The sequence below is a fragment of the Pinus tabuliformis genome, chromosome 8, assembly GCF_031772625.1.
Source record: "Pinus tabuliformis cultivar Carrire ecotype Pingquan chromosome 8, CPIR1, whole genome shotgun sequence".
Taxonomy (NCBI): domain Eukaryota; kingdom Viridiplantae; phylum Streptophyta; class Pinopsida; order Pinales; family Pinaceae; genus Pinus; species Pinus tabuliformis.
This window is the reverse complement of record NC_142294.1, coordinates 630,927,838-630,999,926: the sequence shown is the minus strand read 5'-3', so window position 1 is coordinate 630,999,926 and position 72,089 is coordinate 630,927,838. Positions and strand designations below refer to the sequence as shown.

Here is a 72,089-nt window from a genome sequence, read left to right as displayed (position 1 = left end):
AGATTTGAATTCAAGGGGATTCCTTTGTTGCTCAGGGGTTTCGCTTGGGCCTGTGGTAGACCGTATTCAGTGGGAGATCTGCGAGATCGATTCTGATGGTGAAAGAAGATGGCGAGCAGTGGAAAGATAGAGATCAAGAAATTTAATGGTCAGAGTTTTGAGTTGTGTAAACTGAAAATGGAGGATCTGTTGGTGGATAAAGATCAGTGGATCATGGTAGATCTGGGTACTAAACAAACGGGAGTGTCCGATGAAGAATGGAAGAAGTTAGATCCGAAGGCAAAGAGCACAATACGATTGTGTGTCTCAGATTCAGTATTGTTGAATGTATCAGGAAAACCTATGGTGAAGGCTTTGTGGGACAAGTTAGGGACTTTGTACCAATCTAAATCTCTGGTGAATAAATTGTTCCTGCGGAAAAAGCTATATAACCTAAGGATGAAAGATGGAGAGTTGGTGAGAGAGCATCTGAACGCATTTAATACTGTGGTAAGTCATTTAGCATCTATTGATATTAAAATTTTAGATGAAGATAAGTGCATCAGTTTGTTGTGTTCTCTACCAAATTCGTGGGATAGTCTGGTTATTACAATAGGTAGCAATGAAACTTCCTTGCAATTTGATAAAATAGTCTCAGCCTTGCTGACGGAGGAGATGAGATAGAAAAATATGGAGAGACAGAATGGTGATGCCTTGTCTGTATGAGGATGGTCCCAGAACAAAAGCATAAATAAGTCATCGAGTGGGAGATCTAAATCTAGAGGGAGATCTAAATCTCCAGGAAAACCTGTAAAGGTTGTGTGTTGGAAATGTGGAAGGGAAGGCCACTTTAAAAGGGACTATAAATATAAAACTCCTAACAAAGGAAAGGGATCTGATGAGGCTCCTTTTGCAGAGGCAAAAACCACCTGAGATGAAGGTGGGGATGTGTACTTGGCTTCTTCAAGTACACATGTATGATCATGAGGCATGGTTGATTGACTCAGGCATATCCTTTCACTTCACTCCCCATAGAGAGTGGTTCTACGAGTATGAGAAATATGATGGTGGTGATGTCTTCTTGGGGGATGACATGAAGGCTAGAATCATTGGTCGCGGAAATGTAAAGTTGAAGTTTCAAGGTGGAAGGGTTAGAACACTTCGAGGTGTTCTAAATATTCCTGCATTAGCCAGAAATCTAATTTCTGTAAGCAAGTTGGATGATGCAGGTGTAAAAATAGTGTTTGTGAAGGATACCTGCAAAATGGTTTATGGAGCACTGGTATTCATCCAAGGAGTTCGGATTGGAACTCTGTACAAGTTGCAAATTAGCACTATTATTGATGGGTGCAATAGTACTATCGTTCCTGAAAGTGGAGCAGAAAATCTAGTGGTCTCTAGAGAGAAGACCATGTTGTGGCATCGAAGGCTTGGACATATTGGAGAGAAGGGCCTTCGAATACTTCATGGTAAAGGTATGGTAGAAGGTATGAGTAATAGCTCTCTGGATTTTGATTTCTGTGAAAATTGTGTATATGGGAAGCAGAATCAGGTGAGTTTCCCCTCTAGTGGTAAGAGGGCGAAACAGATATTAGAGCTTGTGCACAATGATGTGTTTGGACCTGTGAAGGTTCCATCACTGGGTAAGTCTATGTACTATGTATCATTTATAGATGACTTCTCAAAGAATACATGGATATATTTCCTTAAGAAGAAATCTGAAGTCTTTGACAGGTTTAAAGAATTTAAGGCTATGGTGGAAAACCAGATAGAGAAGAAGATAAAGGTGCTGAGGACAGATAATGGTGGAGAGATTTGTAGCAAAGAATTTGAAGAATTCTATAAGAAGTGTGGTATATCACGGCATAAGACTACTCCATATACACCTCAGCAAAATTGAGTTGCAGAAAGAATGAACAAGACGTTGATGGAAAGGGCAAGAAGCATGCTCAGTGGTGTCGGGTTAGGACAGGAATTCTGGGCAGAGGCAATGGATACTGCATGTTACCTGGTCAACATGTCACCTTCATTAGCATTGGAGGATAAGACTCCACAAGAGGTATGGACTGGTAAGAAACCCTCTCTTTCACATCTAAGGGTACTTGCTGTGATGCATATGTACATGTTCCAAAGGAGAAAAGAACCAAGTTGGATAGTAAATCTGAAAAAGTGAATCTTTATTGGGTATAAGGATGGTTTAAGGGTTATAAGCTTTGGAACCCAATAGCAAGGAAGGTTGTGTACAGCCGAGATGTGGTGTTCATAGAGGTGAAAGATGTTATTAAACATGAATTCCAACCAAAGGAACTTGAGAAGATAGAGTTTGAGCTAAAGGAGGAAGAATCAGACTCTACAGTAGAGGAGGAATCAGAAGATGAAAAGCCATAAACTCTGGCTATGAGAAGATCAGTTCGAGAAAGAAGGAAGCCAGAAAGGTATAGTCCATCTACTTTCTGTTCAAAGTTTTCTTTGTCTGTTATTGATGATGATCCCAGAACTATGAAGGAAGCAGTGGATTCAGAGGATGGAAAACTCTTGAAAGAGGCCATGGTTGATGAAATGGAATCTTTGCACAAAAATGAGGCTTCTAATGGAGTTGCCGGCTAGAAGGAAACCCATTGGTAGAAAATGGGTGTTAAAAAAGAAGACAAATACAGAAGGAAAAGTGGAGAAATACAAAGCTCGGTTGGTAGCAAAAGGTTATTCCTAGGTGCCGGGAATTGATTTTGGTGATATTTTTTCTCTTGTTGCCAAGGTAACTTCTATTAGATTACTTTTATCTATTGTTGTTGCTTTTGATTTTGAGGTAGAATAGATGGATGTGAAGACAACATTTCTTCACAGGGATCTAGAAGAGGAGATCTACATGAAGCAACTTGAAGGCTTTGCGATGAAGGGTAAGAAAGAACTAGTATGCAAGTTAAAGAAGTCTCTGTATGGGTTAAAACAGTCACCAAGGATGTGGTATCAGAAATTTGACACATTTATACAGGGACTTGGCTTCACCAGAAGCAAAGAGGATCACTGTGTGTATTTTAAATTAATTGGTGACCGTGTTATTTATCTAGTCTTGCATGTGGATGATATGTTGCTGGTTGGAAATGACAAAGAAATTATCCAGGATTTGAAGACCCAATTGTCCTCTAAATTTGACAAGAAAGATCTTGGTGTTGCAAACTATAGTTTGGGCATGGAAATTAAAAGATATCGTACAAAGAGGAAGCTCTGGTTAAACTAGAGGAAGTATGTCGAGACAATACTGTAGAGGTTTAATATGCAAGATAGTAAACCGATGAAGGTTCCTATTCCTGTAGGTGTGAGGTTATCTACTGAACAGTGTCCCAAGACATAAGAAGGGGAAGGGAACATGTCCTGTGTTCCATATGCAAGTGCAGTCAATAGCCTGATGTATGCAATGGTCTGTACTAGACCAGACATTGCACATGCAGTGGGAGTATTGAGCAGGTTTATCTCAAAACTAGGGAAGGAGCACTGGACAACAGTGAAGCGGGTTTTTAGGTATTTGCGTGGCACTAGTGATTATGGTTTGTGCTACCAAGGAAGACCAGGATTGGACAGAGTGTTGGATATTCATGGCTTTATTGATGTAGATTGGTTGCAGATCTAGATCAGAGTATCTACAAGTGGGTATGTGTTTAACCTATTTGGAGGTGCAGTCGGTTGGATGAGTAAGAAACAATCTGTAGTGGAACTATCGACTATAGAGGCAGAATACATGGTAGCCACTCATCTAAGCAAGGAAGAAGTTTGGTTGCAAAGATTGTGTTCAAGTATAGGGTTAGTACAGGAAGCTATAAGGATAGATTGTGACAGCCAAAGTGTGATTTTCTTGGCAAAGAACCCTGCATATCATTCAAATACAAAGCACGTTGATGTTCATTATCAATTTGTGAGGGATATGATAGAAGACAAAAGGTGTTTATGGTAAAGGTGGACACTTTAAAGAATACTGCAGATGCATTGACAAAATCTATGAGCTCTGAGAAGTTCTCTTGGTGTAGAGAAACAATGGGTGTTTCATGGCTGGAAAAATGAATAAGCTCTCCTTTGGCCCCCTATGGAAAGAAAACAACAAGTGGGATAATGTTGGGTTGTGTTATACTCTTTCCACGACTAGCCCATGTAGTTAACCAGGGTATTAGAAGGGAGGTAGAGCACCCCCTTTTTTGCGCCAATTGTGTAGCAAGGGAGGGTCATAGGGGGTTTGAGGTGTACCCATAACCCCACTTTATTGGGTCCAGGGCAGCGCCCCAGAAAATTTTGGTTTTAGACCCTATGTTAGGTTGGGTAGACCCACCTATGGTTTTGTGCATGATTTTCGTACATGTTTTTTGGACGCGATGGTTTTCAATCCATGGTATTGGACGCGATGGTTTTCAGTCCATGGTATTGGATACTTTGGCATGTATAAATATGTATTATAATATTGAAAGGAAAATAATGAAAAATCAGGCTGGCAGTCCTTCTTTTGGGATCCAGGGGAAAATATCTATGTATATGTGTTTTATGTGTTATGCTCTTGCATTGTTTATATTCTATGTTTTAGAATTCGTATGCAGGTAATTTCTATATGGGGTTAAAAGCTACATCGCTCAGGCCTCTGGTAAACCCTGTTCAATGGGAGATCTGCGAGATTGATTCTAGTGGTGAAAGAAGATGGCGAGCAGTGGAAAGATAGAGATCGAGAAATTTAATGGTGAGAGTTTTGAGTTGTGGAAACTCAAAATGGAGGATTTGTTGGTGGATAAAGATCAATGGATCACTGTAGATCTGGGTACTACACCAACGGGAATGTCTAATGAAGAATGGAATAAATTGGATCGAAAGGCAAAGAGCACAATACGATTATGTGTCTTAGATTCAGTATTGTTGAATGTATCAAGAGAAGCTACGAAAGAGGCTTTGTGGGACAAGTTAGGGACTTTGTATGAATTTAAGTCTCTGGTGAATAAACTGTTCCTACAGAAAAAGTTGTATAACCTGAGGATGAAAGATGGAGACTCGGTGACAGAGCATTTGAACGCATTTAATACTGTGGTAAGTTAGTTAGCATCTGTTGATATGAAAATTTCAGATGAATATAAGTTCATTAGTTTGTTGTGTTCTCTACAAGATTCGCGGGATAGTCTGGTTATTGCAATAGGTAGCAATGCAACTTCCTTGCCGTTTGATGAAATAGTCACAGCCTTGTTGATGGAGGAGATGAGATGGAAAAATATGGAGAGCCAGAATCGTGATGCCTTGTCTATACGAGGACGGTCCCATAACAGAAACAGAAATAAGTCATCGAGTGGGAGATCTAAATCTAGAGGGAGATCTAAATCTCCAGGAAAACCTGTAAAGGTGATGTGCTGGTAATGTGGAAAGGAATGTCACTACAAAAGGGACTATAAATCTAAAGCTCCTGACAAAGGAAAGGGATTTGATGAGGCTCCTTCTGTAGAGGTGAAAACCACCTTAGATGAAGGTGGGGATGTGTACTTGGCTTCTTCAAGTACACATGTAGATCATGAGGCATGGTTGATTGACTCAGGTGTATCCTTTCACTTCACTCCCCATAGAGAGTGGTTCTACGAGTATTAGAAATATGATGGTGGTGATGTCTTCTGAGGGGATGATAGGAAGGCTAGAATCTTTGGTCATGGGAAAGTAAAGTTGAAGTTGCAAGGTTGAAGGTTTAGAACATTTTCGGGTGTTCTGCATATTCCTGCATTAGCTAGAAATCTGATTTCTGTAAGCAAGTTGGATGATGCAAGTGTAAAAATAGTGTTCGAGAAGGATACCTGCAAGATGGATCGAGGAACGCTGGTATTGATGCAAGGAGTTTGGATTGGAACTCTGTACAAGCTGCAAGGTAGCACGGTTGTTGATGGGTGCAACAGTTCTGTGGTTCCTGAAAGTGGAAAAGAAAATTTATTGCTCTCTGGAGTGAAGACCATGCCATGGCATCAAAGGCTTAGACATATTGGATAGAAGGGCCTTCGAATACTTCATGGTAAAGGTATGGTATAAGGTATGAGTAATAGCTCATTGGATTTTGATTTCCGTGAAAATTATGTATATGGGAAGCAGAACCAGGTGAGTTTCCCCTCTAGTGGTAAGAGGGCAAAACATATATTAGAGCTTGTGCATAGTGATGTGTTTGGACCTGTGAAGGTTCCATCACTGGGTAAGTTTGTGTACTATGTATTATTTATAGATGACTTCTCAAGGAATGCATGGATATATTTCCTTAAGAAGAAATCTGAAGTCTTTGATAAGTTTAAAGAATTCAAGTCTCTGGTGGAAAACCAGACAGAGAAGGAGATAAAGGTGTTGAGGACAAATAACTGTGGAGAGTTTTGTAGTAAGGAATTTGAATAATTTTGTAAGAAGTGTGGTATAGCATGACAGAAGACTACTCCATATACACCTCAATAAAATGGACTTGCAGAAAGAATGAACAAGACGTTGATGGAAAGGGTTTATTGTATGTTTACATGAAGCGGTTACCAGAAGTGGTTTATTGTATGTTTACATGCGTAAAACATTGCTAAGTGAGGAAGTACCATGTTATTAAGGTTAGTAAGTTACTTTTATTGATTCCCCTTCTAAGATAGGGAGCTTAAAATTTTATCATATAGCGTGGAATTTTCAAAACTTAAGTTATAGTTGAGCATATCTATGAGGACACAATGACTATATGTCATGATTGAAAAGTGATGATTGCAGATATGCATAGAGAATACTTAAACAATTAGTAATCATGATAAGGCAAGGCCATCATATTAATGCATACTAAGTCTTGATAACAAATACTACATGTACAAAAATAAATGAGTACTTAAGTACACAAATACATGGATGCCTTTCATATAGAACTCATTGTTGGGGTGAAATGAGCTGCATGGATATGCTCGCATATGTGGTGTAATTGAGGTTAAATAGCAAATTATGTTTAACCTCAAAATCATTAAACAGACCTCTAAATGGATGCCTATGTATAAAGGAAAAATGGAGATTTAATCATTACACCTACGTTAATGGTATGATTAATTAGGGAATATGGTCAACATGTTACTCATATTTGTTCTGAGATGGCATGGATGCTATGCAAGGGCAAAGGGTAATACAATACAAATTCATTGAGGTAAACTAGTAATATCACCACCTCATTCTAATCAAATGATGAGTTGTATGTTTTCTAGTTAAGAACATAACTTAACGAAATTAAGTTATGCTTAAAAGATCCCAAGAAGGGATAGAGGATGTGAAAAACAAGTCTTTTATAAGACTAAATACCTTAAAGTTGTCTTTCAAATTTAATGTGGCTATCTTGATCACCTCACATGCAAATTAATGATGTAAATTACTTTGGATATGGATGCTCCAATTACACTATTTGAGGAAACAAAAACTTATAAGGACATTATGTATAAGTAAATAAGCATGCAAAGATTGGAACCCGAGGGATTCTAGTTAGGCAAGGTAACATCTTAACTTAGATACAGAAGAGACATAATGTACATATAAATTCATAGAAAGAGATTATCTGTGTGGATGCATGTGTTGTCTACATTAAAAATTACTAGAGGAAAACTTGGGCGAAATTGGTATTATGAATGGTGAAGATAAATTAGAAAGTTTTTAACCTCTAACACAAACCATAACATGTACCGGTTGAGGAACCATGTGGAAAACTATATTAGGTATGACATTTAAATAAGGATTGGTGGATAAAAACAAATCTCACCTAATACATGAAAGGAGGATTAAATAACAGAGGAATTCCATGGTTGTATCTGGACTTAATAGTTATATATGATACCTATGTACTGTCATGGATAGTTTTACATGTTGTTACCATAGTGTGGTTAAGTAGTGATTAAGATAAACATGTTGAAGAGGAACATGCTTAATATCCTTGCATATTAATGAGTTATATGAATTTACTATGCAAGCACATGTGTGTGCAGCATTATAGACTTGTAAAAACAATTCATTTATCAAATGGTTAATGGTGGGATGGTATTGATATTAGAAATCCATGTAAGAAAGAGCCTTGAGTCTAAATCAATCTACCTATGCATATGCTATTGTGTGCCAATAGTAAATAGGCAAAGTATGCATGACTATGTGAAAATTCAGATTGGACTATAAAAGTATTATACCAAAGTAAAGGATGGTAAGAGCATGTTATAGTGGAAGGACAATATAATTGTACAAATTGTTCTCAAATTAATCCTTTGATTAATGCATCTGCTTACAATGTGACTTGTTCTTTGATTGGAAGAAAGTATGGTTAAAGGGGAAATTTAACCTAAACTGATTTCCAGGACATGTGCATCTTTTGAAGGATATGTATAGTATCCTTGGGTGAAAACTATAGTAATTGGTGAAGTAGCACAAATGGTATGGACCCTTGGTCAATTAAATGATATTTAAAAATCTATTTTAGATTCATATCATAAATTGTGGTACATGACATCTCGAATTGATTTATACATGACATATATATATATATATATATATATATATATATATATATATATATATATATATATATATATATATATATCTATATATTAATTACATAGATGAACCATGAACATTAATGTTGGTATGATACTAACATGATGGAAAAATATGCGGATAACTTTATGTCATTGAGGTAATACCATGAGGATGGTATTATAGGTTGTACCATAGCTAGTCTATGTACAACAGCGCATGAGGCCATATGATTACATATGCTGCATTGTTGTAAATTGAAATGTGTATTGGTGTGTATAACATACCTTGTATGCAGGGTATGCAGTAGTCATTGGATGGATGTCTAGCCAGGTAAGAAAACCTGGAGATTACCGAGAAAAAGGATTTAAAGTAAGTTGGTATAAGTAACTATGGTTAATCGCAGTTTGATTACAATGAATATATGTATATGAATATATATTGTGATGTGAAATAATCTGCTATGAACTTGTAAGCATATTAATGTGGGAAATATGCTAACTGATGTATTGTATGTAGAGAGACTGCAAGAAATAGGTGTTCAACAAGAACACAAAGGTTTGAAATAATGCAAGCAGAGGACATGCATTCTTCAAATAAAATAAATGATAAGAAATAGTTGTTTTAATAGTAACAGATTATGATACTTATCATAGTTAAACTTTGCATCGATAAATTCTCACAAATGATTTGAAAAAAATGTGTGACAGGTAACTATGGAAGGAGAGATGCTAGTAGCACTCCTTGATACCGATGTAGCTATGGAAGGAGAGATGCACAGAGCACTCATCGTGGCAGATGTACATCGGAAAATTTGCATTAGATGGCAGAACCATGAAAGTTGTTGATTTGTGAACCAGCTACTTGTGAATGAGGATATGATGCAATGATACACCATGGACAGTGTAAAATTTAAGGGGTGAGTATGTAACACCTCTCCCTTATGTACTACATTATTCTAAACCTAAGCTAAGTTAAAGCTAGGTATGATATCCTCCCTGGTGTGTTAAATGTTTGTAAACCTAGGCTGAGGGAAGTTAGGTTTGATACCCTACTTTGTGGGTTAAACTATTCTACACCTAAGCTGAGGAAAGTTAGGTGATATGTAATATGAAAAGCAAATGTATTAATAAACAAATTAATAAAATAGATCACTTGGAGGGTGGAGCACCAAGAGAGAGGAGATGCTTGCCAAATCCCATGAGGAATGGGATAGAGATGAATCTTTCATGATAAGCTTCTAGATGTGATTCTAGATAAGCTTGGACGGACTGGATATCCATCGGATGGATTGGATATCCATCGAATGGATGGGAGATAAATATCCATCGAACATAAAAGCTTTGCGGGATATAAAGGCAAGATTTTATGTGGAAAAGAATCGTCGGAGATAGACGAGATTTTTCGAATAAGATCTAGGCAAATGGAAAAAATCCATAAAACAGGACGCTGCTAATGGTAACTAAATCATGAAAGAGGGTATTAAATACACAATGAATTTTTCAATGGAGGACAGTGGATCCTTGGCAAGATCTTTAGCTCGAGGGGAATCAGAGGTGAATCATGGTTGGGTGGTGGTGCTCCTCCCTCTATGTGAGATTTAGTTGGTGTCCTTTACATGGAATGGTTGTATGTTGATTCTTACACTCTCTCATTAGTTGCATGTGATTATGTGAATATTTTATTAGGTTCTTCGTTGTGGGAATGTTGCTTGAATTTCTCATGTTTATATGTTAATAAATTTAATTGTGCTTTCCTCTATTCCGATGAGATTCACTAACATAATGTGGGTTTTATAGTCCTTACTTACTTTGAGATAAACCATTTAGCTGAGCTAAGTTGATGGTTGATTTCTTATCTCTTATAGTTGGATTGGGTAAATCATTCAACTCAAGAGCTTAAAAGTTGTGTTGAATAATAACATAGTAATGGTTATGCCTCGGGTGAGGTATATCAATAATCTTCTTCATAAGCATGTTAGATGTAATATTCCAAAGTAATATCTTATGCTCTCACCTTGGTACTGGATGGGGAATTGTGCAAATATTCTCACATGTGCATGTTAGACAAGAGAAAAGTAGCTTTCATTGACACATGAAGACATTAAAGATGTTGTAAGGATTTCATGTCACGAAAGTATGTGATTTCACACTTAGGGTATATAACTCCACCTTGATCTTTCATTTTAGTTATGATTCTTGGTCACTAAATCTGTGGCAGCTGAGAACTCTTAACTGTAACTAATACAAAAATTTAAAATTAAGGGGTAAAAAGGTTGTTTTTCCTGTGTAGGGTAAAGAGGTTCATTACAAATGGTATCAGAGCCTAGGCTCAAACACCAAGGCCTATGGACTAATTCACCTACTGCTGCGGTTTTTAACGAGATTTAGTCTAAAATTCATAAGATGAAGTCTAAACTTAGACTATGATTCCTTGTCATTAAAGGAGATTAGGATTCTTTCAGAATGAATCCAAATATTAACTGGTTTTAGGATATTTATTATATATAAAATAGCAACATGGTTTATTGAGGAATTATTGAGGAATAATTAACATGTATGTGTTAACCCAATATATATATAACATGTTATTAATCAAGAACTTAAATTAAATTAAATGGGAAGTTTCTATGCATTGTGGGAAGATGTATGACTTCTACCCCATTTGGGTTGCATACCAAAACACATCCTCTTGAAATACTGTATTGTGTCAAAAAAAAATTATGTCAACTCTAAAAGAAGTCGTGAGAGACTTCAACCAGCCCTACATCAAATTGCTATGAAAATAAGTTGTGCATACAAAGGATGCATTTTCAGAGATATTTATATGTGTGAGTATGTAGAATGATTTTTTAAAATTAAGGAGTGTTATTGTAATGCAGGAATAACTGTTCTAGCCCATATTTTTTATGGAAATAGTGGATGAGTTAGGGGGCCGACGTAAACCTACCAAGTTGTGAGAGCTCTGTGAGCTATTAAGAATAAAAAAAGTTTAACTTGACTGGTTATATTTTCAAGAACATGCAAACCGAGCCTCGCTTATAAGCATTATGACTTCTCCCTCGCCCAATTTAGTGACACTCTTAAAAAAAATTCATGTCATTGGACTCTCAAGGAAGAATGCTATCGGGGATGTCCAATACTATGGCCGACAATTTAAATGAGGAATAACCTCAACCTATCATGGAGAGGTGGTCACCAATATGGCTGCATTTCAAATGATTAGACATAGATCAGGAATTATGTCACGCCTGCTAAGCTCTAAGAATAGGAGGTACAAATACTATTCTGTCGCGTAAACATTTGGTATAAATTATCGATTCTAATTGATTGACCACAATAACAAATGAGATAAGTGTAATTTATACACTCAAATAAACTACAGCCAAGCCTAAGGCTGATGGCTTTTTCTCTCTTACTAATCAAAGAGGCCATTTGTTAAGCCACTCTCAAGCATAGACCGAGACATGGCCTACAGGCTCTAGCGAGAAGCTCTGCAAGACAAGTAGAAATGGAACCTTTCCAACAATTTTCTATGGAGTTTCCACTGGTCAAAACTTTGGATCAATTCAACAAAATTTTACCCCAAATGAATAGAGAAGTAAATTTACATGGACTTATAAAAAGGTAAAAATAGAAATACTTGCTAGGAGATGTGCTCGTCCATCCCTGCACCTTATTTTTGATGTTCAACATGCACCCAAATGATGATACAGAATAGGTAGAACAGAATCCTGTATCGAAAAAAAAATGGAAGAGATTCCTAAAGAAAAGAAAAGAAAATAAACAAACAAAAAATGAAAACGTTGCTCCTACAATATGGAAATTTAAAGCCGAGATTGGGGTTTCGAAGAAAACATTGTGTTAGCGACGATGGGAGGTCTAATAAATTAGTATGTCTGTATTTGATTTAGATAGAATTTGGTGTAATCTGATTGGGTTGATGGTATAGCCATGCTTTTAGGATGATGATAAAGCAACAGCAGCCGTTGGCCATGTTTTGAGTATCTTACCATAAATTGGAGGCATGCAAGTTGGCAACAAAGCCAACAATGTTGTTTCCCTCGAAGAATTAAGAAAAAATCCAAAGAAAATGATAAGGGTTTTGAGAGGGATCATAGAAAAGCAGAAGCGTTGTTTCCTTGATTGATTAGAAGAATTTATTTGCTGGGTGAGGAAAATAGGTTGAGAGGATTATTATCCTCATCATCGTTTTCATTCAAATCCATAAAATGTTACATTTTCCCAAAAACATTAATGGTATGCTGCTTTTGTCCTCACGTGTTGAATAGAAAGCAGTAATTTCTTTTGCAATTAGGAAATTGCAGAATGTATGACTGTTTGAGTGTTCTAGGCCATTTTTTATGATTAAAACGATAGTGGATCGAATTATGCTTTTATATAATTTTCTACAAATTAAGTTGTGGATAACTTTCACATGGTTATGTTTTGAAAATGAGCAATGACTTGAGATCTAGAGGTTGAGGTATTGTCGATAACGAATCCTCAAACCCTCCATTCTTCTCTCATGTCAATAAAGTCGAGCACTCATTCATCGTGTCCTTTCATTTGTCCATATATATTTCTATATCAATTGTATGCCTTTCCTCGTTGACTTTTGTGAAGGTTAAAGTCCAGGAGAGTCACGCACCGAATGAACAATATTTCATTCCTCTTTCTCAGCTAGGTTTAATATATTGAAGATTCGAGGATTGTATTTTGAAATGGAAAAATTGAGAAAGGGACCTTTATCGTTTCCAATCTCCATGAGCCAGTTGGTACACCTGCTTTAGGCGTCAATGGCCTGCAAAACAGACTGAGGGTTGCCCCTCTCTGTCATCTACATGACATGGTCGAGCAACACTTTCTCTCATCCATCCCTTACTTGGCCCATTCGAAGGAACACCCTCATCTTCACTATCACTCTCATCAATGAAAAAAAAAAAAACATAACCATTTGATGACGTAGGAGAGTAGGAGAGGGTTCGACTTTGTCATGAAACTAGACAGCTAACCCAATGGATAGCTACCCTAACTTTGGTGTGTGACCGAATGCAGATTTGAAGGATTTGTTATCAAAAGACCCGTCACTTGTATATTGCGTGATATGGCCTACTGATAGGCTGCTTCAAGTGCAAGGATAGTTATCTGAAAATCATCACAACTACTATAGTGTACTGGTATCAGTTCCAATCCTATGCGTCATTTTAAATCTCTACCAAAACTGCAGTAAGAAAAGATTCATCAGTTGAATTTTCACTTACAATTAGAAGTTTACTATATTATCATAAAATTAGATTGTAGAATATTCTAGTTAATAATACACTCCTTAAAATTCTCGCGCATGTAGTTATTCACAATTATTGAAGTGTGAAGGGGCGATACAATGACATTTTTGTTTTCTTTAATTCATCTCCAACATATGTTTTCTTTAATTCATCTCCAACATACACTGCACTTGTCTATTTTTAATATTTCCAGCCAGATTTTGAGTTGGAGATCCTTCACACGTCTCTCAGTTGTCACTTCTCAATATCATTTCTACCACCTGAAATTTGTCCACTCAAGTAACCAAAGGAGCTTGAATTATCTTTTAATAAACTGAAAACTTACGAAACAATATCGTTGATTGATAATCAAAGGAATGTTTAAGATCATAACACTTGAGCTTCACATTGCATATATCGTAGCAGCACAATGTCTAGAGCAAAGAAGATCTCTTTCGACCAGAAGAACACGAAGTTTGGTATTTCATTTTACAAATTTCAGAGGTATGATTTATGATGAGAATAGTTCTGAATGATTTCCAATGGTTTTGTGAACTATTTTAGGGATTAGATCGGATGAGGAGTCGATCCTTATTTTTGTTGTTGTTATAAATATAGCCTATGGATATGTAAAACAACAGCCATTAGATGAAGAGCAGGCCTTTCAGGACCATAGAGGCCAAGAGATGTAATTGTGTATTTATTTGATAACTATCCCTGTGTGTTTTTTATTTATGATTTATTCAACAATATATGAGCTTGTCCATTCTTAGAGCTTCTTGAGACTATCTGACTTACAATGTGCAAATCAGGATGAGATTTCTCTAGCGTTACCATGAGAGTCTCAGAGGACGTGATGAAATGGGCGGTAACTAGATAAGACTAGCCACGGTGGCCACTACCAGAGAGATAATACTAGAAATTAACTAAAATGATTCGAACCTTGTCAAATCCTGGGATATTCTATATGTTGCAGTTTACACAATCGTTGTTTTATCAATAGGGATATTATAGTCTTTTTTGTTTCCTGATTCCTTTAGCAGCAAATGTTTCATGCAGCAATTTTGTAGCAATCCTTGCTTTATGGTGGTAAATATAGTTTACCTTTTAGTTACGATTGTTGCTCAAAGTTCCGATGTTAAAGAAATTTCCAGAACAAATCGAGATTTTGAATTTAATCTTTCATATTATTAAAGATTTGTTTTTCTATAATTCCAAGCAAATAGATTACATCGCCACTTAAAAATATGACAGTCTATTGGGTTGCAAAGTTACAATCAAGAGGGTCTAAGCTTCGAGCATGGAATAATAGGTAGAAGTAGTGGTTAGAGTGTAGTATTGTGGCATGACGGTAATATGTCCGAGAGACATTACCTTGAAACTATAGTGATTCTTTTACCTTGAACATTTTCTTCCCTTGAAATTTATGTTGGTGTTCAAACTTGTTCACGTCTCACCATGTTTGACTTGAGGTATGACCTTGAATGGATTTAAGTTCTTTCCAACAGTCTATTTTAAATTCCCTAGTCTATATATATATAGTTGAAGAAGTCACATGCAGTATCATAGTACTTAGCATATAACTCATATATTGCAATATGCATATTTATTATGTGTTTACTATGAGAAACCATGGTATGCATGACAAGATTATGAGCATCTCTCATGTTTAAAATAATATATTTAAGATATTTTGAAAGAGATAGAGTTGGGCCAGATAATACTTACAGTTATGTGAAAATTCTTAAAAACTAAGTTATTATTGAATGCTTTGGGAGCGCATAACAATTATATACCATGACGTACATGCGGTTTAAGATCATAGACCTGGTTGTAAATAAGTATGATTGTGGTATTAAAATATTTTAGTGGTGTGGCATAATACTAATCATTGCATATTGCTATGATTTGAGAATGTTAAAGTTGTCTTGAGGCCAGAGGGTTGATAGGAGACATTGAGGAATCTCACATATGGTCATACATAATGTGAACATAAGTATTGTTGATATTTAACTTATTTCTGTTATCATATAGACTCTTTAGCAAATAGATTTTGATTATAAGTAATGATTAAATGATGCTCAAAGGGGAGCCTATCTGGTATATGGTTACCAGAAGTGGTTTTTTATATTTACATGCATAAAACATTGCTAAGTGAAGAAGTAACATGTTATCAAGGATAATAAGTTACTTTTATTGAGTCCCCTTCTAAGATAAGGAGCTTAAAATTTTATCATATAGCGTGGAAGTTTCAAAACTTAAGTTATAGTTGAGTGTGTCTATGAGGGCACAATGACTACATGTCATGATTGAAAAGTGATGATTGCAGATACGCATAGAGAATAATTAAATGATTGGTAATCACGATAAGGCAAGGCCATCATATTAATGCATATTAAATCTTGATAACAAATACATGTACAAAAATAAATGAGTACTTAAGTACACAAATACATGGATGCCTTGAATATAGAACTCATTGTGGGGGTGCAATGAGTTGCATGGATATGCTTGCATATGTGGTGTAATTGAGGTTAAATAGTAAATTATGTTTATCCTCAAAATCATTAAACAAACCTCTAAATAGATGCCTATGTATAAAGGCAAAGTGGAGATTTAATCATTACACCTACATTAATGGTATGATTAATTAGTGAATATGGTCAACATTTTACTCATATTTGTTCTGAGATGGCATGGATGCTATGCAAGGGAAAAGGGTAATACAATACAAATTCATTGAGGTAAACTAGTAATATCACCACCTCATTCTAATCAAATGATGAGTTGTATGCTTTCTAGTTAAGAACATAACTTAAGGAAATTAAGTTATGCTTAAAAGATCCCAAGAAGGGATAGAGGATGTGAAAAACAAGTCTTTTATAAGACTAAATACCTTAAAGTTGTCTTTCAAATTTAATGTGGCTGTGTTGATCAACTCACATGCAAAGTAATGATGTAAATTACTTTGGATATGGATGTTCCAATTACATTGTTTGAGTAAAAAAAACTTATGAGGACATTATGTATCAGTAAATAAGCATGCATAGATTGGAACCTGAGGGATTATGGTTAGGCAAGGTAATACCTTCACTTAGATATGGAAGAGACATAAAGTACATATCCATTCATGGAAAGAGATTATCTGTGTGGACATATGTGTTGTCTACATTAAAAATTACTAGAGGAAAACTTGGGCGAAATTGGTAGCATGAATGATGAAGATAAATTAGAAAGTTTTTAACCTCTAGCACAAACCATAACATGTACCGGTTGAGGAACCATATGGGAAACTATATTAGCTAAGAGATTTAAATAAGGATTGGTGTATAAAAACAAATCTCACATAATACATGAAAGGAGGATTAAATAACAAAGGAAATCCATGGTTGTATCTAGACTTAATTGTTATATATGATACCTATGCCTTGTCATGGATAGTTTTACATGTTGTTACCATAGTGTGGTTAAGTGGTGATTAAGATAAACGTGTTCAAGAGGAATAAAGTATGGTTAAAGGGGAAATTTAACCTAAACTAATTTCGAGGTTATGTGCATCTTTTGAAGGATATGTATAGTATCCTTCAGTGAAAGCCATAGTAATTGGTGAAGTAGCACAAATGGTATGGACCCCTGGTCAATTAAATGATATTTAACAATCTATTTTAGATTCGGATCATAAATTTTGGTACATGACATATCGAATTGATTTATATATGACATACTAATAATAATAATAATAATAATAAATAAATAAATAAAAATAAAATAATAAAATAAAATAAAATAAAATAAAATAAAAAATAAAATAAAATAAAATAAAAATAAAAATAAAATAAAATAAATAAAATTAAAAGTTAAAAATTAAAAAAAAAAAATAGTTACATAGATGAACCACGAACATGAATGTTGGTATGATACCAACATGATGGAAAGATATGTGGATAAGTTTATGTCATGCAGGTGATACCATGAGGATGGTAATATAGGTTTTACCACAACTAGACTATGTACAACAACACATGGTGTGTTGGGTCCCTATAATACTAGTGATTACCCCATTACTATTGTAGTTATACCCCCTATTTATATTATTGTGCCCCTATTACCCCCATATTGTTATTTCTGTGCCCCATAGAATCCCTCTATTGTTATTTTTGTGGCTTTATATTATTATTGTTAGGTCGGCTGGATTATATTGTGACTCCTTAGACTCCTATATATAGAAAGGAGATTTTGTCATTTGTATCATCCAAGAATTGTTCATTTATGTAATGTAAAGGAGGTTTCCCCCTCGAAGAGACTGAATTCTAAGGCGTTGATCTATCTTTTCTATCTTTTCTTGAGCTGGTTTCATAACATTTGGTATCAGAGCTTTGGATTCTAGGGTTTCGCTGCTCCAAACAGGTCATCGTGGCATTTTCGCTATAATTTTTTTCTGTGACGTTTCAGAAGTCGCAAAAAAAACCCATTTGAGCAGAATTGGCGTTGAACCTTGGGTCCGAATTTCAGAGCTTTTTGCGCGATATTTTCGGAGATATGATCTGAGGAAGTTGGCCTTTTTGCAGACTCCTGAATTACATTCAAAACAGGTGACCTGGGGAAAATCGTCATAACTCTCTCTCTGAGGATCGGATTGAAATTTCGTAAAAAGGTACAGAAAGAGGACGGACTATAGTTTCTTGTATGTGTGTTTCAGATTCAAAAGTTGAAACAGTGACTCGTGGCACGTCGTACAAATTCGCTCTACTGAACCAGTCTAAAAGCAAGTCACTGTGGGAGATTTCACATAACTCTTCCTTGGAGAATCCAATTTGGCTCAGACTTGTGGCATTAGAAAGAGGACACAGAAGGCTATTGCAGGTAGCAATTTCAGAATTGGATGATCCGAAATTACAGAGATACATCAGATTCAATATCAGGCTTCTACAAAGTAAAAAAAAAGGTGTGTAGTTTTTATTTTTTATTTTTGCATAAGCTTGGTTTGAAGGAATTCAAAGGGCATAGTAAAGCATTATTATCGGTAACTGATGCCCCGAGGAAAGAAAATGCAAACACCTAGTAAGGAACCTGAAAGCTCTAGCATGACTCATGAAGAAGAGGAAGAAATGCAACATGATATATCAAAATTACAAGACCAAGTGAAACAACTGTCCCTTGCACAAAAGGAACAAAATCTAAGATGGATGGTCTAAAGAAAGATGTAGAAGCTAAGATGGATGGTTTAAAGAAAGGTGTGGAAGCTAAGATGGATGACTTGAAGATAGATTTTAAGACAGACATGACGAATTGAAGATAAATATGAATAAGTTGCTACAAGAAATCGTCACTAAGGTGAAAGGGTACTAAATGAAACTCATGATGAGAATAAAAGAAATGTTAATCATGATTCCATAGACTCTAATGTTGGATCAAAGACTCACCATGTTCCAAAAATCGATATGAGGAAGTTTGATGGCAAGGATCCCGCCACATGGATATTACAGATGGAGCAATTCTTTGATCTCAATAATGTGCAAAACACACAAAAGGTACGTATGGCAACTTTATATTTGGAACCAAATCAGTTTGTATGGTATCAATGGCTTTGTTCTCGTAAACAATTTATCACTTGGGCAATTTTTACGGAAGAATTGATAGCACATTATGAGGATACAAAAAGCAACACTTTTTTTAGCCAATTGATAAGTCTCAAACAAAAGGGTTCAATAATGGAGCACATTGAGGAGTTCCAAAAATTGAACATAAGGGTAAAAGATATTCCAGAGGAGCATAGGATTGATGTGTTCATAGGGTCTTTAAAGGATAATATCCAACATGATGTGCGCCTTTGGGAACCTGATTCATTAGAGAAGGCATTCAGGTTAGCAAGAAAAATGGAAAGCAAAATTATGGCAACTAGGAAGCATACCATTCACAACTATAAAGACGGAAGTGTTGTTGCCCATAGTCTTCCACAACCTACAAGGTTGACACCACAACAATTGGAAGAAAAAAGAGCAAAAGGGCTTTGTTACAATTGTGATAGCAAATACACAAAAGGTCATAAGTGTGCTGAGAAGAAATTATTCTACATAGATTGTGAAGAGGAAGAAGAAAAGGAGCAAGAAAGGTCAAAAGAAGAGGATATATTCCAGGAACAAAGCCTAGATGAAGAACAAATAAATCCGACCATATCTTGTAATGCATTGGCAGGAATTACCACTCCTCAAACCATCAAGATAGAAGGACAAATCAAGAAGAAAAAGGTAATAGTGTTGATTGATTCAGGAAGCACCCACAATTTTATTCATTGTAGGGTAGCAAAAGAATTGAATTGCTTCCTATATCCAGCACCAGAGTGTCAAGTGATGATTGCAAATGGAGGAACAATAAATTGTTCTGGAAAGTGCCATAATATCAAGCTATCCATGGGAGAATATGTATTGACTAGCCCAATGCTTTCCATTCCAATGGGAGGTGCTGATGTTGTACTAGGAGTCCAATGGCTACAATCCTTGGGTACAATAGCTTTTAATTTTCAAGAACTTTTCATGAAATTTTCTGTGGAAGGAAAGGAAGTTGAATTAAGGGGTATTGCAGGGAAACCAGGAAAGATAATCAGCTCTAATGGCATGACAAAGCTTCTAAAAAAGGAGCAAAGAGGTGTAATTGCACAATTATGTTCGCTAGATGTTTCCACATTGGAATCATCTATTTCTCCAGATCTCCAAAAAGTCCTGGACAATCATTCCAAGGTATTTGAGACTCCCAAAGGTCTCCCACCTATGCGTGATCATGATCATGCTATTCATCTGATTCCAGGAAGTGTTCCTCCAAACATCAGGCCGTACAGATATCCATATGTCCAAAAAAGTGAAATTGAACGTATGGTTGCAGAAATGCTAGAGGCTGGTATAATTCAACCGAGTCAAAGTTCTTTCTCAGCTCCAGTAGTATTGGTGCACAAGAAGGATGGATCATGGCGCATGTGTCCAGATTATAGGGAGCTCAACAAGCTCACTATTAAAGATAAGTTCCCCATTCCTGTTATTGATGAATTACTGGATGAATTGCATGGATCAATTTACTTCACCAAGTTGGATCTTCGTTCGGGATATCATCAAATCAGAATGAAGATTGAAGACATTCCGAAAACAACATTTAGAACTCATGAGGGTCATTATGAATTTTTGGTCATGCCTTTTGGCCTTACCAATGCACCTTCAACATTTCAAGGTTTGATGAATTCAATTTTCAAACCATTCCTTAGAAAATTTGTGTTAGTATTTTTTGATGATATACTAATCTACAGCAAGTCTTGGAAGGATCATGTTGAACATGTTGACAGGGTGCTACAACTATTGGAGGAGAAACAATTATATGCAAAAAGATCCAAATGTTTCTTTGGAGTCCAGGAGGTGGAATATTTGGGTCATATTGTATCTCATGAAGGAGTTAAGGTAGACCCTAGCAAAATTAAAGCCATTAAGGAATGGAAAATCCCCACATCCATAAAGCATCTGCGAGGATTTCTTGGGTTGACAGGGTATTATCGCAAGTTTGTTAAGAATTATGGGAGAATAGCAGCACCTCTAACAACATTATTGAAGAAAGATTCATTTTCATGGACTTCGGAAGCAACAAAGGCCTTTGAACATCTTAAAGAGGCAATGTGCCAAGCACCGGTCTTAGCTACACCGGACTTCACAAAAACCTTTATTGTGGAATGTGATGCTTCAGGAAATGGAATTGGTGCTGTTCTAATGCAAGATGAAAGACCCATTGCTTTTGAAAGTCGTCCAATCAAGGGAAAGTTTTTAAACAAAGCTATTTATGAGAAGGAAATGTTGGCAATACTCCATGCACTTAAGAAATGGCGACCCTACCTAATGGGAAGACACTTCAAGGTAAAAACGGATCATGATAGCCTTAAATACTTTTTAGAACAAAGATTATCCTCTGAAGAGCAACAAAAGTGGGTCACAAAGATGTTGGGTTATGACTTTGAAATCATCTACAAAAAAGGGAAGCAAAATGTGGTGGCAGATGCACTCTCAAGAAAGGATGAGGATGTGGAAGCATTGTTGTGTGCCATTTCTATTATCCAACCAGATTGGATAAACGAAGCAAGGGAGGAATGGAAGAATGACGAAGAAGTGTGGGCACTTATTCGAAAGCTACAACAAGATTCCAGTACTTCTGATACATTTAGCTGGCAAAATGATTCGTTATGGTACAAAGATCGCTTATACCTCTGTAAGAATTCCCAGCTAAAACAAAAGATTCTTATGGAATTGCACACTTCTCCCTTAGGAGGGCACTCAGGATTTTTAAAAACTTACCACAGGGTTAAGAAGGAATTTTTTTGGGATGGCCTTAAATCAGATATTCAAAAGTTTGTGGCAGAATGTTTGGTTTGCCAGCAAAATAAAGTTGAAACAATTAAGACACCAGGTCTATTACAACCTTTATCCATTCCAAGCCAACGTTGGGAGGAGGTTTCAATGGATTTTATCACAGGTTTACCCAAGTCTGAGGGAAAGAGTGTCATCATGGTGGTAGTTGACAGACTTACCAAGTATGCACACTTTTGTGCATTATCACATCCATTTAAAGCCAGTACAGTTTCTACTGCATTTATGGAAACAGTTCAAAAGCTACATGGAAACCCAAAGATTATTGTAAGTGACAGAGATCCCATTTTCACTGGAAATTTTTGGACAGAATTATTTTCTTGTCTTGGTACTCAGTTAGCTCATAGCTCATCTTATCATCCTCAATCTGATGGGCAAACTGAGATAGTAAACAAATGTTTGGAAGGATATCTTCGTTGCTTTGTATCTGATAAACAGACACAATGGGTCAAATGGTTGCCTCAAGCTGAATGGTGGTATAACACTTCCTTCCATACAGCAACAAAAATGACCCCATTTATGGCACTTTATGGGTATCAACCACCATCCATCACATCATATTTAAGAGAAAATTCTAAGGTTCAGGCAGTGGAACATCACATCGAACATCAACAACAAGTCCTCCAACTCTTAAAGGATAACCTCGTGTTGGCACAAAATAGAATGAAACAACAGGCAGATCAACATCGCAGTGAAAGAAGTTTTGATGTAGGTGATTGGGTATTCCTACGGCTACAACCATATAAGCAAATGTCCCTAAAGCAAGCTAAGAAGGATAAAAAATTATCACCAAAGTATTATGGTCCGTACAAGGTGTTGGAAAAGATTGGTACTATGGCATACAAATTGGAGCTTCCTGCAGCTTCTCGATTGCACCCAGTTTTCCATGTTTCATGTTTAAAGAAGGTTATAGGTGACAAGCTCCCAATTCAAACAATATTGCCAGAACTTGACGAGGAAGGAAAAATTATATTGGAACCGGAAGCAGTCACAGAAACAAGAACTCGACAGCTACGAAATCGATCAATTTCAGAGTATCTTATCAAGTGGAAGAACTTTTCCGCTGAAGATTCCACATGGGAGGATGAGAATTTTATGCAGAAGTATCCAGAACTGCTCAAGCATTGAGGACAACACTTTTTTGAAGGAGAGGGGCATGTTGGGTCCCTATAATACTAGTGATTACCCCATTACTATTGTAGTTATACCCCCTTTTTATATTGTTGTGCCCCTATTACCCCCATATTGTTATTTCTGTGCCCCATAGAATCCCTCTATTGTTATTTTTGTGGCTTTATATTATTATTGTTAGGTCGGCTGGATTATATTGTGACTCCTTAGACTCCTATATATAGAAAGGAGGTTTTGTCATTTGTATCATCCAAGAATTGTTCATTTATGTAATGTAAAGGAGGTTGCCCCCTCGAAGAGGCTGAATTCTAAGGCGTTGATCTATCTTTTCTATCTTTTCTTGAGCTGGTTTCATAACATGGTGCCATATGATTACATATGCTACACGGTTGTAAAATGAAATGTGTATTGGTGTGTATAACATACCTTGTATGTAGGGTATGCAATAGTCGTTGGATGGATGTCTCGCCAAGTAAGCAAACCTGGAGATTACCCAGAAAAATGAAAGTAAGTTGGTATAAGTAACTATGGTTAATCGCAGTTTGATTACGATGAATATATGTATATAAATATATGTTGTGATGTGAAATAATTTGTTATGACCTTGCAGGCATTATAATGTGGGAAATATGCTAACTAATGTATTGTATGCAGAGAGACTGCAAGCAATAGGTGTTCGACAAGAACACAAAGGCTTGAAAGAATGCAAGTAGAGGACATGCATTCTTTAGATAAAATAAATGATGAGCAATAGTTGTTTTAATAGTAACAATTTATGATATTTATCATAGTTAAACTTTGCATCAATAAATTCTCACAAATGATTTGAAAAAAATGTGTGACAGGTAGCTATGGAAGGAGAGATGCTGGTAGCACTCCTTGAGACATATGTAGCTATGGAAGGAGAGATGTTGGGAGCACTCGTCATGGTAGATGTACATTGGAAATTTGCATCAGATGGTAGAACCATGAAAGTTGTTGATTTGGAAACCAGTTACCTATGAACGAGGATATTATGTAGTGATACATCGAGGACGGTGTAAAATTTAAGTGGAAAACTATGTAACACCCCTCCCTTGTATACTACATTATTATAAACCTGAGCTAAGTTAAAACTAAGTATGATATCCTCCCTGGTGTGTTAAATGTTTGTAAACCTAAGCTGAGGAAAGGTAGATGATATGTAATATGAAAAACAAATGTGTTATTAAATAAATTAATAAAATAAATCACCTGGAGGGTGGAGCACCAAGAGAGAGGAGATGCTTGCCAAATCCCATGAGGAATGGGATAGAGATGAATCTTTCATGATAAGCTTCTAGATGTGATTTTAGATAAGCTTGGATGGATTGGATATCCATCGAATGGATGGGAGATAAAGATCCATTGGACATAAAAGCTTTGCGGAAGATAAAGGCAAGCTTTTATTTAGAAAAGCTTCATGGGAGATAAAGAGGAGCTTTTCCAGATAAGACCTAGGCAAATGAAAAAATCCATAAAGCATCACACTGCTAATGGTAACTAAATCATGAAAGAAGGTATTAAATACCGAGTGCATTTGTCAATGGAGGAAAGTTGATCCTTGGAAAGATCTTCGGCTCAGGGGGAATCAAAGGTGATTCATGGCTAGGTGGTGGTGCTCCTCCCTCTAACTGATATTTAGCTGGTGTCATTTACGTGGAATGGTTGTATGTTGATTCTTACTCTGTCTAGTTAGTTGCATGTGATTATGTGAATATTTTATTAGGTTCTTCGCTGTGAGAATGTTGCCTAAATTTGTCATGTTCATGTGTTAATAAATTTAATGGTACTTTCCTCTATTCCGATGAGATTCACTAACATTATGTGTGTTTTATAGTCCTTACTTACTATGCGATAAACCATTTAGCTCAGATAAGTTGATTCTTGATTTCTTATCTCTTATAGTTGGAATGGGTAAATCATTCAGCTCAAGAGCTTAAAAGTTGTGTTGAATAATAATATAGCATTGGTTATGCCCCAGGTGAGCTATATCAATAATATTCTTCATAGGCATGTTAGATGTAAAATTCTAAAGTAAAATCTTATGCTTTCACCTTGGTATTGGATGGGGAATTTTGCAAATATTCTCACATGTGCATGTTAGATAAGACAAAAGTAGCTTTCATTGATGCATGAAGACATTAAAGATGTGGTGAGGATTTCATGTCACGAAAGTATGTGATTTCACACCTAGGGTATATGACTCCACCTTCATCTTTCATTTTAGTTATGATTTTTGGTCACTAAATTCGTGGCGGCTGAGAACTCTTAACTATAACTAAGACAAAAATTTAAATTAAGGGGTCTAAAGGCTGTTTTTCCTGGGTAGGCTAAAGAGGTTCGTTACAAGCCCCTACCCTTGGGCACGTGGCCCCCATATGACCTTAATTTTCGAAATTGGGCGTTAGAGGACAGTTTAACTGTTGTACAATTTCGCCCATTAGGCAGGATTAAATGCCAGATTTGTGGGTCAGTTCCGAGTTTGAGGCGCTCAAGTCAATTTTGGATCAAATTGTAGGATGAAAAGGCATAAAATTTGGGAAAATTTGGTAACAGGCATAAATTTCTCAATTTTTGGCCAAATGAGGTGAAGAAAGAGACCAGATGGTGGAGTTTGACTTTTCTGATCCATTGGAGACACCATTTTTACTGTCTGAGCATTGTAAATCCATTTAAACACACTTTTGGGCACTTAGTGAAAGAGGCCTTACATTGGAAGTTGGACCAGGAGACGTAGCTCAAGAGAGGGGTTAAATCCTTTATCATGTTTTGTGTTATGTGTTTCAAATATGGTTATTTATATCTATTTGGATGTAAAATTTGGTTAAAAATCACTTGTTTTTATGTTTAGTAAATTTATCTATTACCCAAAATACATAAAACTTCACTTGTAATTTGTATATCACCTTTAGTTTTCAATTACAAATCATTTTGGTATCAGACCATTAGGTTATTGTGAAGGTTTGAGTTGCTTGCAAGTGTTTTTCTGATGCTTACAAGGTTAAAGCTTAAAAGAGGAGAAGGAGAACTTGTGGAGCCAATATCTCAAATTGTTTCAAGGAGAAAAAATACACCTCAAGCTTCAATAGCTATGGAGCATGAAGAAGGTCCAGAAGGGATGTTTGAGGATGAAATAACTTTTAGAAAATCATTCTTTTAGATGTCTTAAGTGTTTAAGGTTCTTCATGAAGAGAGAAATTAAAGGTTGTAAGGAGAGAGATCAAAACCTCCAAAAGGAGATGGAGGAAAAGGAGACAAGCCTCCAAAAGTGAATGGATGGAATGGTGACAAACCTCCACCTTCACCTCCGTCATCCTCATCCTCATCTTCATCTTCATTTTCTACTTCTTCTACCCTTTTACAAACACCTCCAAATTCTCCAAAAGGACATGGTAAAACTCCTTTACTTAAGCTTGATATAAATTTTGAATTTCCTATGGACAATGGAGAGGTATATGTTGAGAAATTAGATAATTGTTTTCATCAGATTGAAGTGTATTGTAGGATACAAAGAATCAAGGATGATGAGACAAAAATTCAGCTTGCTTCTCTGAGATTGGAAGGTGTAGTACTAATTTGGTGGGAAGCCAAAACTCAAGAGGACATGAAGAAACATTGTAAGGTTTTATCCTCTTGGAATGATTTTTTTTGTTGCAATTAAAAGACAGTTTTATCCATTAGCATACATGAAAAAAGTTATCATGGATTGGCAAAACTTTAGGCAAGCTAAGGGGCAAAATGTGCAAAGTTATACTCAAGAATTTAGGAAAAGAGCTTTGATTTTGGGTATAGATTTGTCCTCTCAAGATACTTTCCTCAAATAAATTGGAGGATTACATAACTATTTGAGACATACAATTCTCATGTTTAACCCTACAAAACTAGATGAAGTTTTTATACAGGCAACTCATTTATAGGTAAGAGGGAAAAATGTCTTTGAAGAAACTAGTGAGAAGTTATTCAAGTTTGGAGAAAAAGGAAAAGGGAAATTTAAAGACAAGGATAAGAAAAATGTTGCAGTCAAGATATAAGGAGAAGAGATCACATGTAAACAATGTTCTAAAGAAGGCTATGATGAAGACCACTATTGGAAACTCATCCTGAGATGAGACCCAGAATTTTTAATAACAAAAAGAAAAAGAAGATTGTTGCAACTACACAAAAATATCTAGGATCTGACTTTGTAGATGAAACAAAGATCATAGCTATGGGATTGAAAGTTAAGGATTCAATTGCAAGTACTATTTCTTCTAGAAAACCCATAGAAACTAAAAATGAAAGAGAAAGAATAGAGTTGTTCCATATTAGAATCATCACAAAGCATAACAAGGTAGATACTTTGTTTGATAGTGGTTCACAAGAAAACTTCATTTTAGAAGACAATGTCAAGAAATTAAATTTGGAAGCCATTCCTCATCCTAAACTCTCATTTTTTGGGTTGGGTATGTGAAAATGCCAAGTTTCAAGTGACAGGAAAAATGCATACTTAGATTTTTGATCACTGCTAATTTGATTGATGAGGTGAACTTGATGTGGTACCACTTGACATTTATGGGATTGTTTTTAGAAGCCCATATTTATATGATAGGAAAGCCATCATTCATCGCCATGAGAGAAAGTACAACTTGTTTAAAGATAGGATTGAGTACATTTTTAGAGCACATAGAAGAAATATGAATTTATCTCTTGTGAATGCTGGAAAAATGAAGAGGTTTGTAAATGCTAGTAAGAATTTTACATTGTTGATCATTAAACATAAAGATGTTGATGAATCTGAAGCTTTTCAAGCATAAGAATCAAGTTTGAAATCTGATTTCATTGAGGTTTCTAATTCATGTGATAAGATGTTTCATGATTCTAACATGTTTCCTCCTAAAAGAGAAAAACAATGTGAAGTTCATTGCAGCAAGATGCATCATTATTAAACATTAGTATGAACAAGAAGTTAGTGTTAAAGAATGCAAGGGTCAAAAACCAAATGCAAAAGCTATTGGACAAAGAGGAGTTTGGTTCTAAATTATTTTCTTATGGGTTGCATAATGTATTTTCTTTGAATAGGGATAGTGCATGGTGATGGTGATCACATTTGGTGAAGATTCAAGCCAAAAACAAGGCTAGACATGTTAAGCATCGTTATGAATACAATGTTCAAGGTGAAGTTAACTTGAAATTGAGTAAGTATTCTTTAATTGAAGGTCAAGGAGAATGTTCAATTTATCTAAAAAAAACATTATCATCTAAACATCTTGAAGAATTGCAGCAAGGTCCTACATATGACAGAAAAACAAAGACTTCAAGAGTGAAGTATCTTCATGAGAAGCTCAAAGCAACAAAATAAAAAAAAAAAATCAAATCGATTGAGGTTGGAAGGGTAAGGTAATTGTACCCTCATCTAATTTTTGATTGAAAATGAGCTTTTGGAGGTCCAAAATATTTCAATGGGGAGGAGGGATCCAGGGGATGAAATTAGTGCTGAAAATTCAAAGTGTGAGGCAAAGCTCAAAACCTAAATGACTAGATATATCTTAGTGATTTAAATCCAATGCAACTCATTTCAATCAAAACTGATATAGTTTTCTCTAGATATCGTGTTCTGATCGATTTGCCAAACAACTAAAATTTTAAAAGCTAAAGTTGTAGGTAGACCCAGTCAGCATTCCATATGCTAAATGGGCATATGACTGGGCAGGGTGGCTATATGTTGACGGGCCAATGACAGTTTGATAATTATTGAATTTTGATTGGTTCATGGTTCGAGCAATTCGGTTGGTTTATGGCTTGTAGAGGTGGTCGAATCGGAAGAGGCCATGTGGGCCAATGGGTGGATGCAACATGGCCTCCTGGAGTTAATGAAAATTTTGTTTGGGTCTCAACCGACCTCTAAGGGATTGAACCTACAACTTGGTAGCAAACACCACAAACCTACACCACTGCGCCATATCGTATTTCTTATCCTTATTAGCAATGGGGTGTTATTTAATGTTTATTGGGTGCATATTTAGGGAAAAGGGGTCAGATTAAGCTTTCTCGCTTGGCCACACCCCACATGCACAAGACTGTGGCATAGGAGGTCAGAGCTAAGGATTAGCGTGACCCATAGTCACGACACCCAACACAACAACCCGTCAAAGCCAAGCCCACTATCGAAGGCAGAAAGGTAAAGGGGCTAGCCTCGGGTCACGTGACCCATCACAGAACCAGGAGCGCAGAGTTACATGGGACCCAACCCCAAGGGACAAGTCCTGGGAAACATGCAGACAAGATGATAAGGATGGCGGGTTTAGTTGGGGCCAGCCCCTAAGAACCTACAATGAGGGCCAACCCTCGGCCATATGGTCATCACATGACCACACAACCAACATAAAGGAGCACATGTAGTTTTTCTTATAGATTCACCAGCTCATGTAATCTACTAAAACAAGAGGCAACAATCCTCCTCTACTTTCAACCAATGGAAGCCAATATATTGATCCAAACAATATGAACAAGAGGAAGACAAATCAATGGCACATAACACAATAAGCTTTCCTAGGGAAAGTCATTGCTCAAAACCCTACCTGTTTGTATTGCATTAATCATAAATATGAATGAAGATACAAAGATTGTTCTCACTATAAAAATTTCACACAAGTATCCTCAACTCCCTGCCTCACAAACCCATGCTTAGCCAACACTTAGCTAATTTCCACTTCCTTCCAAGCCCCTATTTCCTTGAGAAATTCCTAGGATAAATACCCTGTATTTAAAGGGTATTTATGCTTCGAAAACTGCACAATCCATGATATTTACAACTCAATAAAATATACAAATTATAGTATGTTGTCATTGTACTCAAGTGTCAACTGGGTCTTTCTCAGAACTGACATGCGTGAGTTTTCGATGAGTGAATCTTCAGATACTTGGAGTGGCACCTGTGGATGCACCAGTGCACTAACTCACTACTAATCTTCTATTAGTTCAGCAAACAATTAGAACTAGTTTAACTAATAATAACTGAGTAAACTAAGTTATCTAATTAGAACTCTATCTAAACTCATATTGGACCCCTAAAATTTAGGGAGAACAGATACATGGCTTCAAAAATACTTCCAAATTGAAATTAATAAGCTAATTAAGTTAATTAAAAATAATTAACTATTTACAAGTTACTATGAGAATAGAATTCAATTTTAATTCACAGTTTAATTCAAGGATAAATTAAACTGGAATTTCTTGTTTCCATTTTCCAACACTCCCTCTCAACAAGAAAGGGATTATCTACTACCTCGATCCTGTCTCTTTGAAACTCGAATTTACATATTGACAATGCCTTTGTCAAAATGTCAGCATCTTGCTCCTCCGTGGAAATGTACTCTAACAAAATGATCCACCTCAATACATAATCTCTAAGATTATGATATCCGATATCAATGTGCTTTGATCTATCATGAAAAACTGGATTTTGAGAGAGTTTGATACAACTCTCATTATTGTAGTAAATCATTGTTGGATCCATCTGTTGAAAAAAGAGAACAACCAGGATCTTCCTCATCCATATGACCTCACATGCTTCCTGACTTGCAACCATGTACACTGCCTCTGTCAAACTGAGTGCAACCGATCTCTATTTCCTATTGTACCAAGAAAGTGTCACTGACCCAATACTAAAAACCCCTATTGATGTGCTTTTGTAGTTGAATGGACTCCCCGCCCAATCTACATATGTGAAGCCTTGAATATTCACTCCCTCTATCCATTTGTACCATAATACGTACTGAGTAGAGCCCTTGAGGCATATTAATACATGCTTTTCTGCCTTCCAATACAACTTGGTAGGCCTGAACATCTCTTGATTCAGTTGGTTAACTACATAGCATAACTTTGGTCATGTGTTCACCAAGTACATGAGTTAACCCACAAGCTTCCTGTAAACAATAACTTCTACTACCTCTCCCAAAGTAGCATCCTCCTTCCTCCAGTTACCAACTAGAGGAGTCTCCATAGGCTTGTTCCTCCACATGTGAAACCTCCCGAGTATCTCGTTGGCATACTTTCCTCTAAACACAGATAAATCCCCATCACCCTGCCATATTTCCATGCTCAAGAAGTAATGCATGATCCCCAAGTCCTTCATCTCAAAGATTTGATCAGCTGATCATCACCTGTCATTATGAGATCATCAACATAAAGTAAAATGATCAACAGTTTACCTTCCACCACTATGCGGTACAGGTTTGCATATGCTTCACTCTTCATGAAGCCCAACCTGGTGAAGTAGTTATCTATCATGGTGTATCAAGCATGAGGTTCTTGCTTCAACACATACAACGCTCTCTTAAGCAGGCACACATGCGACTCATGGTCAAAGGTTTAAAACCTTTTGGCTACTTTATGTACACCTCTTCCTCAATCGTTCCATTAAGGAAGGTTGCCTTTACATCGATCTGATGTCTCTTCCAAACCATTTGCGTTGATAGTTCCAATATAGATCTAATCAACGAGTACGTTGCAATAGAATAAAATGTCTCATCATAGTCAATCCACTCTACCTATGAAAATCCACGGGCCACAAATCTAGCCTTATTGTTCTCCACACTACCATATGCATCTTTCCTTACCTTGTAAAGCCAATGAGAGCTCACCATGGACTTATCCTCTGGTCTCGAGACCACATCCCAAACATTGTTACAAACTATGGAGTCGTACTCCTCCACCATGGAATCAACCCAAACTGACTATTGCACTGCTTCCTCAAAGGAAGATAATTTTGTCACAACACATCCACTCATAAGAGTCATATATCCAGTGTACCTATCCCGTGACCTCCTCTTTATATGTTGTGATGTGGGTCCTCCCACATTCTCTCTAGCATCTGACAACAATCTATCCACCTCTCTAGTGCGCTTTCTCCCATCTCTGGAAGACTCTTCCTGAGTGTATGTCTATTGTGAAACCAGCTCACAAAAAGATAGAAAAGATAGTTGAACGCCTCTTCGAGGGGGAAACCTCCTTTACATTACACAAATGAATAATTCTTGGATGATTCAAATGACAAGACCTCCTTTCTATATATAAGAGTCTAAGGAGTTACAATATAACCAAGCCGACCTAACAATAATAATATAAAGGCACAAAAATAACAATAGAGACATTCTATGGGGCACAGTAATAACAATATAGGGACAATAGGGGCACAACAATATTAATAAGGGATACAACTACAATATTAATGGGAGCATCACTAGTATTATAGGGACCTAACATGCCCCTCTCCTTCAAAAAAGTGTTGTCCTCAACACTTGAGTAGTTTTGGATGCTTCTGTATAAAATTCTCATCCTCCCATGTGGAATCTTCAGCGGATAAGTTGTTCCACTTGATGAGATATTCTGAAATGGATTGATTTCATAGTTTTCAAGTTCTTGTTTCTATGATTGCTTCTAGTTCCGATATAATTTTTCCTTCCTCGTCAAGTTCTAGCAATATTGTTTGAACTGGGAGCTTATTGCCTATAACCTTCTTTAAACATGAAACATGGAAAACTGGGTGCACTCGAGAAGCTACAAGAAGCTCCAATTTGTATGCCATAGTACCAATCTTTTGCAACACCTTATACGGACCATAATACTTTGGTGACAATTTGTTATCCTTCTTAGCTTACTTGAGGGACATTTGTTTATATGGTTATAGCCGTAGGAATACCCAATCACCTACATCAAAACTTCTTTCACTACGATGTTGATCTACCTATTGTTTCATTCTATTCTGTGCCAACACGATGTTATCCTTTAAGAGTTGGAGAACTTGTTGTTGATGATCGATGTGATGTTCCACTGCTTGAACCATAGAATTTTCTCTTAAATATGATGTGATGGATGGTGGTTGATATCCATAAAGTTCCATAAATGGGGTCATTTTTGTTGCAGTATGGAAGGAAGTGTTATACCACCATTCAGCTAAAGGCAACCATTTGACCCATTGTGTTTGTTTATCAGATACAAAGCAACAAATCTATCCTTCCAAACATTTGTTTACTATCTTCGTTTTCCCATCAGATTGCGGATGATAAGATGAGCTATGAGCTAACTGAGTACCAAGACAAGAAAATAATTTTGTCCAAATATTTCCTGTAAAAATGGGATCTCTGTCACTTACAATAATCTTTGGGTTTCCATGTAGCTTTTGAATTGTTTCCATAAATGTCGTAGAAACTGTACTGGCTTTAAATGGATGTGATAATGCACAAAAGTGTCCATACTTGGTAAGTCTATCCACTACCACCATGATGACACTCTTTCCCTCAGACTTGGGTAAACCTATGATAAAATCAATTGAAACCTCCTCCCAATGTTGGCTTGGAATGGATAAAGGTTGTAATAGACCTGGTGTCTTAATTGTTTCAGCTTTATTTTGTTGGCATACTAAACATTCCGCCACAAACTTTTGAATATCCGATTTAAGGCCATCCCAAAAAAATTCCTTCTTAAGCCTATGGTAATTTTTTTAAATCTTGAGTGCCCTCATAAGGGAGAAGTGTTCAATTCCAAAAGAATCTTTTGTTTGAGTTGGGAATTCTTACAGAGGTATAAGCGATCTTTGTACCATAACAAATCATTTTTCCAACTAAATGTATCAAATGTACTGGAATCTTGTTGTAACTTTTGAATAATTTCCCACACCTCTTTGTCATTCTTCCATTCCTCCATTGCTTCGTTTATCCAATCTGGTTGGATAATAGAAATGCGCACAACAATGCTTCCACATCCTCATCCTTTCATGAGAGTGCATCTGCCACAACATTTTTCTTCCCTTTTTTGTATATGATTTCAAATCCATAACCCAACATCTTTGTGACCCATTTTTGTTGTTCTTCAGAGGATAATCTTTTTTCTAAAACGTATTTAAGGCTATCATGATCCGTTTTTACCTTGAAGTGTCTTCCCATTAGGTAGGGTCGCCATTTCTTAAGTGCATGTAGTATTGCAAACATATCCTTCTCATAAATAACTTTGTGTAAATACTTTCCCTTGATTGGACGACTCTCGAAAGCAATGGTTCTTTCATCTTGCATTAAAACAACATCAATTCCATTTCTGGAAGCATCACATTCCACAATAAAGGTTTTTGTGAAGTCTGGTGTAGCTAAGACCGGTGCTTGGCACATTGCCTCTTTAAGATATTCAAAGGCCTTTGTTGCTTCTGGAGTCCATGAAAATGCATCTTTCTTCAACAATGTTGTTAAAGGTGCTGCTATTTTCCCATGATTCTTAACAAACTTGCGATAATACCCTGTCAACCTAAGAAATCCTCCAAATTCTTTATGGATGTGGGGATTTCCCATTCCTCAATGGCTTTAATTTTCCTAGGGTCTACCTTAACTCCTTCATGAGATACAATATGACCCAGATATTCCACCTCTTTGCTGGGTTGTGTTATATTCTTTCCACGTAGTTAATAGGGGGTTTGAAGGGCACCCGTAACCCCACTTTATGGGGTCCGGGGCAACGCCCCAGAAAATTTTGGTTTTGGACCCTATGTTAGGTTGGGCAGACCCACCTATGGTTTTGTGCATGATTTTCACACATGTTTTTTAGATGCGATGGTTTTTCGGTCCATGGTATTGGACGCGATGGTTTTCAGTCCATGGTATTGGATGCTTCGGCATGTATAAATATGTATTGTAACATTGAAAGGAAAATAATAAAAAATCAAGTTGGTAGTCCCTGTTTTGGGATCCAGGGGAAATCTCTGTGTATATGTGTTCTATGTGTTATGCTCTCACATTGTTTATTTTATGTGTTTTAGAATTCGTATGCAGGTAATTTCTGTACGGGGTTAAAACCTACATTTGGTATCGGAGCTGTTTTGGCTTCAAAGGGATGCCTTTGTTGCTGAGTGGTTTCGCTCAGGCTTGTGGTAGACCCTATTCAGTGGGAGATCTACGAGATCGATTTTGGTGGTGAAAGAAGATGGTGAGCAGTGGAAAGATAGAGATCGAGAAATTTAATGGTCAAATTTTTGAGTTGTGGAAACTCAAGATGGAGGATCTATTGGTGGATAAAGATTAGTGGATCGTGGTAGATCCGGGAACTAAACCAATGGGAGTCTCCGATGAAGAATGGAAGAAGTTGGATCGAAAGGCAAAGAGCACAATACAATTTTGTGTCTCAGATTCAGTATTGCTGAATGTATCAGGGGAAGCTACGGCGAAGGCTTTGTGGGACATGTTAGGGACTTTGTACCAATCTAAGTCTCTCGTGATTAAACTGTTCCTGTGGAAAAAGATGTATAACCTGAGGATGAAAGATGGAGACTCAGTCACAGAGCATCTGAACACATTTAATACTGTGGTAAATCAGTTAGCGTCTGTTTATATCAAAATTTCAGATGAAGATAAGTGCATCAGTTTGTTGTGTTCTCTTCCAGATTCGTGGGATAGTCTGGTTATTGCAATAGGTAGCAATGCAACTACCTTGCAGTTTGATGAAATGGTCTCAGCCTTGCTAACGGAGGAGATGAGATGGAAAAATACAGAGAGCTAGCATGGTGATGCCCTGTCTATACGGGGACAGCCCCAAAACAGAAACGAAAATAAGTCATCAAGTGGGAGATCTAAATCTAAAGGGAGATCTAAATCTCCAGGAAAGCCTGTAAAGGTGGTGTGCTGGAAATGCAGAAAAGAAGGGCACTACAAAAGGGACTGTAAATCTAAAGCTCGTGACAAAGGAAAGGGATCTGATGAGGCTCATTCTGTAGAGGCGAAAACCAGCTCAGATGAAGGTGGGGATGTGTACTTGGCTTCTTCAAGTACACATGTAGATCATGAGGCATGGTTGATTGACTCAGGTGCATCCTTTCACTTCACTCCCCATAGAGAGTGTTTCTGCAATTATGAGAAATATGATGGTGGTGATGTCTTCTTGGGGGATAACAGGAAGGCTAGAATCATTGGTCGGCGGAAAAGTAAAGTTGAAGTTGCAAGGTGGAAGGGTTAGAACACTTCCAGGTGTTCTACATATTCATGCATTGGCTAGAAATCTGATTTCTGTAAGCAAGCTAGATGATGCAGGTGTAAAAACAGTGTTCGAGAATGATACCTGCAAGATGGTTCAGGGAGCACTCTTATTGATGCAAGGAGTTTATATTGGAACTCTGTACAAGCTGCAAGGTAGCACTATTATTGATGGGTGCAATAGTTATGTGGTTCCTGAAAGTGGAGCAGAAAATCTAGTGGTCTCTGGAGAGAAGACCATGCTGTGGCATCAAAGGCTTGGACATATTGGAGAAAAGGGACTTTAGATACTTCATGGTAAAGGTATGGTAGAAGGTATGAGTAATAGCTCTCTGGATTTTTATTTCTGTGAAAATTTTGTATATGGGAAGAAGAATTGGGTGAGTTTCCCCTCTGGTAGTAAGAGGGTGAAACAAATATTAGAACTTATGCACAGTGATGTGTTTAGACCTATGAAGGTTCCATCACTAGGTAAGTCTGTGTACTATGTATCATTTACATATGACTTCTCAAGGAATACAAGGATATATTTCCTTAAGAAGTCTGAATTCTTTCACAGGTTTAAAGACTTTAAGGCTTTGGTGGAAAACCAGGCAGAGAAGAAGATAAAGGTGCCGAGGACAGATAACGGTGGAGAGTTTTGCAGCAAGGAATTTGAAGAATTCTGTAAGAAGTGTGGTATAGCACGGCAGAAGACTACTCCATATACACCTCAGCAAAATGGAGATGGAAAGGGCAAGAAGCATGCTCAGTGTTGCCGGATTAGGACAGGAATTATGGGCAGAGGCGGTGGATATTGCATGTTACCTGGCCAACAGGTCACCTTCATCAGCGTTGGAGGATAAGACTCCACAAGAGGTATGAACTGGTAAGAAACCCTCTCTTTCACATCTGAGGGTATTTGGACGTGATGCATATGTACATGTTTCAAAGGAGAAATGAACCAAGTTGGATAGCATATCTAAAAAGTGCATCTTTATTGGGTATAAGGATGGTTTAAAGGTTATAAGCTTTGGAACCCAGTGACACGGAAGGTTATGTACAGCCGAGATGTGGTGTTCAGAGAGGTGAAAGATGTTATTAAACATGAAGTCCAATGAAAGGAACCTGAGAATATAGAGTTTGAGCTAAAGGAGGAAGAATCAAACTCTACAGCAGAGGGGGAATCAGAAGATGAAGAACCACAAACTCCAGCTGTGAGAAGATCAGTTCGAGAAAGAAGGTAGCCTGAAAGGTATAGTGCATCTGCTTTTTGTTCAAATTTTTCTTTATCTATTACTGACGATGATCCCAGAACTGTGAAGGAAGCAGTAGATTCAGAGGATGGAAAACTCTGGAAGGAGGCCATGGTTGATGAAATGGCATCTTTGCACAAAAATGAGGTTTGGGATCTGGTGGAGTTTCCAGCTAGAAGGAAACCCATTGGTAGAAAATGGGTGTTCAAAAAGAAGACAAATTCAAAAGGAAATGTGGAGAAATACAAAGCTCAGTTGGTAGCAAAAGGTTATTCCCAGGTGCTGGGAATTGATTTTGGTGATATTTTTTCTCATGTTGTCAAGGTAACTTCTATTAGATTACTTTTATCTATTGCTGCTGCTTTTGATTTTAAGGTAGAACAGATGGATGTGAAGACAACATTTCTTCACGGGAATCTGGAAGAGGAAATCTACATGAAGCAACCTGAAGGCTTTGCAACGAAGGGTAAGAAAGAACTGGTATGAAAGTTAAAGAAGTCTCTGTATGGGTTAAAACAGACACCAAGAATGTGGTATCAGAAATTTGATACATTTATACGGGGACTTGGCTTCACCAGAAGCAAAGCAGATCACTGTGTGTATTTTAAATTAATTGGTGACAGTGTTATTTATCTAGTATTGTATGTGGATGATATGTTGCTGGTTGGAAATGACAAAGAAATTATCCAAGATTTTAGGACCCAATTGTCCTCCAAATTCAACATGAAAGATCTTGGTGCTGCAAACTATATTTTGGGCATGGAAATTAAAAGAGATAGGGAAAAAATGAAGCTCTGGTTAAACTAGAGGAAGTATGTCAAGACAATACTGCAGAGGTTTAATATGTAGGATAGTAAATCGATGAAGGTTCCTATTCTTGTAGGTGTGAGGTTATCTGCTGAACAATGTCCCAAGACACAAGAAGAGGAAGAGGACATGTCCCGTGTTCCATATGCAAGTGCAGTCGATAGCCTGATGTATGTAATGGTCTATACTAGATGAGACATTGCACATGCAGTGGGAGTATTGAGCAGGTTTATGTCAAAACCAGGAAATGAGCATTGGACAGCAGTGAAGCGGTTTTTCAGGTATTTGCATGGCACTAGTGATTATGGTTTGTGCTACCAAGGAAGACTGGGATTAGACAAAGTGTTTGATATCCGTGGCTTTGTTGATGCAAACTAGGTTGGAGATCTGGATTAGAGAAGATCTACAAGTGGGTATGTGTTTAACCTATTTGGAGGTGCAGTCAGTTGGATGAGTAAGAAACAATCTGTAGTGGCACTATCAACTACAAAGGCAGAATACATGGCAGCCACTCATGCAAGCAAGGAAGTAGTTTGGTTGCAGAGATTGTGTTCAAGTATGGGGTTAGTACAGGAAGCTATAAGGATAAAGTGTGGCAGCCAAAGTGAAATTTTCTTGGCAAAGAACCCCGCATATCATTCAAAGACAAAGCAAACTGATGTTCAGTATCACTTTGTGAGGGATATGATAGAAGACAAAAAGGTGTTGTTGGTAAGGGTGGACACTTTGAAGAATATTGTAGATGCATTGACAAAATCTGTGAGCTCTGAGAAGTTCTCTTGGTGTAGAGAGACAATGGGCATTTCAGAGCTGGGAAAATGACTAAGCTCTCTTGTGGTCCCCTATGGAAAGAAAACAACAAATGGGAGAATGTTGGGGTGTGTTATATTCTTTCCACGTATTTAACAGGGGATTTGAAGGGCACTCGTAACCCCACTTTATGGGGTCTGGGGCAGCACCCTGGAAAATTTTGGTTTTGGACCCTATGTTAGGTTGGGTGGACCCACCTATGGTTTTGTGCATGATTTTTGCACATGTTTTTTGGACGCGATGGTTTTTCAGTCCATGGTTGGACGCAATGGTTTTCGATCCATGGTATTGGATGCTTCGACATGTATAAATATGTATTTTAACATTGAAAGGAAAATAATGAAAAATCAAGCTGGTAGTCTCGGTTTTGGGATCCAAGGGAAATCTCTATGTATATGTGTTTTATGTGTTATGCTCTCGCATTGTTTATTTTATGTGTTTTAGCTTTCGTATGCAGGTAATTTCTGTATGGGGTTAAAACCTACACTCTTGTACTCCAAAGAAACATTTGGATCTTTTTGCATATAATTGTTTCTCCTCCAATAGTTGTAGCACCCTATCAACATGTTCAACATGATCCTTCCAAGACTTGATGTAGATTAGTATATCATCAAAAAATACTAACACAAATTTTCTAAGGAAGGGTTTGAAAATGGAATTCATCAAACCTTGAAATGTAGAAGGTGCATTGGTAAGGCCAAAAGGCATGACCAAAAACTCATAGTGACCCTCATGAGTTCTAAATGTTGTTTTCGGAATGTCTTGAGTCTTCATTCTGATTTGATGATATCTTGAATGAAGATCTAGCTTGGTGAAGTAAATTGATCCATGCAATTCATCCAATAATTCATCAATGACGGGAATGGGAAACTTATCTTTAATAGTGGGTTTTTTGAGCTCCCTATAATCCCAACACATGCACCATCATCCATCCTTCTTATGCACCAATACTACTGGAGCAGAGAAAGAACTTTGGCTAGGTTGAATTATACCAGCCTCAAGTATTTCTGCAACCATACATTCAATTTCACTCTTTTGGGCATAGGGATATCTGTATGGCCTGATGTTTGGAGGAACACTTCCTTGAATCAAATGAATAGCATGATCATGATCACGAATAGGTGGGAGACCTTTGGGAGTCTCAAATACCTTGGGATGATTGTCCAAGAATTTTTGGAGATCTAGAGAAATAGATGATTTCGATGTGGAAACATCTAGCGAACATAATTTTGCAATTACATTTCATTGTTCATTTTTAGAAGCTTTGTCATACCGTTAGAGCTTATTAGCTTGCATGTTTTCCCTACAATACCCCTTAATTCAACTTCCTTTCCTTCCGCATAAAATTTCATGAAAATTTCTTGAAAGTTAAAAGCTATTGTGCCCAAGGATTGTAGCCATTGGACTCCTAGTACAACATCAGCACCTCCCATTGGAATGGAAAGCATTGGGCTTTTCAACACATATTCTCCCATGGACAGCTTGATATTATGGCACTTTCCAAAGAAATTTATCGTTCTTCCATTTGCAACCATCACTTGACACTCTGGTGCTGGATATAGGAAGCAATTCAATTCTTTTACTATCTTACAATGAATAAAATTGTGGGTACTTCCTGAATCAATCAACACTATTACCTTTTCCTTCTTGATTTGTCCTTCTATCTTGATGGTTTGAGGAGTGGTAATTCCAGCCAATGCATTACAAGATATGGTCGGATTCATTTCTTCTTTATCTAGGCTTTGTTCCTGGAGTATATCCTCTTCTTTTGACCTTTCTTGCTCCTTTTCTTCTTCCTCTTCACAATCTATGCAGAATAATTTCTTCTCAGCACACTTATGACCTTTAGTGTATTTTCTATCACAACTGTAACAAACCCCTTTTGCTCTTTTTTCTTCCAGTTGTTGTGGTGTCAACCTTATAGGTTGTGGAAGGCTAGGGGCAACAACGCTTCCATCTTTATAGTTGTGAGTGGTATGCTTCCTGGTTGCCATAATTTTTTTTTTCCATTTTTCTTGCTAACCTGAATGCCTTCTCTAATGAATTAGGTTCCCAAAGGTGAACATCATGTTGGATATTATCCTTTAAAGTCCCTATGAATACATCAATCCTATGCTCCTCTAGAATATTTTTTACCATTATGTTCAATTTTTGGAACTCCTCAATGTGCTCCATTATTGAACCCTTTTGTTTGAGACTTATCAATTGGCTAAAAAAAGTGTTGCTTTTTGTATCGTCATAATGTGTTTTCAATTCTTCCATAAAAATTGCCCGAGTGATAATTTTTTTATGAGAGAAAAGCCATTGATACCATACAAATTGATTTGGTTCCAAATATAAAGTTGCAATACATACTTTTTATGTGTTTTGCACATTATTGAGATTGAAAAATTGCTCCATCTATAATATCCATGTTGCGGTATCCTTGCCACAAACTTCCTCATATCGATTTTTGGAATATGGTGGGTCTTTGATCCAACATTAGAGTCTATGGAATCATGATTAACATTTCTTTTGTTCTCATCATGAGTTTCCTTTACTACCCTTTCACCATTAGTGACCATTTCTTGTAGCAGATTATTCAATTGTGTTCAATTCTTCCATCTTATCATCCATGCCATCCATTCTAGCATCCATGCCATTCATCTTAGCTTCCATGCCTTTATTTAAACCATCCATCTTAGCTTCTACACCTTTTTGTGCAAGTGACATTTGTTCCACTTGGTCTCGTAATTTTGATATATCATGTTGCACTTCTTCCTCTTCTTCATGAGTCATGCTAGAGCTTTCAGGTTGCTTACTAGGTGTTTGCATTTTCTTTCCTCGAGGCATCAATTACTAATAATAATGCTTTACTATGCCCTTTGAATTCCTTCAAACTAATTTTTCAAAACAAGCTTACGAAAAAATTAAAAAAAAAAACTACACACCTTTTTTCACTTTGTAGGAGCTTGATATTGAATCTGATGTATCTCTGTAATTTTGGATCATCCACTTCTAAAATTGCGATCTGTAGTAGCCCTATATGTCCTCTTTCCAATTCCACCAGTCTGATCCCACTTGGATTCTCCAAGGAAGAGTTATGCACAATCTCCCAAGATGACCTGATTATAGACCTTTCCAGAAGAGCGAACTTGTATGATGTGCCGCATGTCACTATTTCAACCTTTGGCTCTGAAAAATATATTTAAGAAACTACAGTTTGTCCTCTTTCTGTACCTTCTTACAAAATTTCAATCCGATGCTCAGAGAGAAAGTTATGATGATTTTCCCCATGTCACCTATTTGGAATGTAATTCAGGAGTCTGCAAAAAGATCAACTTCTTCAGATCATATATCCGAAAATATAGCGCAAAAAGCTCTGAAATTCAAACCCGAGGTTCAATGTGATTTCATCTCAAATGGGTTTTTTTTCTCTTCTGAAATGTCGTAGCAAAAAAGTTATAGCGAAAATGCCACAATGACCTATTTGGAGCAGCGAAACTCTGGAATCCAAAGCTCTGATACCAAATGTTATGAAACCATCTCACAAAAAGATAGAAAAGATAGTTGAACACCTTAGAATTCAGCCTCTTCGAGGGGGTAACCTCCTTTAAATTACACAAATGAATAATTCTTGGATGATTCAAATCACAAAACCTCCTTTCTATATATAGGAGTCTAAGGGGTTACAATATAACCAAGCCGACCTAACAATAACAATATAAAGGCACAAAAATAACAATAGAGAGATTCTATGGGGCACAGTAATAACAATATGGGGACAATAGAGGCACAACAATATTAATAAGGGATACGACTATAGTATTAATGGGGGCATCACTAGTATTATAGGGACTTAACAATGTCTCCACTCCCAGATCCTTTGCATGTGTCTACTCCACATCAATATGAGGCTCATCAACCTTAGGAGCTAAAATCTCCTCAACTGCATGTATATTAAGCTCCCTCTCAAGGGAAAATCACATGGCCTTCTCCTCATTGAATCTGAGATCCTTGTGAACCACTATCATCTTGCTGGTCAAAAATTACACCTGATAGTTGTGATGTGTATCATTGTACCCCACAAATATCCCCAGCTCTGTTGTTGGCTCAAGCTTCTTTCATTCATATTTGGTCACATGGAAATATATCGATGACCAAAAAATCTTGAAGTGACCAATGTCTGGCCTCTTACCTGAATAAGCCTCCCCTAGTATCTTCATCCCAAGTATCTGATGCGGGCTATAGTTCTTAACATAAACTAATGTCTTCCATGCCTTAGCCCACAAGTGTAGTGGGAGACCTTAATCTTGCAACACCACCCTCGTTGCCCCTACTATTCTTATGTTCTTACTCTTAGCCACCCCATTCTACTGAGGGTTATGAGGTGTCACCAGCTCCCATTTAATCCCTTCCGCTGCACAAAATTTCTTAAACTCATTTGAGACATACTCACCATCGTTATCACTCCATAGAGATTTAACCTTCTTGTTTGACTCATTCTCCACCAATGTTTTAAACTCACAAAGATTTTTGAAGGTTAAATCCTTTTTCTCCATGAAAAATATCTAACATTTTTTAGAAAATCCATCAACAAATATAACATAATACCTGTGTTTGGCCATGGATGTTGTTGAGACCACACACATCTAAATGGACTCGCTCTAAAATATCCTCTGCTCGACCATCTCTGTCGTGAAAGGAAGACTTGGTGTAATTATCTAAAGTACACCCCTTTCATGTATCAACTTGCTCTAGTGTACCTTTGGGCAAACTAGTGGAGATCTGTTGCATGATCTTTAAAGCCCCATGATGTAAGTGACCTAATCGCCTGTGCCACAACTCACCAATGTCTCAGATATGCACCATATCTATTTTCATGCTCAAATAAGCATAATCCTTTACCTCCAGCTTAGATATATTCTTAACTTGAATCCCTATTGTGTTTACTTGACCCGTGGCTATGTGTCGAAGGAAAGCCTTTCCTTTCGAGAAGATCACATCATAGTCTCTATCCTCAAGCTTGGAAATAGATACCAAGTTCTTCTTTAGCCTAGGAACATAAATAAGATTCTTCAAGGTGAGTGGAGCCACATGCTCCCTCTGAAAAGTAATTGTGCCCAATCTAGTAGCACTATACCTCCAGTCGTCACTCATCTCATTATGCATTTGGAGATCTTTCTCCTCTAGGTCACTGAATAACTCCTTGTTGCCAGTCATGTGGAATGAAGCTCCACTGTATAAGTACCATACACTTCCCATCATTGATGACACTGTGCATGCAATGAGGGAAAGGTCCAATTTTAATTGAGAGACCAAAGCCTCACCCACCACTCCTCTTGAGGACTTCTTCTTGGACTTCTTGAGTGGACAATTTGTAGAAAAATGGCCCAGATCGTGACAATGAAAGAACTTAACTTTCATGATGTATTTCTTCTTACCTCTATGGAGAGAATCTGATTTGGAATGGGCAGTTTTCCTTTTCCCCTTATTCACCTTAATAGCTAAGGCACAGTTCTCTTCATCATCAGTCTTTGATGAAGAGCCATCCCTGGTGTTCCTCTTGATCTCCTCCTGCATCAATTCTGACCACAGTCATTCCTAATCTAGCAGATTCTCCTAACCATTGAGAAAATCTTGATAACTATGCCAACAATTTGGGAGTCCCAGAAGAGCAAGACTCACCATATCATCCTTGGCAACCATGATTCCAACACTTCCAAGTTCATCATGACATTGAGTGAACTTGGTCAAGAATTTGGAATAGTCTCGCCTTTCTCCATTTTTATTTTTCAAAGTTTGTCCTTTAGTGCCAATTTTCTTTGATCACTATTGTTCTGATAAAATTTTGTCAATGCTTTCCACATATCATACGGAGTTTCCTTTCCATGGAGACATGAGACAATGTGGTCTCGAACTCCCTCAAGGATTATCTGCCTCACCTTCGACACACACTTCTTTGATTCAGCTAGATTCTATGCATCCAATGTTGTTGGCTTAGGAATGTCTTCATCAATAAATTCCTTCAAGCCATTATCCTCCAACACAACCTCCATTCTATCCCTCTGTGCCATATAATTTGAGTTTCCTTCCAAGGCATACTCATACCACAAATCGTAGAACACCATGTGCTGATCCTAAAGTATGTATTGCAAATTCGAATTTCACCTGTAACCTAAACCTCAAAACTTTGAAATCTCCTAGATTTTCCTGTAGATTCACAAGCTCATGTAATCTACTAAAACAAGAGACAAGAAACTACTTCTACTTTCAACCAGCAGAAGCCAATAAATTGATGAAAACAATATGAACAAGAGGAAGACAAATCAATGGCACATAACACAATAATTTTTCCTTGGAAAATCCACTACTCGAATCCCCACCTATCTATATTGCATTAATCAGAAATATGAGTGAAGATACAAATCTCGTTCTCACTAGAAAAATTTTGCACAAGTATGCTCAAATCTATGCCTCATAAGCCCGCTCTTAGCCAACACTTGGCCAATATCCACTGCCTGCCAAGCCCCTATTTTCTTACTCAATTCCTAGGATAAATAGCTCGTATTTAAAGGGAATTCATGCTTCCAAAACTATGCAATCCTAATTAGGTCCTCTTCCTGATTGCATGCATGATATTTACAACTCAGTAAATCATACAATTGATAGTACACTATCCTTGCACTGTAGCCTCAACTGGATCTTTCTCATAATTGAAATGCATGAGTTTCTGATGAGTGAATATTCAGTTATCTAGGTAGCACCTATGGATGCACAAGTGCACTAACTGACTGATAATCCTTTACTAGTTGAACAAATAGATAGAACTAGTTTAACTGAATATAACTCAATAAAAGGAGTTATCTAATTACAACTCAGTGTAAACTCATATTGAACCCCTAAAATTTTGGGAGAACATATACATGACTTCCAAAAGACTTCCAACTCGAAATTCATAAGCTAATTCAGCTAATTCAATGGCACGCCTGACAGTTATGCACCTAACGCAAATTTTTAGCACAAAACCCTGGTTTTGTGGGGCGAACATGAATGTGTGTTAAGCAGTTGGGGTTCCGACCGACATCGGCGAGCAGTTAGCCCTAACCCCTGTGTATGTGGGGCCCATAAGACCTTAATTTTTGGAACTAGGCATTATAGGATAGTTCAATTGTCCTACAATTTCTCCCATCAGGATTGTAGGACAGATTTATGCATCGGTTCCAGGTTTGGGGTGCTCAAGCCAAATTTGGGTCAAATTTTAGGATGACTAGCCCTAGAATTTGGGAAAAACTAATAATGCGCATAACTTTCTCAATTTTTTGCCAAATAACCTGTAGAAAGAGCTTAGATGGGGATTTTTGACAGTTCTAGAACAATTGGAGACATCAATTTTGTTGTTTTATCATTATAAAACCATGTAAACGCGGTTTTGAGCAATCAATGAAAGAGGCCCTGCATTCGAATTGGACCAGGAGATGTAGCCCAAGAGAGGGGTGAACTCCTTTATCATGTGTTTGTGTTATGTGTTTTAGATATGGTTATTTGTCTCTATTTGGCTATAAATTTTGGTTAAAAATCACTTGTTTATGTGCTTAGTAAATTGATCCATTACCTAAAACACATATAAAATTTCACTTGCAATTTGTATATCACCTTCCATTTTCAATTATAGGTAACTTAATTAAGCTTGGGACCCTCTGTATGTTCACCTTTATATCAAGAATTTTTTTTTTACAGAATATACAAAACCCTGAACTCCATGAGGCAATAGGGTAACCAAGGGCATGATGCTAAAGTACATCCTCACCCCAAAACCACAGACATCTAGATCATTCACAACATACTTTAGGATGACACAAATCAAACAAAAGCCTAAACTGAGGCTTACAAACACCCCAATCACTCAGGCGAAAAGCCCGTCAAGACCCGTGACCCCACCAAAAAAGCACCAACAGATCTGACGGTAGAGACATCCCCAAGAGATCGAACAACACCCCTAAATATCGCACCACCTAACATGTGCGAAACTTAACTCATGATGGAGGATGGATTGAAAACCCCACACTGGCCATGTGGCGAAAGTCTAATGGAATCGGTCCCAAAAAAACTAAACCACTTACCATCCCAAATTTGCGTGATCGCCTGTAAACCTCTTTATCCTGGTTTTCTGAATGGGAAGAGGAATGAAGGGGAAATGACTTCGCCGGGAAACAAGAGCTGCCATAGCTCGGACACTCCCATGACAGAACCAGCAACGGAGACCACCATAGACCGTGGGAAGAACCTGATTAGCAATCTGAAGAGGAAGGGCTTGGCCACTTTCCACCAGGAGAAAACCAGACAACTTAGAACTTGTCCGTCTTCCCCTAGCCTCCCCGAGAACTGTGACCGAACTTTATTAGATATCATCATACAGTTTCTTTCCTTCGGGCCCAATGTTTGAAAAGTTCTCTATCTTCCGCCGCTTGTTCCTCACAAAGAGCTTTTACTCTTCCCAGAGACATTTCCTTCTAGTTTTTCTCAAATCTGTTTACAGTATTAAACGCTCCTTGATTGGCAAGAGTATCCGCTAGTTTGTTGGCTTCTTGTCTAACATGTCTGAAACTAACAGTTCTTAGACTCTGTAGATGTTTCTGTATTCTTTGATACACTTGAATTAGTCTCCAATGTTTTGAGACCTTCTCTGGCGCTGCTCCACAACTGATTCTTCTGACAGCTTTTATAGAGATTTTTGAGTCTGCCTCTATGATGACATTTGAGCTATGAGTTTGATTCAGTAGTTCTAGGAATTTTTCCAAGGCCATTAATTCAGCCATGTTATTTGTTGCTATAACTAACTGGCAGTGGAAAATGAAGCTTATAATTCCATCTTCATCTCTCAACACCCCTCCATAACCAGCTATTCCGGGGTTGCCTTTCGAAGCCCCATCTATATTGCATTTCAAGTAGCCTTTTGGTGGAGGCTGCCAAAAATCCTTTTCCTTTCCCAAATTTCCTTCTTTTCTTCTAAGTCCATTGATAATGGTTTCTTTTATTCCCAGTTGTCTGAGGGTTCCTATCTCATTTATCGTGGGTGGGTTTTTGGGATGATTGCGAACAGTTGTACCTACTATCTCTCTAATTTGCTTCAAGATTAGATCCAACAGTTGAAGAGGACTGGATTTTTCATCCTTGAAAATTCTTTTATTCCTTTCTTTCCAAACATTCTAGATGATGAAGCTAGGCGTAAAGGCCCAGGCCAGATTGAGAAACTCATTTTCCGAAAAGTTCCTTCTCCACTTGATCAGGGTGTTTGTGATACTTTCTTTATCTCGATCTGTCTGTTGAAAATTGGTTGCAAAAGAATCCCACAACCAGGGGGTGAAGGTGCAACTGTTAAGAATATGCTCCGTTGTTTCCTCTTGATCTTCACATAGCTGACATCTAGAGGGCCCAATAATACCTTTTTTCCTGATGTTGTCCCAAGTTAGGATTTTCTTATGGCGAACTAGCCACATGAATGGCTTGATCTTCATCCACCCTTGTTGGCTCCAGAGTTGTTGCCAAGAATTCATTGCAGTGCTGGAATTCAGGTTCAAGAGAATCTTCTTATCTTCCTTAAGATTAAAGGAGCCTTCTTGATTGAGGCCCCATCTTAACTGATCTTCCCCCTCTATAACCAAGATTTTCCTTTGTTTTACTATGCTCATAATTTCCTTGGCTTTTATTTTTAGGGGACTGTCCTCACTATAGTCTATGCTTCTCCAATTTCTCCATTTTTCGGAGCTATGAGTAGGATTCCAGAAATATTTAACTCTGATTAGTCCCTAGGAATCTGTTTCCTGCTTGAGGTCTTTATATTCTTCTTTTAGCAACATTGGTTCTTGTTGCCATTTTTCCTCCCAAAAGAGAGCAAGATCCCCTACTCTAATTTCCCAGAAACTATGGTCTTGTATTAGGCATCTGTTTTCCCAGGCTTTATTCCAGATGTAAGAGCCCTTTATGTTTCTCGACATTCTAATAAGATCATTAGTTTTCCAAGAGCTTGCATATTTTTCTTTCCAGGTTTTAGCCCATTAAGCTTCTGGTTCTTTAACCCATCTCCACCAGAGTTTGTCTTCTAGTACATTACTTAAGATTTCTTGATCATCTAAACCTAGTCCCCCGTGACTTTTAGGTTTGCAGATTTTATGCCAAGAAACAAGTGCCCATTTTTTCCTTGTCTCTTCCTTGCCCCAGAGGAAGTCTCTTTGGATATTCCTGAATTGCTATAAGACTCCTTTGGGTGCTGAGAGAGCTAATAAAAGGAACACCGGGATTGACTGTAGGACAGCCTTCATTAGAATTAGTCTGCCAGCCAGGTTCAATGATCTGATGGTCCACTTTTTAACTTTGTCCTGCATCTTATTATGCATATCACATTATAAAAATAATTATAAGATTATCTAAAGAAAAATGGCATATATATGTAGTCTTACCTTCAAATCTATTAAGGGGTTGAGAAGAATCAAATCTTAAGAGGTGCAAATCTTTCTTCAAATTTTACACTAAAAAAAATTATACATTTTAAGAAATTTGATCATTATTAATACTTTATAAATCAAGAATTAAAAGAAATCTATCTTGATTATATATAAAACAAAAATTTCTATTATATAAATAGAGAAAATGTATATTCTTATTACAAAAATATAAATCTATAAAATACCAAAAATGATAAATTTCTCAAAATTTAAATTTCTTTGGAATCATAAAACTTAAAAAAAAATCAATTTCAATAAATTTAATATCCCCATAAACAAATTTTATTATTTTAATAAAAATCAAAATATTTCATAATAAATAATAAATTATAATCAATAAATATATATATATATATATATATATATATATATATATATATGCAATTTTAATAAATCTAATAAAAATTAATACATATCACATATATTGTATGAATTGTAATGTATATGGAATACTTAAAATAACACATTCATCATTTCAACGATCCTAGGTCAACTCGAGAAATGGGGAAATGATGCACTTTGTAGGAAATACACATAGCACAGCATTACAGAATTATGTACATATCAACCATTTAACACTAACGCTATTACAGAATTATGTACATATCAATCATTTAATACTAATGCTATTGATGCCCTCTCGTCTATTAATACTAACGCTTTTGATGCCCTCTTGTCTTAATAGACAAACAGGACCAATCAATTTTGCACATTAAGTCACATAAGTCCCAATTGTTTTGAATGACTTGATACTTCGATAAACTACTTATTTATTCCCCAAGATAATTACGCAGAGTCTGCAAGTGTAACTGGACAATTCATCTTATGTGTCCCAATGGATTTAAATGACTTTCCGTGCTTCACTAATTTCCTGATTTAAAAATCATTTTGATATAATTGAAAAATTATTGATTTTGACATAATTGGGAAATAAGATAGTGCCGTTTTATAATAAACAAAGATAAAAGATAATACCGAGAGGCCAACTGACTGTCATCTCGGCTCCAAAATGCTTGATGAAGGGTAAGCACCTCCAGATCGAGTATTGGAAGGTCCATGAAGAAAGGAGTTGTTTATAATGCGATTTTTTGGAGATTCTGGTGATGGAATCCGGCGGAAGAAATTGAGGTTAAATCTTGATTTGTTGCAGTTAAAATGGTTTTTTGATTTGTTGCAGTTAAAATGGTTTTTTAACTGCATATTTGGATTCAGCATCCTCAAAAACCCCTGGTACGCTTTCATTGTGCAGAAACTACCTATCAAACTTGCGATTCTGTGAAAAACTTTCAAAAATTCGCATTATAAACTATTCTGTGAAAAAATATCTGCACTGCTTGATGGTTTATCGGGAGTTACAGTAACCGTAGGACGTTTAACTTTGCCATTTGTCCCCACCACACCATCCAGATCTACGAAAGCAGGCTTTGTAGGCGAAGGTAGATTTTCTCGCTCATTTGTCCGCATCAACACCACCTGCGACATTGATGGCCGCAACGCTGCAGCGGCTTGCGTACATAAAAGACCAATTTGGATCACCCTAATCCCTTCCTCCGACGAATAACTGCCCTTCAACGCGGGATCGATTACTTCTAAAGCTCTCTCCGCTTTATACAGTCTCCATGTCTGGTAATTGATCGATACAAACAAAACATATAACTTCAGTTAGCAAGGGATCATAACGTTATGGAGATCTGAGAAAAATTCTACTTCGAGATGAGATCATATGAGCCATACTCCTTCGACGAGAAACTCTGCGTCCTGAACCAAACTCTGACTCCTTTTTCCGCTGATAATCTCAAGTACAAGTACTCCATAGGCAAATACATCTACTTTCTCTGTCAACTGTCCGTGTAAGGCGTACTCCGGGGCCATGTAACCTCTGCACAATATTATTACAACTATGAAATCTGCACATCTTAACACTTAAAATAAATGATCATACCGTTTTGCCATTTTTCAGAAATAATGTTACAAGAATCTCAATCTGGTGATGGAATATTTGTTGAAACTGAAAACGAAATTGATTGAAATGACAAATTTGGTTTCACATATGGATTTAGCAATCTCTAAACCTCTATTGCATTCTAATCATTCAATTCATATTCAATTTCATGAAATAAAAATAATTTAACAGGATATTTTTTTTTATTCTCCCATTTGACTATAGCTGGAAGAGGCAGAAAGTTGGCCATTAGGATATACTGCACCTTCTAATTGGCTTGAGGTTTATGCACTGTAATCTGTTTGAAGAAAAAGTGTGGAGCCAGTGAGAAAATTCTTACAAAGTTCCTACAACGTTAGTGCTGACGTGGCTCTGGTCTTCTGCAAAAAATCTGGCTAACCCAAAGTCCGCTATTTTTGGTCTATATTTACGATCCAGTAATATATTACTGGCTTTAATATCTCTGTGGATGATCCGAATCTCAGATCCCTCGTGAAGATAGGTTAGCCCACGTGCAGCTCCCACCATGATCTCATGCCTCTCTTTCCAGTCAAGTAAATGAGGTTTTGTTGCATCTGCAAAGCATCACACAGTAAAAATATTAGAAAGCTACATACACAAACTCGAACAAATCCAGGATACATCCACTGATTATGTAGTTAATGGGCTAGAAGGAACCGAATAGAATCTTGTCGAGACTACTGTTCTGGAGGTACTCGTAAACCAGTAGCCTTTCTGAGCTGTCAACGCAGCAACCAAGCAATTTCACAAGATTCCTGTGCTGAAAACGGCTGATGAGATTTGCTTCATTCAGAAATTCAGCGTCTCCTTGCCTTGAACCTATATACAACCGTTTAATTGCAACCTGTCTGCCATCAGGTAAAACCCCCTGCACATCAAAGCAATTCAAAATTAGCTTTATTCCCCATGCGATCAATTGGAGCTGCTACTTTCAGACACCTATTTCAAAGTATTGATCCTACGCTCTCACTTTAAAGACGGATCCAAAACCTCCCCCGCCGAGCTTGTTCCTTGCATTAAAATTGGAAGTAGCCTCCCTCAGAATATCGTACTTGAAAATGAATTCCGAATTCAAATTCGATATGGTGAGCGGTACGATAGATTCTCTTTTTCCACCTGCGAAAATAGTTACAGGGCTTCCTTAAATCTGGCCACAGAAATAGGTGAACAGATCACAATAGAAAAACTAATCATGGTATCTGAGATCCTTCACCTGTATATTGAGCTGCAATTGCACAATCCCCAGTTCTAGATTTCACTTCCGTATGTTTGAGACAAGAGAAACTTTTCCTCCTCATAATCACTATGGCCACAATGAATCCAACAATCCCGCCAGCGACTGCGCCCATAGATATTGCAAGCATCCTGCCATTTTTTCTTTCTGCAAATTTGCACATATATTCTCAGTAGATTTGTGTATTAGTTCCTAGAGTTAAACTACTATATTACTTATCATCGTATAATAGGTGAAGAATATACCGGAGGAAACGGGAGGACTTTCTGCTGGAGGTGGCCAGAGAACGGAAATGTTGAAGAATTCATAAACCTCGTAACGCAAATAGCAGTTTTCAGATCCGAATTGTGCCCCAAGAGCTCCACTTTGGCATGAAAATATTTTATCGAAGGCATAAGTTAGGCACGATCTGCAACTTGTCCGGGACAGATCTCTCCAATACTGCGCTAAGCTGTAGATTTTCCCCGTTAGACTAGAAGGCCGCGATGCTGTATCTGAAGCGAAAAGTTTGGGACTCTGACGAGCTTCAAGGGTAATATTTTTGCGGCGGGCCTTAACAGCATCTGTGAACTGCTGTGGTTGAGTGCTGTTGTCAGTGTTGCAGAGAACACTTATTGGCGTACTCTTCCTAGTCTCAATATCGTTGTAAAATTTATGACTGTCATAACGCAAGAAACAACCATCTAGTTGAATGAATCCAGAAGTGTTGTGGCATCCCTCAACAAGATTTGCTTTGGCCATGGATGCACACTGTTTGCAATCGAAAGAATTTAAATCTCCCCTGCACTGGAGAAGCCCATAAACTGTACTATTGCTGTTTACCCCCTTAGCAACAATACTAGAGGTATTGAATCCGCTGGCATAAACATTATTCACCAGTGAATCCAAAACCTTGTTTAGATTATGCCCAAACGCGCTACCGTTTCTATATGTAGAATTGCCGCTATGTCCACAATTGCTCCAAACGGTAGAAGTCTCCGGATCAGCAACTGCTAAGCGCATACCCGTACCAGCTAGACTGACTATAAGTAACACACTGTACTCAATTACTGATTTCATGCCCGTCGCCATAACCAGCTCCTCTTTGTCTTCTTTGATCCGCCCCTGTGCGACAAGGAGTCTTGGCATTGTTGGGCAGCTGTTCAATTCAATGGCCTTATAAAGTTGAAGCTGTAGCATTTCATATTTTGGAGTATGTGGAATACTGTTATTGAAAAATAAAATTAGAAGCATGTCCAACTTGCCTTTCAGCAGGAAAATCTTATCGTCGTTGCTGTGGCTCGGCCGTGACCAGGACGTCTGTTTCCAACCCACTAAATGTGACCCGCTGCGTACTCCGCACGTTTAATTGATACATGATGGTTAGATACCACGATCAAATTTTATAATAGCAGAATCGGATTTCTATGACAGGTACCGATCCATGGTGGTTGCAACCGAATAATTGTTTGAAATTTTTCAAGTCGAGAATATCTGCTGAGAGGATGATTGCCACTCAACAACTTGAAGAATAATATGAGAATATCCGATGAGAGGATGATTGCGGCTCAACAACTTGAAGAATAATATTTGAGGTTGAAAGGTTTGCTTTTACTTAAGATTAATGTAAATCTATTTTAATTTCAGAAAAAAACATAGTAGCAATAAAATTGAATCATGTTTTAAATTGACATAAAGTTTTTCCTGTGGCTTGAAATTATGATAAATTTATAAATTACGTTTAATTTATTTTATTTTAGTTTCATACAAAAAAAATAAATATTTTTTTTAAATTTTAATTAATCTATTTATATATTTTATTTTATTTATTTATTTATGTGGTATCTAGAAAATAGTTTAATCTCACATTCACTTTACAATAGTGGAGCTATTATCTCCCTTGCTTTTCGTAAATAAAGTTATTAACCTGTGATCTCTTACTCACAAAATTTCGACACTTTACAATAGTGGAGCTATTATCTCCCTTGCTTTTCGTAAATAAAGTTATTAACCTTTGATCTCTTACAAAATTTCGACATCACAAAAATATGTTTTATTTTATTTAAATAATAAAAAACATAAGATTAATTTTTTCGAAAAAATAAATTTAAATGCCAATGTTTTTAGTTTATATCTTATTTTATTATATTTGTATTTAATTTTTAGATGTAATATAGTTAATTTAAAATATAATAACTAAAATTTAATGTATATTTTATATTATAAATAAATATATATATACAACAAGCCTATAACCATTTTAATTCTGGATCTACTAAGTGTTGGGAGGGACCAAATCATTTTACATCTTAAGGTATGTGTATGTTAAGAGATTTGATCTCTCTCACTGCTTGGTAGATCCAGAGTTAAGATGGATCTAGGTTACTTTGGTTTCCCCTTTCAAATAGGCTATATTCCACATGAATATCATGGGCAATGCCATGGGATCTAGGCTAATTTTATTTCCCCTTTAAATAGGCTATATTCCACATGAATATCATGGGCAATACCATGGGTTATCATAACTTCTTCCTCTTCTTTGTCAATTAAAATTCTTCTATTATATTCTCATGATACAACCCAGTATGTTGTGTAACAGTGTCTTTCTATCATAACAGTTAAAATTTTGCTCACATCACCCAAAAAAAAATAAAAAAATTAAATAACTATACAAAACATTTAAATAATGTTGGCTCATCAAAAGATTTGCACGTGAAGAAATTAGATCTCTCTCAGATCATGTTAGATCCATATTTTACATGCATCTATGCTGGTGAAAATAGGTAGTGCAAAATGTTTCTCTACAACTCCTCGAACCTCATTCCGACCAGACTTGTTGCCAAGAGAGTTGGAGTTTTCTAAAGATAGACCCTTATAATCATTATTTCCATAGGCTGAAGAGCTTTACAACATAAAAAGGAGACAAAATGATCATAAACAACGATAGAAGCATATTAAGGAGGATGTTGGGGAGGAACTACAGGAGGTGAAACAAGAAATCTAGCAGGATCATGCATGTGGAAGTCGATATGTTCAACTCGTGCTTCCAAATCATGAAGATGTTCATTGGTTCATCATTGGCTCTGGCGAATATTGTCCAGCTGCTCAAGAATTTCATTCTAGCTGAACTATATATCATTCATGTAAGCTACCAATTCAGTGCGGTCCTCATACCTATTCTCTCTGAGATTGTCCATGTTTTCCTCATTCCCTCTAAGCTGATCTCCAATGTATTCCAAAGAAGCTAGAGCGTCCATGCGACCTGGGGAGTGACCCGAAGCATGAGATACCTCTCCATCGCGTTCCTCAGCTACTGAATTATCTATAGGAGAACTATGATTGTTGGTCGAATGACATGCAGAAATACAATGGTCACCTCCACGGCATGGCCACCCTTGTTGGCATGGAATTGCAACCAAATGGAAATGACTCATGAACTTGAGCTGAGAGGGGGCCTTAAGAAGCCTATCGAATTAGGGGTAGTAAGTCCAACCTGAAGCACAAGGGAACCTCCTCCGCCTATGAGCAGTAGATCCACAGTAGGAATAAACTCCAAAAAGGGTATCGATGGTTGTATGTCTAACTGGCTCACTAACAGAAACACCCTTCACAATTGCAATGACTATCTTCCAGAGTCTCACTCCTTTCACCAAACTAGCCAAAAAGCCCAACCACAAAGAACAAACCCCTAGCCAGCAACAACATAGGGTAAATTAGGGGCGAAAGATAGAATTCAACAAACATAGACCAAAACAAAGAAAAAGGTGGTCACAATTGCCAGGCTTGGACAAAGAAGAAGAAGATACCCAAGTAGATACATAACCAAACAAGAAACTGAGACACTACCTAGGCATTGAGGAGTTGAGGCCCACTTACACAAACACAAAAAACCTTCTTTGAGAAAATTATTGAGTCCACCCTCCTGAGCCCAATTCCATACCATGCACCTCAAATAGAAATAACCCCAAAGGGTGACCACTTCACAAATTAGGAACGGAGACCCAAAAACAAGACAGAAGGGTTACCTGCACCAAGCTGAGTTCTAAGATATCCTGAACCCCACGAACAAAATTGACTTCACTGCTCCTGAATTCACCAACCCGCTGCAAGGAAGAAGCCCTCCACTCGGAATTGTGCCAGGGTAATATGAGGGTCAATACTGAGCCACACTACTACAAGATGGGTGGCCACTACGTTTCGCTAGCTAAGCCAACACTGAGGCAAGCACGCATACAAGACCTTGCTTATCACTCCCCTACACTGGCGGTACTCTTCCAACCACAATATAGCGAGGTGCGGCACTACCAAGTGTTTTCTTTTCACCAATACTGACGATTTTAGATTACGCCTAACATTCCATACTTAGTTTATTTTTCATTACCAAGTATTATCTTTATCCTTTATACAGATGAAAACCCATACATATTCATCATCAACAACATTATACAATAGAAATGCAGAACAATATAAAGGGAGGGGAAACTCCTTGCAATACGAGTTTGCGCGAATCAATATATATAATTTTCCACTTTTACAAAGTATAACCTAAATCTTGGGAAACCCCAAATTTACACTTAGCCAATTTTCCAACTTCAGCAAACTCGTTTGCCCAGCTCGTCGGCGCCTTCGCACAGTCGCCGCACAACTCACCAACCCTTCATTCACCTCGTCGCACGATGATGTTGTTTGCCCAACTTGGGTGTGCCTTGTCATAACCAAGTTGCACACACGGGCGCCTCCGCATGAGTCACACCTTCATTCACAACTCCAACACTTCACCAATTCCACCGTTTCGTTGTGCACGGCGCGCCCTACCTGGGTCACCCGTCTGCACGCTTCTTTGTTTTGGCGTGCACAGCGCGCCCCTGCCTGGCTGCCCGTCCGCACGTCCACCCGTTCACCCAAACTTGTTCACCCGAGTTGCCACATGACTTCACTTAGGTTGCCTAATGATCTCACCTGGTTCACCCAAGCAACTTCAATCGGGTCGCCCGACGACCTCACCCGGCTCGTCTGAACGACTTCGCCTGGGTCGCCCAACGACCTTCCCCGGGTCGCCCGACAACCTTCCGCGGGTCGCCCAACAACCTCACCCAGTTCGCCTGAACGACTTTACCCCGGTCGCCCAATGACCTCGCCCAAACGACCTCACCAGAGTTTTTTGCCCGACTTTCGTGCATGAGTTTTTCACCCGAGTTCTGCCCATCGTGTGGGCTCATCCACGCACCAAAGAACTCCTCTCATCGAACTCGTGTTGATCAAATGATTGTTTGTTTGCTTCCACTCGCCCGCCTATACATATGGTTCGGTGGCGGGTCGCGCCACCCGGTCGACCCATGCTACTCGCCCTGCCAACTTGTCCATATCGCAAGTCTCACCCAAGAGGTGGGTCGGCCCGCCCAACTCGTGGGACTGCCCCCTCAACCCTTTCCCATTGCATATAAACTCGTCCAAGACACTTTTGCATGCATTTCTTCACTTGTCCTTCGCACGATGAAGGTGACCCAGACCACAAGTCCTTACATCCTCCCTGTAAGGACCTACGGTCCCGAACATCACCGACGTACGAAGTGAGACGAGCTGAGGCCAAGGCGTGTGAAGGAACATGTGAATAATGTGCATGGGAGGCTTAGCGAAGGATAACTTATAGCGTGGGGACGAGTTGATCACACCCACGGGCCAACCTCATATGGATGGAAATTCGGACAAAGGTTGGATGGCCGACCATACGAATTGGCACAAAGTGAGGGCATCGGTTCATGCGGTCGATGAGTTGGCCAGGCAGCTCAACTCGCCCAACCGCCCGTATATATAACAAAGGCGTTGGAGCATTTGGAGAACACATTCAAAGGGACATCATTCGAACATCGAAGAAGGAGGTGCAAAGAAGTGTTAGGAGACCGCAACAAAGCGCAGGTCTATGCACCCACTCACAGACAGCTCTACACAGTAGGTACGCAAGTTCGGGTGAAGGCATGGGTCGTGGGTCACATGAAGGTGCCCACCAACCATTCAGAAGGAAATGTGGGTGGAGCCTTGGGTGAAGGTGCCCGTCATGCAAAGGCAAGTGTAGGTGAGTCTTGTGTGAAGGCGCCCGCCAGTTCGGTTGAAGTCTTGAGCGGCAAGGTGTGTAAGAGTGCCCGCCTGCCAGTTGGAGAGTTGGGTGGAGAGTGCGGTGAGGCACTCACCCAGCCACATCTTTCTTCATACCCAGCCAATAATATTCTTTCCGGAGTGCGGTGATCATATTTTGATATTCTGGGTGTCTGGCATAATGACTCTTATGATACTCATCCAATATCAAATTTTTAATATTGTTCTGATTGGGTACGTACAACCTTCCTTTATAATACAACATTCCAGCAGCATCCAAAGCATAATCTGGTTGTTTTTCCTTGCTATTTGGTAGTTGTACTTGCTATTTTATTTGCTGATAAACAACATCTTGTTTGGCTGCCTTTTTAATCATTTCCCCGAAGGGGCTTTTCCCTTCACTGTAAGAAATCTCATATAGGCAATGCAACTTCCGACTCAGAGCATCCGCCACCCGGTTCTCCTTCCCTTTTAAGTGCTTGATCTCAAAATCAAAACCGCTTAGGAAGTCCACCCACCGTGCTTGCCTTGCATTCAGAGTGGGTTGGCTAAAATAATTTGTCAGGCTGTGGTGGTCTGTCAATAACAGAAATTTCCTTCCCACTAGATAATGTCGCCACATCTTTAGGGCATGAATCACAGCTGCCAACTCTAGATCATAAGCAGAATATTTCTGCTCATGCTCTTTCAACTTCCTTGATTCGTAGGCTACCACTTTTCCTTCCTACATTAGCACACCTCCCAATCCTTCTTTACTTGCATCAATACACACTACATAATCTTTATTTGGATCGGCTATACTTAGGAAAGGTGTTGTGCTGAGTAAATATTTGAGTTATTCAAAACTTTTTTGACATTCAGGGGTCCACCTAAAAGTTCTTCCCTTTTTCTGCAAGGATGTGATTGGGTAAGTCGCTTTTGAAAATCTCTCTACAAACCGTCTATAATAGCCTGCCAATCCCATGAAAGATCAGATGTCTGCCACATTTTTGGTTACTGGCCATTCCATAATGGTCCTTATCTTTTCAGGATCCATGACAATTCCATCCTTAGTGATGATATGGCCCAAGTACTGTATCTGCTCCTTGAAAAATTCACATTTACTGAACTTAGCATACAATTGGTGCTCTCGGAGGGTTTGCAATACTAACCTGAGATGCTCCTGATGCTCCTCCATAGTTCGAGAGTAAATCAATATATCGTCAATAAAGATCAGCACAAATTTATCCAGATACCGATGAAACACATTGTTCATCAAGCACATAAAGGTGGCGGGGCGTTGGTCAACCCGAAGGGTAACACCACAAACTCATAGTGGCCATACCGATTCCTAAAAGTTGTCTTAGCTATGTCTTCCTCTCTAATCCGGATCTGGTGATATCCTATCTGCAAATCAATCTTGGAGAAAAATGTTGCCCGTCTCACTTGGTCAAACAGTTCGTCAATGCGGTGTAGGCGGTACTTATTTTTAATTGTCAATTTGTTTAACTGACGGTAATCCATACACATGCGGAGAGTCCCATCCTTTTTCTTAACGTATAATACTGGGGCTTCCCAAGGGGACACGCTGGGGCAAATGTAATTTTTGTCCAATAGCTCCTGTAATTTCATCTTCAACTCTGTCAATTCTGGTATGCTCATTCTGTAGGGTGCTCGAGAGACTGGGGCTGCTCCTAGCACCAATTCAATGGTAAAATCTATGTCCCTTTTGGGTGGCAACCCGGGAATCTCTTCTGGGAACATACGGCAAATTCTTGTATCACGGGAATATTTTCCAATGTGGCTGTTTTATTTTCTGAATCAGTGTACCCCACTTGAATGGCATAAATATGACATCCTTTTCTGATGCATTTGGCTAACTGTGAGGCAATTATGAGCCGAATCTGTACTGGCCGCTTAATCCCCTGCATCTCTTTTTTTATTTCAAGCTCATCCTTATAACTGAAAGTCTTGGTTTTACAATTAATTATGAACCAATGTTTTTCTAACCAATCCATACCAATCAATATGTCGTATGAGCCAAGGGGAAGCACATTTAAATATGTTGTCACTGACTGTCCTACTATTTTTAAAGGGTCGTTTTTTACCTTAGCCACTACCCGCCTTTTTTCCCCTGTTGCCAACTGAACTAGCCAGGGGTCCTTAAACTTAACAAGTTGCAACTTATCGTGCTCCACAATTCTAGGACTAATATAACTTAACGTTGTACCAGAGTCAATTAAAATAGTTACAGCAAGGTCTAAGAGTTTACCTTCGAATTCCACCATGGTCAGCTGGTACTCCGCCTGGCGATTTTCCAGAGCGGCATTAATCTTTCGTAGACTCTGTCCTACATCGCCGATTGTAGAGGCTTCATAAACTTGGGAAACCTGTTATGCTCCTTTTCGCTGGGGACATTTTTTCACGTAATGGGGCCCACCATAACCCCAACATTGCACTGGGGGCCTTGCTGTCCCTTCCTTGTCTATCCTCCCGGGTTGTTCACTGTTTCTGGACTCATTGGGGGGCTTTAGCCAAAGTGTATTATTTTGTGAGTTTCTGCTATTTTTCCCTTTGGCAAATCCTTCATTACCTCCACTGCGATTACCTTTAGTACTTCCAGCCATCTTGTTGCTCCTCTTATCGACCCATTTCTTACCTAGGATATCTCCCTTCTGCTTGCTCTGCTGGTAGAAAATTCGGGCCTTTCGTATGGCCTCGTCCATCATCTTTGGGTTGTCAAATTTGATTCTCTCCCTCATACTTGCAGGTAGACTACTGACAAATCTCTGCACTTTTGCTTTCTCTTCCCGTATATAGGGCACATAACAGAGTAAGGAGATAAAACGAGTAATAAATTCGTCCATAGTTTGCTGCCCCAAATGCAAGTCATGAAATTCCCTTGCCTTCTCATCATAGAAGCACTCTCAGTCAGGTACCTTTCCTTAAAGTATCTTTCAAATTTCTCCCAAGTGACATTCTGTTCACTTAGTCTTTTTACCATCTTAACCTCCTCCCACCACAGGGTGGCCTTTCCCTATAATTGAAAGATAGCCAACCGTGCCTTAAGATTGTGGTCGTATTTGTATAGCTAGAAATATTTGTTCATATTAATCAATGAGGCCTCAGCGGCTTCCTCTTGTTCTCCGTCAAAGTGTGGCAGCTTGATTTTACGGAACTCCCCTTGCAACTCTATTCGTTGCCGTTTGGATGTCTGCTATTCGGAAACATTATCCGAGCATTCCTCCTCCCTTCCCTCTGACTCTTCAGGATTGGTGGGGTGATTCTACTCTCCTGACATTCTTTGTTGCTCAGTGCTGGGATTCGGTGGCTGCTGGTTCTGTCTGTCGGATAGGCTTTTTATAATCCTCGCCTGTTCCATAGTTAACCTTGCATTATCTTCCAGTAATTGGGCCATTTCATTTTTCAGCTCTTGTACTATCTCCAAAATTGCCAAATCGGTATTGCGCGCCTCCTCACCCAGTTGTACCCATAATTCAGGATTGTTCCCAGGACCCGTTGCAGGTCCCTGACCCACCACAAACCTATGTGACACACTGTCTGTTCTCCTCATGTTGTCAGCCCTTTATTTCCTGTACTTACAGAAAACAATTAACAGCGGAAGGGTTATCACATTATCTGTTCCTTTAACTACTCATCAAAGATAATTTAAATTGTATCTACACAATTCTGTGGACAATTTTCAGTTCTCAGTTCCCTGAGGCCACAGTTTTTGTAATGTGGCTCTGATACCACTTGTCATACCCCTTTACTCGGGAATAATTTTTTTTCATTTAAATACATTTACAAGGTTTTACATATCGGCGGACACCACTTTGGATTTTATACACAACTACCTATGATTCGCTCACCTTATATCATTTTATGTGCACCTTTTATCATACGGTAAAGGTATGGTTCCAAGGTTGATGTACTGCTTTCTCATATTTTATTAATAATCTCTATATGGTTGATCGCATGTTGTCCACATGGCATTTTCTCTAGAGGTAGCTATTCTCCTTCCTCTAGCCGTAATGTGGCTTCCCATATCCATTACTGTGAAAATTAACTTCTACTCTGGCTTATTACTGTACGAGGCTAGTAGGTTATTAGTCCTTTCACCTTGCATCTACAATGGAGCTCGCACATCATGATCCAACGGTGGCAGATCATCTCCACGGTCTGCCGCCTAAACTAGACTTGCCTTGGGTAATGGGTTTCATTGTTTGGGAAATTTATGTGGTTTCGTTCTGGTGTAGTCTATGCGTTCCATCCTGGAGTGCCCAGCTTGCAGACATTGCTTCCATGCCAGAGGATTTGCCTTCATACCCCTCAGGTAGACGAACGCTCAGTGTCCCTTCTGTATCCTTGTGGTTAAGTTCCCTTTTCATATTACTGATAATCTCTTGGTTTTTCTTTTCTCTTGACATGAACATGCATCTATAGGGTTATTCGGCATTGGGGTCCTCTTACAGCACTCGAACGAGTTGCAGATCAATCGTTAGCCAGTGTTCTTCTTTAGTTGTAAGTGTCCTTGACAAGAACCGTGATAATTTCCTTAAGTTTTGGTTTTACCGCAATTGTATTACTCCTATGGTTGTCTAACTTGTGCCGCTTGGGTTGCGCCCTGACAGGCTAGGCGCTTGCTCCTCACACAGCCTAGTGACTAAGGGAAAACCCCTCCACTGTTCTGCTTAAGGTGCTAGGTATGGGGACTACCGGCCATGTCTATGTCAGAATTTCTTCTGAGTTTTTATTTCCTTGTATTTAGAGGAGGGTAACCCTCCAGGTTCCAGTGGCATGTCCAAATTATTGTAATTTTAACTCGAGAATTTGAGCGTCCGACTGTAGTTACCTTGCTCAGACAATGGTGACTGTTTGTGAATTTGGACGCACACTTGTGCTTATTTTACCCAAAGCATGTTAAGCTCTTTGCTTTACTGAACTATAATTTAATGTGGGGGTTTACTGTTTTTTTTAAATTGACGGTATGAATCTTTCCCCATATTTTCTTGTTAATGGTTACCACACCGCGGTTCTCTGTACAGGAAATTTTGTAAACTTGCTTAGCTTTATATACTCACAGTGTTTCACAGCCTATACACAGATTTGTGTTTTTGTTTAATTGCACATACCTGTACAGGTATATAATATTAAAGATTATGTCTAAAGATAGTCTCCCTAAGCATACAACCTCCCTTGTTGAAAGGGTCCGAACCTAACCCCTTGGTTACAACAGTCTTTTAATTAGCTTCTGATGGCTTCCTTGTTTATCAATCTTTGTAAGCTGAGGAAAAGTGAAACGTGGAAAGTCATTAACCTGCTAGCCTACGGCTCCATTCTATGCCATATGTTTTTTTTCTTTTCTGAGTTTTCTACCGGAGAGGTGGTGTTCACAGAGTGGGTCTCTAGTGGAGCCACATTGTTCACTGCTCCTTAATACAAAGGAATTGCTCAACTGCAACATGAACACAATTTGTAACAGTTTCCTTCTTTAGTTCAGGGTCAACACAGTTGCGGCAATTAGACTCTGATCTATGTTCTTTTTGTTTTATATTCTTATGTCCCTTAATGAAAGGGTTCGGACCAAAGGCCGTAAGCCTTAATGAGTTCTACCGGTCTTTAATGGATTCTATTTACTCGCCTAGATATGAGTCTGTCTATGCAGTTACATAGTGTTGTCACAATTTTCTTTATTTATGCCTCTCGGGTGCGGCTGGCCTAATTTTTCATAATCTTCGTAGGGGTTCCGCTCTCCCTTTTACCGAAGCCAGATAATAGGTTGTTACAGATGGTAATCCTATCGCGACAAATTTAGTTTGACAATCCTCACTACTATTGTTAATGCCCAAATTACTAGCTTGCCGTCAAGCCCGAAAATTTTCTCAAGAACGGAAATTGTCTGACAGAGACGATTACTGTGGAGTTCTAGATTGTCCCACTCCCCAGAATGTTCTTCCACTACTACTCGATACCAATTTGTATGAAAAGCTACACGCACTTCCTATTTTTTTCTTTTTTATGTAAAGTAATATTCTTTGCACTTCTCTAAGGAATTGCCACCTACAGAAGATTAAACATTCCCTTTCTTTTATTTGGTTTAAGTTAGGACCACATACCTGTGTCGTCTCCTATAGATGCTCTTTCTTCCTCTACTCCCAGATAAAATCACCCCTGCTCTTCGCAGCTAGCCTTCCACCCAACCATGAGACTGACTTTCGGGACTAGTCTCCCCCCTAGCTTGCTCAAAGACAACGTCTTTGCTAGTTGCACGCACTCAGCGTCCTTACCATATGATCCTCACCACACATGGTAAGCCACCCTTTTCCCCACTACCTGTCCTCTACAGCCCAGTGTTGCCCCCCCCTCCCTCCTTTTCCCGGAATCCATTCCACGATTAGGGAGGGGAAAAGTGGTTAGGGTTTTGTAACTGATTCTTTATTATATTTTCTAAATGTATTAACTTCTCTCCTCATAAGTTACATGACTTTCCTGTTACTAGGAAATCATTTCTCATTTCCATTTGTTGAAAGAAAATAAACATTATTTAATTCATGCAACAGACAATAATCATCATCCTTTTATTTGTGTCCTTTTTAACTGAGGTAAATAGAAATATTTACAATAATTTGGGGATATGACATCAGATGAATGGGTTTATGGAAAAGTAGTGAGACGAACCGTACCGTTTTACATAAGAGGTGAACGAATCAGCAGTGTGGAAGAGATGAAGTGATGTGGAAGAGATTAAGTTTTTTAATTTTTGGAAAATTACTTTCAACTACTCATTAAACAAACTGATAACAACCATACTTGTAGTACACGAGCAAATTAAGAAAGTAAATTTTTATTAAACAAATTGATAACAACCATACTTGTGCAAATCAAGCAAGTAGATCTTTATTGCGAGTTGTGAATTTTATTTCACCTAGATTAAATGAAGTTATGAGCAGAAATACAAACTTCCCATTTCGGCAACACATCCTAGAAAATTTTGTACAATTGCGCATACTGTGTCTTAATACTTTGAATTTTTCATGTATTAATATATTAAAAAATGCATTTATGTATACAACACGTGGAAGTATATTTTGACTTTGTCATGTATTAATATATTAAAAGATGCATTTTATATACAATATGGGGAAGTCTTTTGTTTAGTAGAGAAGTAAGTCTGAGAAATGTAGAGAGAAAATTGGGGATCCAATTTTGGTGGGGCCTATTACTGTGTCTTACTTTGTGTTAACAGAGATAGGTAAATCTCTTTTAAATTCCTAATTTTACTTTGTAATGGAACTGCAACTTCCATTTCTTATGGTATAACCATTTTTTCACTATGTTTTGTTGTGCATAAAGTTAAAGATTTAATTATGTCTTAGTTGCTCAATTCATGGTGTGATTTAATCCCCATGATTGTTGCGTGAAAAAAATCTCTCTACCACTATCAAGTGGTATCAGAGATGGTGCAAAAGTTTATTAATTTAGAAATAATAGTATCAAGCACAAGCTTGACTAATCCTCAAATACCTCAATTTAATGGAAACAATTATGATTATTGGGCTATTATAATGAGGGCTCTATTCTCTGTTGGGCTATTACAATGAGGGCTCTATTTTCTTCTCAAGACATTTGAAATACCTCAATTTAATGAAAACAATTATGATTATTGGGCCATTACAACGAGGGCTCTATTTTCTATTGGGCTATTACAGTGAGAGCTCTATTTTCTTCTCAAGATATTTGAGATTTGGTGCAACTTTTATTCTCAAGAAAAGTTGTAGCTATCACACAAATAAACTTTCAAACAAGGGTCAAAGATGAAAACTGGTTATGGCATTTGAGATTTGGTCATCTTAAATTTGGAGGTTGGAATTTGCTGCATAGGAAAGACATGGTGAAGGGATTTCCACTCATAGAAAAATTGGATAACCAATGTGAAGGATGCATCTTGGGCAAACAACATAGAGAATCATTTATAGCATGAATGTTAATAAGGGAAAAGGCACCCTTAGAGATTGTCCATTCAGATTTATGTGTACCAATGCAAACACCATCAATCGGTGGAAACTATTATATCTTGACTTTCATAGATGACTACATGAGGAAGACATGGGTCTACTTCTTAAGGTAGAAAAGTGAAGTGTTTGATCCCTTCCGTGAATACAAAGATCTTGTTGAGAAGCAAACTAGACAATACATCAAAGTTTCGAGGACTGACAGAGGTGGAAAATACATCTCAAATGACTTCCTACGTTTTTGTAGGGAGCATGGAATTCCCAAAAGAATTACAGCAAGGTATACACCTTAGCAAAATGGTGTTGTGGAAAGGAAAAATAAGACCATTATGGAGATGGAAAGGAGTATGTTGAAGAAAAAGCACTTTTGAAAGGACTATTGGGTTTAAGTTGTCGCTTGCACAACATATATCATAAATAGGTGTCCAACGAAAAGTGTTAAGAATATGGTTCTTGAAGAGGCATGGAGCGGAAGAAATCATAGTGTCACTAACATGAGAGTGTTTGGATGTGTGGCATATGCACATGTCTTGGATGAATTAAAAAAGAAGTTGGACATCAAAGGGGAAAAATCCGTATTTTTTGGATATAGTGATGAATCCAAGGCATACAAACTCTACAATCATTTAACCAAGAAGGTCATAATCAACAAAGATGTGCAGTTAATAGAAGAGGAATCATGGGATGGAAGTTTGGAGAAGATAGTCAATGTAAAACCATGCATACCATAGGAAGATAAAGAGGAATTGACCACAACAAGAAATTCCTCAATGATGACTCCTCCTACTCCTATTCAAGCTCAGCAAAGCAGCCAACATGTGACACCATCAACAAATAATAGGACCATGTCACGAAGTCAAGCAAATTACACTCCAAGTACACCGCAGATACATGCAGCATCATCTACTTCAAGCGCAACATCATGTGATATGTCAAGCCCAACTTCCACAAGCATAAGATGACAATAATTTAGAAATTTAAGTGAAATTTATGAGAAAAATGAAGTTGATAGCAGCATAGGTCTGAATTCCTTATTTGAATTATTTTGTCATGTAGATGACCTAATCTATTTTGAGGATGTAGTGAAAGAAGAAAAATGGGTAGCAACAATGGATGAAGAAATATGAGCAATAGAAAGGAATGACATATGGGAGTTAGTGGAGCTTTTGCAAGGAAAAGAATTCATTGGAGTGATTAAGAGGGCCTATGAGACCAAGAGCAATGTTGAAGGAAAGATTGAAAGGAATAAAGCAAGGCTAGTTGTTAAAGGATACAAACAACAACGTGGAAGAGATTATGTGGAAACATTTGCACCAGTCGCAAGAATGGAGACAATGCACACATTGTTGTCAATTATCAAGAAACATAAATGGAAAGCATATCCAATGGATGTGAAGTCAGTGATCTTGAATGGAGTGCGGAAAGAGGAATAATATGTTGCACAACCACTTGGTTATGAGGTAGAAGGCCAAGAAGGCAAGGTGTATAGGTTGAAGAAAGCTCTTTATGGGCTGAAGCAACAACCATGTGTATGGTACAGTAGAATAGATGCTTATTTGATGGACAATGGCTTTGACAAATGTGACAATGAACCTACTCTCTACATCAAAGAAAGTGGTGGTAAGCTTGTTATTGTTGTTTTATATGTAGATGATTTGATTTTTATAAGGATTGATGATTTACTCATTATTGATTTCAAAGAAGTCATGAAAAGTGAGTTTGAAATGATAGGCCTAGGGATGTTAAGGTATTTTTTGGGCAGAGAAGTGAAGCAAAGGGAAAATGGTATTTTTATTTCTGAAGCAAAGTATGTAGCAGACATTTTGGAGAGTTTTAATATGCTGAAAAACAAGCCCGCACCAAGTCCAATTGTCACGGCGTTGAAGTTGAGAAAAGAATATTGCAACAACAATGTCATTCTAACATTATACAAAAGTATGGTCGGTAGCTTGATATATTTGACAGCAACTGGGCTTGATATAATATATGCAGTAAACTTGGTGTCAAGGTTCATGGAGACACCCAAGGAAATGCATTGGCAAGCAACCAAAATAATTTTAAGGTATGTCAATGGGACAAAGGAATATGGTATTTTGTACAACACAACAAATGATTTTAGGCTGCTTGGTTACACTGACAGTAACTAAGCAGGAAGTGTTGATGATAGAAAGAGCACATCATGATATGTTTTTCATTTAGATTTGGGAGCTATTTCATGGTCCTCCAAGAAGCAGACGATAGTTTCATTGTTAATGGGAGAAGCTGAATATGTTGCCGCAACAACAACAATGTGTCAAAAAGTTTAGATGAGAAGAATGTTCAGGGATTTATGGCAGGAACAAGAGGGAGCAAAAACTATTTAATGCGACAACAATTTTACAATTTCACTATCAAAGAATTTTGTTTTTCATAAGAGGAGCAAGCACATTGACACTAAATATCATTTTATTAGAGAATTGATTAACAATAGTGAAATTGTGTTGCGACACTACAGGTCCCAGGAACAATTTGCAAAAATCTTCACAAAGCCATTAGCACATGAACATTTTGTCTATCTAAGAGATTGTTTAGGAATTGTCAATGACAATAGTTGTGATTAAGAGGGGTGTTGAAAAATTACTCCTAACCACCGCATTAAATAAACTGACAATAGCCATATTTGTGGTACACAAGTAAATCAAGCAAGTAGATCTTTATTACAAGTTACTGATTTTGTTTGCAAGTTGAAAAACATGGATTAAATGAAATTCTTAGCGGAAGTACAAACTTCTTATTCCAGAAACACATCAAATAGTTAACAAAAAAAAATAGACATTTAATGCAAAGTTGGTAAAACGTGTGGTCCATACATTTATTCCACAACTGTTATATATACTCTTGCAACATAGAAAACTTTTTTATATAGAATCGCTAATCGTATGTTTTGATACTTCGACTTTGTCATGTATTAATATATTAAAAAATGTAAAATGTAAAAGTCTTTTGTTTAGTAGCAGATATAAGTCTGATAAAGGTATGTTTATATATACAAAATGTAGAAGTCTTATGTTTAGTAGCAGATGTAAGTTTCATAAGGGTAGAGAGAAAATCGGGGAGCGAATTTTGGTTTGGTGGGGGCGTAAAACAATCTATTACTGTGTCTTACTGTGCAAGAAATAAAGAGAGATAAATCTATGTTAAATTTAAAATTTATCTCGTTAATGGAGCTGTTTCCATTTCTCATGATGTATTGTGAAATCATAATCTAAAATATATTCATGCGAATGTATTTCCTTGTGTTTAGAAATCATAATCTAAAATATATTCTGTTGCGACTGGAAATTTCACGTTCGATTTTTAGAGTGCAACCATTATTTTCTTACGTTGTTCTGCTTTGCATAAAGTTCGAATTTTCGAATTTTAACTTTGTATTAGTTGCGCAAATCACGGTGTGAATCAATCTCCCGACTGTTGCATGAAATAAATATCTCTGCCTCGACTTTCATTTACTACTATGACTTACATTTAGGGCACCCTAGATTCTTACTGATTTGTTTTACAAGGATGAACACCGCAAGCGTATAGGGCTTGGATGAATTGCTATTGGTAGAATTTTCGGAAACTCCTACTACCGTTCCTTAAGAACACGTACCATCCGTTGTTGCCGAGCATTCTACTTAAAAAGCCTCAAGAAAATACAAAACATGCCACTATCGGAGAGATGACTAGAATTTTCTGCTCATCATAGTGTGTAGAGATAAAAAGAGCCATCAGTTTCAGAATGGAAACCACTATCTGAACATCAGTAAGCAAGCTCGAGAAAACCCATTCGGTTTTTTCTCTTCAATTTCGTGACATCATATGCATGGTATAACGCCTTCATGTTAGCTACGTCAGCGTCTACGTGGGCGCAACATCGATGGGGTATGATGGAAAGTCACGTCCTGTTGAACGAATTATTCAACTCAATGGTGACGAACAAAGGCTACAATCCAATTAGGGGCTACCCCAAAGGCAGAATTTAACAAAGAGTTTGTAATGTTATTTCACATTCATTTGTTTAGTTATTTATGTTAATATAGGGAGATGTTTTTTTTTTCAACTAATAATACAATTTAAAAATATTTCAATATAAAGAAATACGTAAAATAATTTCACATTTATTTTTATGTGAAAAGAAATAAGGTAAGTAAAGGAAAAATCAAAGGTAATCTATCATTAATTAAATTATCTCTATTTTTAATTTAATATTCTTTCTATATTATTTTTTTTCGTATTCAATATGGGTTGACGTATAATATTTAAAATAATATGAATATTAGAACATGGAATGTGTAATCACTTATGATATCTAAATAAAATATCTTAATGTTGATATTAAGTAACATATTTCAGTATTCAATATGAAGTTGACTTATAACATTTAAAATATATTAATATTAAAATTTACGAGGAATAGAAAGTGTAATTATTTATGATATTTAAATAAAATATTTCCATGTTAATATTAGGTAATATATTTTTATATTAATTTTATATAAAAAATGAAGTAATTGAAAAAAAATTTATATATATTATTTTGAATTCATAATATATATTTCAATCTATATGATATTTTTTTTTTTATTATTAAATATTAATGTATTTATTAAAATGATATAATTTTTTTAAATATAAAAAAACTAAATAAATAAGACAACCCTAACTTTTTTTTTATGATTAGGTAGTATATATTAGTTTTCATAAATATCAAGAATATTACATGATCATTTTTCTTTTACTACTAGTCTTTCACTTGGAAAACCAAATGAAAATTTTTAAGTTATTTATCATTGAGGCAACTAATGTGTCACTTAAACTACAAAGCAAATTATAGTTAATACATAATTTGTAATTAACTATCATGGAAGAAAGGTAGGTAGTACTTAAATTATAAATCGTACTTAAATTATACATCAAAATATAAATTGGAGAGTTGGCTTGTTTGATCATGTCATGTTGTAGAAAAGTCTAGTTAGATAAAAACTTTCCCATTTAGCCCTTCAATTCTATCTAACATTTTTTCCATGGAGACCAAGTTCTCCTTATAGTAGAGGCATCTATTTTAGGAATCCAGGGCTTGGTCTCCCTCTAAATGTGTTGATTAGGCATGGACCTCCATTCTAGTCAAACTTCTTCCTCCACTTCTATGATTTCATGGATTACATTGGTAGAATAA

General features: G+C 37.5%; 1 protein-coding gene across 1 annotated transcript; it reads right to left on the bottom strand.

The window, feature by feature from the left end:
• Positions 1 to 50,912: 50,912 nt before the first annotated feature.
• Positions 50,913 to 53,913, bottom strand: LOC149237085 (cysteine-rich receptor-like protein kinase 1). The gene is made up of 7 exons (XM_089366743.1): positions 53,072 to 53,913; positions 52,806 to 52,973; positions 52,563 to 52,708; positions 52,250 to 52,460; positions 51,912 to 52,146; positions 51,364 to 51,508; positions 50,913 to 51,252 (listed from the first exon to the last, which is right to left on the bottom strand). The coding sequence occupies exons 1-7, from the start codon at positions 53,895 to 53,897 to the stop codon at positions 50,929 to 50,931; spliced, it is 2,055 nt and encodes a 684-aa protein (XP_089222869.1). The 5' UTR covers positions 53,898 to 53,913; the 3' UTR covers positions 50,913 to 50,928.
• Between the last annotated feature and the right edge of the window lie 18,176 nt (positions 53,914 to 72,089).

What these genes read in the sequence shown, in the direction of transcription:
- LOC149237085 (XM_089366743.1), bottom strand. Translation starts at nt 53,897, where the DNA reads ATGGCGACGGGCATGAAATCAGTAATTGAGTACAGTGTGTTACTTATA. An exon ending in GTTTTGGATCCGTCTTTAAA is followed by an intron (nt 52,461 to 52,562) that starts GTGAGAGCGTAG and finishes TTTGATGTGCAG; the next exon opens with GGGGTTTTACCTGATGGCAG. An exon ending in CAGAGTTTCTCGTCGAAGGA is followed by an intron (nt 51,253 to 51,363) that starts GTATGGCTCATA and finishes ATCAATTACCAG; the next exon opens with ACATGGAGACTGTATAAAGC.